The sequence below is a fragment of the Durio zibethinus genome, chromosome 12, assembly GCF_047325235.1.
Source record: "Durio zibethinus cultivar Kanyao isolate XHJ-2024 chromosome 12, ASM4732523v1, whole genome shotgun sequence".
Lineage (NCBI taxonomy): Eukaryota > Viridiplantae > Streptophyta > Magnoliopsida > Malvales > Malvaceae > Durio > Durio zibethinus.
The window spans coordinates 9,863,072-9,935,160 of NC_143173.1; the positions used below are offsets into that span (position 1 = coordinate 9,863,072).

Here is a 72,089-nt window from a genome sequence, read left to right on the forward strand (position 1 = left end):
ATCTTATCTCATCCATATCATGACAAGGGAAAAGAGAAACTCTAGAGCCAAAACTCAAATTTTGAAAAAAAATGGTAATGCTTATGCCTAATACTTGTTACTTACTTTGTATAAACTTTAAAACTTTTATTAATTCATTCTTTTGGCTTGATTGAGGCTTTAATTTGTTGAATTGGTTTAGATAAAGGATTTTAATCAATTCTGGAATTTGGAAAGGTTATATTGCTTGATATAATGCATTTTTTGTAAAAACAAAAATAATAGGGGGCAATAGCAGTTGTAACATTCTGCTAAACCCATTATTTTTGGCAATCATGTTATTTTACAATTGTAACAAATTGCTAAGCATGTGAATGAAATTCACATTCCAAATGTGGTGGATATTGATGTTAGTAGGAGTCAAAATCGTAAAATAGTGACTATTATGCCATGTAGCGACTACTATTTAAATCCTTGCTGTTGATCATGTCTATAACCTCCATGTGCTTGAACATCATGAGCGCTTGTGTGTATTGAATGCACTATAAAGTTAGGGTATGTGCCTTCCTTACCGCAATTATTTTAAAAAATTGGTAGTGCCTGAGGTCCTAAAAGTGATATCAAAGCCAAGGTCACGGGTTCGAGTCCTTATGGTGTTGCTGGAGGGGAAATTGTTGGTAAATCGAAGGTTGGCTACGTCCATCAACTATATGTACTTGAATGCCGTGGGTGTTTGTGTGTGCTGAATGCACTATAAGGCTAAAGTATACGCCTTTCTAATAGTAATTACTTTTAAAAGAGTTGGTGGCTCCTAAGGTTCTAAAAATGATAGAAAGACGATCAAGCAAGAAAGTGAATGGGATGCCAATGATATAGAGATGGCTAAACTCAATGCCAAGATAATGCATATACTCTTTTTTTCATTGAGACCTAGTGAATGCAATAGAGTTTTTTTGTATGAAAATGCAAAAGAAACTTAGGACAAGTTGGCCATCACTTATAAAAGGTACTAATTAAGTGAAAAAGATCAAAATTGGCATGCTTACTCATGATTATAAGTTATTCAAAATGAAATCAAAATAAACCATTAGTGAAATGTTAAACCACTTCACCGACATCATTAATGGTTTGAATGCTCTTGGGAAAACCTATTCAAATGTGGAGATGGTGAAGAAAATTCTAAATAATCTACCAAAGAGTTCAGAAGCTTAAGTGACAACCATTGAAGAGTCCAAAGATCCTCACACACTCTTTTTGGATGAACTCATAGGTTCTCTCCTTACCTATGAGTTGAAGCTAAAAAAAAAGATAAGACCTAATTAAGAAAGGTGATATTTCTTTAAAATTAACATTTCAAGAAAACAAAGAAAAGTTTGAATAAGATGAGGTTGATGAAGATGAAAAAATGGCCATGTTTACAAAAAGGTTTAAAAAGTTCATGAAGATGAATAAGTTCTCAAATAAAAGAAGACCACAAAAGGAAATGATCAAAGAAGAATCAAATAAAAGAGAAAGAAATCAAATTGTTTGCTATGAATACAACAAACTAGGTCATATCAAATCCAATTGTCTTTTATGAAAGAACCAAAACACAATAAAGCCAAAGAAGAAAGTAATACTTATAACATGGAGTGATAATGACTTCTCGATGATGAATCAAATGAGAAGAAAGTAGCCAACCTATCTCTCATAGCTCTTGATGAGTTTATGGTAATTTGTAATCCAAATGATTTAAGTTCATATACATTTGATGAATTGTAAGATACTTTTGATGAATTAGTTATAGCATTTGAAAACATGAATATGAAGTATAGAAAAATGATTTCTAAGTTGAAAGTAAAGAATGATCTCTTAATTAAAGCAAAGAATGACTTAGAAAAGAAATTTGAGCTTTTAAAATTGAATGTTAATAATTTGACTAAGAAAATGAGAATTTGCAAAACTCATTTTCTAGATTTTATATGGGACATAAAAAACTCAATGATATACTTGAAACACAAAGAGCATTCTTTGATAAAGATGGATTAGGTATAATAGTGGTAACCAAGAGACTCATTTGAAAAATATTCTTATTAAGCCAAATGATTCATCTGGCACATGTACATATTATCATAAAATGGGTCATTCTATACAATATTATTCCTTAAAGAAAGTCACTCATAGAGGTAAACTCATTAAGAGTGTATGGATTCCAAAAAAAGTTAGCACATCTCAAGATAAGATTACTAAGATGAAGTGGATTCTAAAAGTTAAAAAAATTATGAGTACTAACACTTAAGGACCCAAAAAAGTTTGGGTACTCAAAATAAAAATTTGATTATATTCTTGTAGGTTGATGAGCATTGCTATAAAGTAAATTCAAGTAAGAACAATCCATGGTACTTTGATAGTGGATGCTCAAAGCACATGACCAGAGACAAGGCTCAATTCAAGGACTTAAAGGCTAAAAGTGGAGAAAATGTTACATATAGAGACAATTCCAAAGGCAAAATTGAAGGGATTGGCTCCACTAGTAACAATTCTTTTACTACTAATAAAAATATTTTACTTGTAAAAGGACTCAAGCATAATCTACTAGCATTAGTCAATTGTGTAATAAAGGATCGAAGGTTGTGTTTGAATCCAGCATTGTCAAGTGATTGATATCGAGACTAACAAACTAGTTTTATTAGACATTGTTAAAGAAATGTTTATGTGGTGCATTTGGATGATCTATCTTCTAAAAATGTTTGTTTTATGGCTAAAAAAAAATGAAAGTTGGATTTGGCATAGAAGACTTGGACATGCAAGTATGCATGTAATTTCAAAACTTTTTCAAAATGATTTGGTTGTTGGTTTATCAAAATTAAAATATGAAAATGACAAGGTTTGTGATGCATGTGCTTATGGAAAACATAAAAATATCTCATTCAAAACTAAGAATTGTATTTCAACTATTAGACCTCTTCAATTATTTCATATTGATATTTTTGGTCCAACTAGAACAATGAGCCTTGGTGAAAAATAATATGGGTTTATTATTGTTGATGATTTTACTAGATATACATGGGTTCTCTTCTTGTAGTCAAAGAATGAAGATTTGGAAAAATTCATCATTTTTAGCAAACAAATACAAAATAAAAAAGGTTATTCAATTTCTAGCATTAAAAGTGATCATGGAAAAGAATTTAAAAATATTGGCTTTAATGTATTATGTAGTGAAAATGATATTAGCCATAATTTTTCTGCTCCTAGAACTCTTTAACAAAATGGGAGAGTAGAAATGAGAAATAAAACTTTAGAAGAAATGGCTAGAACCATGCTTTGTGAAAATAATTTACCTAGATATTTTTGGGCAAAAGCCATAAATACCTTTTGCTATATTATAAATAGAGCTATGATTAGGCTAATCTTGAAAAAGACTCCCTATGAACATTTTAAAGGAAAAAGGACTAACATAAGTTATTTTTATCCTTTTGGTTGCAAATGCTTTATTTGAATAATGAAAAAGATAATCTTGGAAAATTTAATGCAAAAAGTGATGAAAGCATTTTCCTAGGATATTCTTTGAATTCAAAAACTTATAGAGTCTTTAATAAAAGAACATTAGTTGTTGAAAAGTCTATACATGTTATCTTTGATGAATCTAATTCACTTTTGAGAAAAGTGTCTTTTGATCACGATGATGTAAGTATACTTCAAAAAAATATCAATAATACATTACATGACATTGAGGAGAACATTCAAAAAGAGGAAGAAGAGTTTCTAGAGGAGCCATAACAAATAGAGCACGAACCAAATCAACATAAAGAAAAGAGATATGTCAAAAATAGTAAAATTCTTGGTGATCCAACTCAAGAGGTATGAACTAGATTTTCTTACAATATATGTAATTATGTTACTTTTCTTTCTTATATTGAACCCAAAAATATAGATGAAGCTTTAAGAGCTGATCATTGGATATTGGTTATATAAGAAGAATTAAACCAATTTGAAAGAAGCCAAGTATGGAATCTTATACCTAAACCTTGTGATCATCCTACTATAGGCACTTAGGAATAAAATGGATGAGCATGGCAATGTTGTTATAAACAAAGCTAAGTTAGTGGCTCATGGGTTAGTCAAGAAGAAGAAATTGATTATGATGAAACCTATGTCACGGTTGCAAGGTTAGAAGCCATTATGATGTTACTTGCATTTGTATGTTTCAAAGATTTCAATCTTTTTCAAATAGATGTCAAGAGTGCATTTCTAAATAGTTTTATAAATAAAAAGGTGTATGTAGAGCAACCTTTTGGTTTTGAAAATCTTTAATTTTCAAATTATATTTATAAATTAACAAAAGCTTTATATGGTTTAAAACAAGCTCTTAGAGCTTGGTATGAAAGATTGTCTAAGTTTTTAATTAAAAATGATTTCAATAAAGGGAAGGTTGATGCTACACTTTTTATTAAAACAAAAAGAAAAGACATTCTTATTGTGCAAGTTTATATTGATATTATATTTGGTGCTACTAATGAAGCTCTTTGTTAAGAATTTGTTAAGATTATGCAAGGTGAATTTGAAATAAGCATAATGGGAGAGTTTGCATTTTTCTTAAGATTACGGGTAAAACAAAAAAAAGATGGTACCTTCATCAATCAAGCCAAATACATCAAAAACTTATTCATAAAGTTTGAATTGGCAAAAGCAAAGCCTTACTCAACACCTATGAGCACTTTAACAAAACTTAACAAGGATGAAAGAGGTAAATGTATTGATTCTAATAATTGGTTCATTGTTATATCTTACTGTAAGTAGACTAGATATAATATTTTATGTGTGCTTATATGCTAGATTTCAATCATCATCTAGAGAATCACATTTACTAGCTGTTAAAAAAAATTTTAAATACCTTAAGGACACTTCTAACTTAGGATTATTGTATCTAAAAGGTTCATCTTTTATTTTGTGTGCTTATTCCAATGCGAATTGTAATGGTTGTAAAATTGATAAAAAGAGTACTTTCTGTATTTATCAATTATTTAAGAATATACTTATATCATGGTTTTTCAAGAAACAAAGTAGTGTTACTCAATCCACAAATGAAATTGAATTTGTAGTAGTTGGTAGTTGTTGTGCTCACATTTTATAGATTAAAAAATAATTAGAGGATTTTAGAATTACCATGGATCACATTCCCATTAAATGTGATAATACTAATGCCATTAATCTCACTAAAAATCCAATTCAACACTCAAGAACTAAGTATATTGAAATTAGGCATCATTTTGTTAGAGATCATGTTCAAAAGGGTGATATTGTGCTAAATATGTTAATAACCTTGCATCAATTAGCTGATTTTTTTACAAAACCTCTTGATAGAGATAGATTTTATGCAATAAGAAGTGAACTTTGCATAATCAATGCTCTTTGAAATGCAACTTTTTATAAATTGATATATTTGTGCTTTGCTTGAACAAATGTGTGTTCATCTTGTTATGCTTGTTTATGACTATATTTTTAATTATATAATGCATATTTGAATGGTTATATTGTATACATATTTAAAAAAAAGTTTAAAAAATGCTCATGAGAACTAATCGATCCTAGAAGATCAAATTAATTGGTATTTCTTCTAGTAGCCAAAATAATTCAAGAATTACATGACTCGATCAATCCCTTTTAGACCTAATCGATCAGTTCATGGCTTGCTCACTAGAATCACAAATTCCACTAACTACCCATTGATCCTCTTATGACCCAATTGATCGGGTCATGAATGGTCTCCCTCACGCGTACCATTTTGACTTTTTAAAAATTTGAACCTTTTTTATTCTTCCTTGGTCAACCATAGTCTCTTCTTCTTCCTAAAAATTTTCTCTTAAAACCTTAGGTATTCATGTTTCATTTTCTTTCAAAATTGATCACTTTTAACCAAAATCTTTTGCCAATTACAACATATCTATTTGATTTCTTGCAAAATCTTTTTAAAAAATTCTTCAAATTACATAAAAACCTTTATTCATGTTTCTTGTCTCTCTCAAAGATATATTACTACTTGTCACCTACATTTATAAATTCCTTCATCAATTTCTCATAAGCCTACCTATTTTTACTATTTTATTTTCTCCATGGCACCTAAAATAAGACAACTTATTGGCACAGTGAGAAATCCACTAAAAGAAGCCTTTTGTTCATTAATCAAGCCTTTTTTTCAACAAAAATTTCATCAATTTTACAAAAAAAGAGATATATGATACTCATTTTGCTCATAGAGAAGTCAAGTAAGGAAGGGTAATCAATCTTAATTTCCTCCAATCCATTGAATTTCCATATTTACATGATTTTGAGAATTTTGGTTTAATAAACTATTTTAGCTTGGCTGGCATTGTCTTTAAGAATCTAGTAAGGGTATTTTATAGTAATGCAAATGTATTGAAGTTGATGGACATGGAAATAGGTATTATACTAATAAATTTAGGACATTTGTGATGGGTAGAGAAATAATTATGGACAAGAACTTTTTGGCTAAAGCTTTCATGTTAGAAGATAATGGAGACACAAATACTAGGTGTGATATACTTGGATTGGCCTAAAATATTTTTTAAGAATGATGATTTGAGGGTTGCTCCAACTCAGGCTTTAAGTTAAAGATGCATGATAGATTGCTTCATCTTATGGTCACACATGTCTTAGCACCATTTTGAATCCAATACTCCACTATTAGGAAGCAAGATTATTGGTGTATGTAAGATCAAACATGAGAAGAAACCAATTTTGTTCACTTCATTTTTAATAATATGATGAGAGTTGTTCAAAATAGAGACTATACTTTGGTATATGAGACATCCATTAGCAATCTACTTAAGAGAGTGGGTATCAATACTAGAAGTGATAGAAATTGTATCTGATCTTACTCGTATTATTGGAGTTCATACAGTTCATAATATGGGATACACTCAAAAAGTTATTGGGGTATGGATTAAGAAAAATGAATTCAGAATTGAGCAAAAAGAAGAGAATGAAGCTCAAGATATTCCCCGAGAAGTTCCACAAGATATTTCCCAAGAAGGTTCTTCTAGTCTACCATTTGATACCAAGGAGGATTACAAATTCTTATGACTCAAATGAATAATTTACAATCATTGATTAGGGATATGAACTCTAGATTGGAAAACGTGAAATTAACCCAAAATGAGATGGTTTCATAAGTTCAACATGTTAGGATTGACATTGGAAAAATCCAGACTACTTAAGAGCAAATGGAATAACATTTTCATCATTTTCCTCGTTATCCTCCTCCATCTTGATCTATCATTTGAACCAAGCCTAAATATTTTTCCTTTTTTTTATGTTTTTAAGTTTTTAATTTTTTTTCAACAGAATTTATTGTAGCATTAACTTTGCTATTTTACATATAATGGCATGAACTTTTCTTTGCTTGTTTGTATGGTTTTGAGATTCAAAGTTTATTGTACATGATTGTGTTGCTATGAAGGTGCTATTGCGGTATTCTCATTTTTTAGATTCAAAGTTTATTGTACATGATTGTGTTACTATGGAGGTGCTATTGTGGTTATTCTCATTCTTGATATTATGATGCTATGGTGGGCTATAGTATTGAGCTTCAATAATATTGGCCTTGAGTTGATTATAATATTGTTGCCTTGAATTGATTGAGCAAGTTGATCTTAAATTGGTTATGATATTATTACCCTATTCTTAATACTTTTTACTATGACAAAAAGAGGGAAAAGTTTGTGTATACGATATTGTGAAATTTTACTAAACTAAATTGTTATGTTGCTTGTGTCCATGTCGTATAAATGCTCTTGATATCATGATTTGCTTAATGAAAAAGAGAGACTTTTACCTTGTATATTTGTTATGTCTATGATGAAAAATGATCCTTTAATTTTGTTAAACTTGCTTAAACTCAAAGAGAGCTTATTTTTTAAGTAAAAAGATGTTTTCAAAGCAAATTTTAACTATTGGTTTTGTCATATCACAAAAAGGGGGATTGTTAGCCTTGAATAGAAAAAATATTTTATAACAACAAAACAAAAACTTGCTAAAATTGAATTAAAATGATTTGAACTTACTTTGAATAATTTTCCAGCTTTTTATCCAGTTAAAAATATATTCAAATCATCTGGTATGGTTTAAAAATGAAATTGGGCAAAGTAGCATCGAAAAGACTAATCCCCTTTAAAAGGATCGATTGATGTTTTGGCTAGAAGGGAGTTTTGTGAAAATTTCATGAAAACCAATCGATCCATACAAGCTTCTTGTATAGATCGATTGGTTCTAGGTTTTTAAAAACAAGATCAATCCCTTTATGAAGAGATTATTGGTTTTTTTACAGAGATTAAAAATTTGGTTCTAAACTTTAAAAAGGGATCGATTACCCAGACTACAGGATCAATAACTTGAAAAAGGGATCAATTGGTTACATACATGGATCGATTGGTTGTTGCTTTTTATGCATGAAATTGTTTGAATTTTAACTAATCCAATCAATCCCCTTATATGAGGAGATCGATCCCCTAGTGCCCAGAATACTTGCAATGGCTATTTTTATATTAAATTTTATAAAGGCTCTAAATAATTAATGCAAGCAATAGTTATCTTCCACTCTCAACATATAAATAAAAGTTTCTCACTGCATTTTAAAGCTATCAAAAGTCAAGAAAACTTATTATTTTCATCTGTCATCTTCTCAAAACATTAAAGAGCACCATAGTATGAGAAAAGTGCAAAAATTCTTATTGTATCTGATTTTCTCTTAATATTTTTCTTAATCTTGATTTGTACTTTAAATTAGCAAACACTCAACCTTAAAAAGGTTTTTTGAGTTTGCAAAATACTTCAAAAACTTGTATTGTGAGGTTGTGAGCTTAAACGGGAGGTTAACCCTTAAGAGATTATGTTGTTAATTATATAGAGCTTTGAAAAGCTAGGTTGTAACATTTAATACATAGTGGATTAAACTTCTTGGCAAGCAAGGCTAACGAAGAGGATGTAAGTGCCTAAAAAAAGGGCCAAACCTCTATAAATTTTGATGTTTGATTTTCTATCGCTATCTTTTGCTTTTAAGATTATTACTAGTCAAGTTTGTTGTGTTTATTTACTTAGAAAAATTTATTTGTGAATATTTGTGCTTGTTGGATATTGAATTTGAAAAATTTTATTATTAATTGGTTTTTCTTCTAGTAGCCAAAATAATTCAGGAATTACATGACTCGATCAATCCCTTTTAGACTCGATCGATCAGTTCATGGCTTGCTCACTAGAATCACAAATTCGACTAACTACCTGATCGATCCCCTTATGACCCAATTGATCGGGTCATGAATGGTCTCCCTCACGCGCACCATTTTGACTTTTTAAAAATTTGAACCTTTTTTATTCTTCCTTGGTCGACCATAGTCTCTTCTTCTTCCCAAAAATTTTCTCTTAAAACCTTAGGTATTCATGTTTCATTTTCTTTCAAAATTGATCACTTTTAACAAAAATCTTTTGCCAATTACTTCATATCTATTTGATTTCTTGCAAAATCTTTTTAAATTTTTTTTTAAATTACATAAAAACCTTTACTCATGTTTCTTGTCTCTCTCAAACATATATTACTACTTGTCACCTACATTTATAAATTCCTTCATCAATTTCTCATAAGCCTACCTATTTTACTATTCTATTTTCTCCATGGCACCTAAAATAAGACCCCTTATTGCCACAATGAGAAATCCACTAAAAGAAGCCTTTTGTTCATTAATCAAGCCTTTTTTCAACGAAAATTTCATCAATTTTACAACAAAAGAGATATATGATACTCATTTTGCTCATAGAGAAGTCAAGTAAGGAAGGGTAATCAATCTTAATTTCCTCCAATCCATTGAATTTCCATATTTACATGATTTTGAGAATTTTGGTTTAATGAACTATTTTAGCTTGGCTGGCATTGTCTTTAAAAATCTAGTAAGGGTATTTTATAGTAATGTAAATGTATTGAAGTTGATGGACATGGAAATAGGTATTATACTGATAAATTTAGGACATTTGTGATTGGTAGAGAAATAATTATGGACAAGAACTTTTTGGCTAAAGCTTTCATGTTAGAAGATAATGGAGACACAAATACTAGGTGTGATATACTTGGATTGGCCTAAAATATTTTTTAAGAATGATGATTTGCGGGTTGCTCCAACTCAGGCTTTAAGTTAAAGATGCATGATAGATTGCTTCATCTTATGGTCACACATGTCTTAGCACCATTTGGAATCCAATACTCCACCATTAGGAAGTAAGATTATTGGTGTATGTATAAGATCAAACATGAGAAGAAACCAATTTTGTGCACTTCATTTTTAATAATATGATGAGAGTTGTTCAAAATAGAGACTACACTTTGGTATATGAGACATCCATTAGCAATCTACTTAAGAGAGTGGGTATCAATACTAGAAGTGATAGAGATTGTATCTGATCTTACTTGTATTATTGGAGTTCATACAGTTCATAATATGGGATACACTCAAAATGTTATTGGGGTATGGATTAAGAAAAATGAATTCAGAATTGAGCAAAAAGAAGAGAATGAAGTTCAAGATATTCCCCAAGAAGTTCCACAAGATATTTCCCAAGAAGGTTCTTCTAGTCTACCATTTGATACCAAGGAGGATTACAAATTCTTATGACTCAAATGAATAATTTACAATCATTGATTAGGGATATGAACTCTAGATTGGAAAACGTGAAATTAACCCAAAATAAGATGGTTTCATAAGTTCAACATGTTAGGATTGACATTGGAAAAATCCAGACTACTTAAGAGCAAATGGAATAACATTTTCATCATTTTCCTCGTTATCCTCCTCCACCTTGATCTATCATTTGAACCAAGCCTAAATATTTTTCCTATATATTTTTTTATGTTTTTAAGTTTTTAATTTTTTTTCAACAGAATTTATTGTAGCATTAACTTTGCTATTTTGCATATAATGGCATGAACTTTTCTTTGCTTGTTTGTATGGTTTTGAGATTCAAATTTTATTGTACATGATTGTGTTGCTATGAAGGTGCTATTGTGGTATTCTCATTTTTTAGATTCAAAGTTTATTGTACATGATTGTGTTACTATGGAGGTGTTATTGTGGTTATTCTCATTTTGATATTATGATGCTATGGTGGGCTATAGTATTGAGCTTCAATAATATTGGCCTTAAGTTGATTATAATATTGTTGCCTTGAATTGATTGAGTAAGTTGATCTTAAATTGGTTATGATATTATTACCCTATTCTTAATACTTTTTACTATGACAAAAAGAGGGAAAAGTTTGTGTACACGATATTGTGAAATTTTACTAAACTAAATTGTTATGTTGCTTGTGTCCATGTCGTATAAATGCTCTTGATATCATAATTTGCTTAATGAAAAAGAGAGACTTCTACCTTGTATATTTGTTATGTCTATGATGAAAAATGATCCTTTAATTTTGTTAAACTTGCTTAAATTCAAAGGGAGCTTATTTTTTAAGTAAAAAGATGTTTTCAAAGCAAATTTTAACTATTGGTTTTGTCATATCACAAAAAAGGGGATTGTTAGCCTTGAATAGATAAAATATTTTGTAATGACAAAACAAAAACTTGCTAAAATTGAATTAAAATGATTTGAACTTACTTTGAATAATTTTCTAGCTTTTTGTCCAGTTAAAAATATATTCAAATAATCTGGTATGGTTTAAAAATGAAATTGGGCAAAGTAGCATCGAAAAGATTAATCCCCTTTAAGAGGATCGATTGATGTTTTGGCTAGAAGGGAGTTTTGTGAAAATTTCATGAAAATCAATCGATCCATACAAGCTCCTTGTATAGATCGATTGGTTCTAAGTTTTGAAAGACAAGATCAATCCCTTTATGAAGAGATTATTGGTTTTTTTACACAAATTAAAAATTTAGTTCTAAACTTTAAAAAGGGATTGATCACCCAGACTACAGGATCAATAACTTGAAAAAAGGATCAATTGGTTACATACATGGATTGATTGGTTGTTGCTTTTTATGCATGAAATTGTTTGAATTTTAACTAATCCAATCGATGCCCTTATATGAGGAGATCGATCCCCTAGTGCCTAGAATACTTGCAACGGTTATTTTTATATTAAAATTTATAAAGGCTCTAAACAATTAATGCAAGCAATAGTTATCTTTCACTCTCAACATATAAATGAAGGTTTCTCACTGCATTTTAAAGCTATCAAGAGTCAAGAAAACTTATTATTTTCATCTATCATCTTCTCAAAACATTAAAGAGCACCATAGTATGAGAAAAGTGCAAAAATTCTTATTGTATCTGATTTTCTCTTAATATTCTTCTTAATCTTGATTTGTACTTCAAATTAGCAAACACTCAACCTTAAAGAGGTTTTTTGAGTTTGCAAAATACTTAAAAAACTTGTATTGTGAGGTTGTGAGCTTAAATGGGAGGTTAACCCTTAAGAGATTGTGTTGTTAATTGTATAGAGCTTTGAAAAGCTAGGTTGTAACATTTAATACATAGTGGATTAAACTTCTTGGCAAGCAAGGCTAACGAAGAGGATGTAAGTGCCTAAAAAAAGGGCCAAACCTCTATAAATTTCGATGTTTGATTTTCTATCGCTATATTTTGCTTTTAAGATTATTACTAGTCAAGTTTGTTGTGTTTATTTACTTAGAAAAATTTATTTGTGAATATTTGTGCTTGTTGGATATTGAATTTGAAAAATTTTATTATAAACCAATTCACCTACTTTTTGGTTTAATTCAAGTATTTGTGCTAACACTCACATACAATCGTTATTCATTATCACCAATGAATCATCAAATTTAGAGAGAATTGTAAAGGTGGATGGGGAGAAAAGGGAAAGTCTTACCAACTTCATCTTTGAGATTTTCCAAAAATAAAGGAAAAAAAATAAAACTTAAAACTGAAGAAAGGAAGAGGGAATCCAAATCTAGATAGAATCAACAAAATTGGGGGAAAATAACTAGGTTACAAAATAAAAATTAAATAGCTTTTTTTTTTTTTTGAAGGCAAAAAGAAATAGAATTTGGTGATTTCATAGTTTAATGCCAATCAAATTACTCTTTTTTTTTTATCTGAAAATTTTGATTTTGAAAAAAAAAAGATAGATTATTTTGACAGAATTGCAAAATATGTTTTAAGATTATTGGTTAATAATATATTGATCTATTGAAAGAAAAAAAAATAGAAGAAAAAATAACTTTATATTTGTAACTAGTTTTTTAATCTATGCGATGCACATGTTTTTACTATATTTTTTATCATTTTTATTTTTTTTTAATTCATTTTAATTTTTATATTATCTTAATAAAAATATATATATTCTAATTTTTTTTGTATTTGTAAAAAGTAAATTATCACATCTTGGTTCTAAAGTTTTTATTTTAAAAATGCATGTGTATAATCTGTTTGATTCACGATACAAAATAAAAAAAAAAAATCTAAAGTGTTTGATTTCTAAATTATGAATTATCTAAAGTGGTTAAGTAAATATTTAAAGTATAAAAATGTTTTTACATGAGAAAAATGAACAAGAAAATAAAAACATCTAAAGTGGTAAACAAAATAATTTGATTTATGAATTATCTTACGGTATTTTTTAAAATATTGAAAGTATACAACTATAAATCTAAACTAATTGTGATGATATAAAATACAATCAAGTTGAACATCTCTTGAGTCATTTACCTTAAAATAGAAGAAAAAAACTATAATATTTCAATTATTGGTACCTCACCACTTAACTCAAAACAATTATTCACAAATCAAAGCAAACTATAAGATGAGCATTTTTCCTCTAGAAATGATAGTACCTATTTTATCATAACTAAATTTTATGATCTCAAGAACTAATTCATCACAAAACAAACTATTTCTAAAATATATGAAAAAAAAGTGAAAAGCAAAAAAATAATATTTCTTGATAATAGGTTAAAATCAAGGTAAAAATCACCAAGAATCCAAAAAATACAATTTTAAGAAAAAATATATTCTAATAAATTATATTTTAATATAAATTTCTTAGAAAACAAAAGAATTTTAAGAAACATCTATAAACATAACATCACTTTGTGATAATTAATCAAAACTCTTGAACAAAATATGAAAAAAAAAATTTAGTAAATCAATGTTAAAAGAAAAATGAATTGAAATAAAGATTAATTTTTTATAGGAATAAAATTATAAAAGTAATAATATACCTTTCAAAGAAAAGTTATAAATTGAAAAAATAATGATGGTGTAACACATACTATTTATAAGTTTATTGCATGACAATTACAATGTACAGAGAATTTTTAAATTGATAAATAGATTTTGAATTTAAAAATATAATAAGTAATATTTATCTTTTTAAATTTTAAAATTTTAAAAAAATAAATGAATATTAAAAAAAGTTATGAAGGTAAAAATACCAAATTTTAAGATTTTAAAATTTAAAAAAGAGATATATCTACATAACTAATAAAAGTTGAATTAAATAATAAATCTAAATTAAATAAGATTAATTTTTAAAATTTCAAAATTTTATTGTAATTTACTTTTTGTTTTAAACAAATGATTTTATCTATTTAATTATTTTAAAATTAAATTAACTGACTAACCATTAAATTTAAAATCAAGACTTACTGTAAAAAAATATAGTTAAAACTGAAACAACACTTTTAGCAATAAATAATAGAGTTAATTACAGAAAACACGATAAAATTTTATTATATATATATGAATTGGTCTTCCATTTAAAATTTGAAAATTTTAGATAACTAAATAATTTTTCAAATATAATTTTTTGATAAATTATCTAAAATTAAAAAATATCTTATGTGTCATTATAAAGAAAAATTTAAGGATCTTATATGTTGAAAAGAGAAATTATCTATATAAATGTTTACATCAATAAATTTTATCTGATAATCATATATCTTGTAATATAATAATATATATGATATATGATCTATGATTGGAGCAATGCTTTGCAAATCCAATTTCAAATATTTGCATTTTCACATATGTATTTCTTACTTGCAGATTTAAAGATGCATGGTGATGGGTTAGATTGTTTAGTAATTAATCTTGTACCAAGATTTTGCTTTTGTAAAAATTAGAACTATTATTTTTATTACATAAATAATTTATGTGCTATAAAATATGTAGTTATTAATATTTTACTTTAGAAAAATGGTATGACAATAAATTAGCATAAAATATCTTAATTAAAAAAAATTAAATGTACTCTATTTTAGAAATTAAGAATACAAACCTTAAAGAAAAAAACTCTACGTTGGTCAACCAGAATACCGGTTGGAGCGCATTAGAAGCGCATACCAAATCAGCTCTATAGGAAAATATGGTGAGTTTAAACTTTGAAGGGCAGCTAGAGCCCTAGACACCCACATGCACCCAAATCCAACTCAGCATTTCGTACGGCTACTTCGGTCACCATTCAAGGCTCAAGGCTCTACATCCACCGTCCAATCCTCACCCTTATCAGAGCCAAGATGCTTGGCGAGGTACACTAGATCGAGGACGCAATATTTAACTTGTAGAAATTAATGGGTTAGTATCCAGTGCAGCAGCAGCTATTCTACAACTGCGAGGATTGCCTAATTTTTTTTAATCTAATGGACTTTTTATTCGAAGAAAAGTAATTTTCTTTTTTAAAATTTGGTTTTTTTTATTTGATTCATACAAATGTGATTATTGGGATATTTTAAAATTTTTAACAATGTTAAGAAATAAAAAAGTAAAAAAATTCTCATTTTATGAGATTTTTAAAATTTGAAAGAAAAGTGAAAATTTGTTTTCTATTTACTCTTATTTAATTGTATTTTAAGATTATATAAAAAACCTTATTTACTTTTAAAAATATGGGAATTTTCTATAAAATATTATGAAAATAATTTTTTTCTTAATATATTTTAAATAAAAATCACATTTTTATCATAATGCTATTGAAATTCTCACAAAAGTTATGATTAAAAATACGATCTTTGTTGAAATGTAAAAAAAAAAAAAAAATTATTTTTCATAATTTAACAAAAATATATTTTTAAAATAAAAAATGACTTTTGTTAAAAGTATGAAAAAATATTTTTTAAAATTTAACAGAAATGATATTTTTAAGATAAAAAGTGTAATCTTTGATGAAAAAAATGATATTTTTAAAATAAAAAATGACTTTTGTTAAAAATATGAAAAAATATTTTTTAAAATTTAACAAAAATGATATTTTTAAGATAAAAAGTGTAATCTTTGATGAAAAAAAATATGATATTTTAAAAATAAAAACTCAATTTTTATTATAAACATGAAGAAAATATTTTTTAAAATTCAGTAAAGATGATATTTCTAAAATTAAAAAAACATGAAAAATATGTATTTTTCATATTTCAATAAAAAGACATTTTTAAAATGAAGATATAATTTTTATTGAAAAGATGATGTTTCTAAAATAAAAATACAATTTTTGTTAAAAACATAAAAAAATATATTTTTTCAAAATGTAATAAAAATGATGTTTCTGTGATGAAAACATAATTTTTGTTGAAATGATGATTTTTTAAAAATAAAAAATACAATCCTTATTGAAAATAAAAAAAATAAAATATAAAAAATATTTATTTAATACTATTGCATATAAATTCTAAAATATATCTACTTACTATTATTATACATAAATTTTATTTCAACGGTTCTGCCTTTATATGTGTTCTTTGCATAGAAAACAATTAATGTTAGAATAATAATTAAAATTATTAAATTAAATTTATTTAAAATATAAAAAATTAAATTTTTAAGATTAATTTAATTTTAACAAAAATATATTATTTATATGTCACGTATTATTTATATATTAATATTATAAATATCATATATTATTCATAATTATAAAAAATAATATAATAAAAACTTCATTACATAATATTACATTTATATAAATTAAATATAAAAATTTTACATTGCCTAACTCTACAAAATCTAAAAATAGTACATTCACCTTCAATATTATTGTTTTCCTAAATCACTTTCTCTTGAAAATCTAAAATTTACTGAACCATACGCCCTAAAGAGTTATTGGCTGAGTACACACCTGGTGGGTCCCTTTTATCAACCTTCCTAGTTGTCTCTTATCGTTCGCAAAAATCAATTCCACTCGCACTCTAGAGAGTCAACTTGCACTTCTCAATTCCTGATATATTCCTTTATCTGTTTTTATATTTTAATAATAATGTTTATATTTTATACTCTTTCCAAGTCACATAAAGGGAAAATTAAGTCATTTTTTAAAGTTTTTAATTTATTTAAAAATTTTTCATGCTATTATTTATATAATTAAAAAATATTATGCAAATAAATTTTTTGAATTTATAAATTTTAAATTTCATTTTTAATAATATATAAATTAATTCAAAAATTAATTGACAAGCCATTCTTTTTTTAAAAAAAAATTTTGTTTTCTTCTGCCTCATTTTATTCTAAAGCTAGAATAAATGAAATAAAAAACTTTTTTGCATTAAATTTTGTCAAAGGAACGGTTGGCCAATAAATTTGAATTACTAACTATAATTTAATAATAATAGTTTAAAATTATAATTTACCTATCAAATTATGTATAATTTAAAATGCAGAAATCATGCCGGAGAACTTTGATATTTTATCCCACACATGCCCCCATGGCGTTACCTTACAAATTGAAAATCCGGAACATCCTAAATTCTTCACGGTTCTCGCTAATCCGCCCGTGCCTTCACAGTCATCATAAGCATGTGAAGATTCAAAATTCCCTGATTGAATATCAACCTCAGAAGATAACACATAGTAATACAATTTTGAAGAAAAAAAAAAAGGAAAAGAAAATGAAAATTGGATAAACTAAGAAGCTAGAAAAACAAAAAAAAAAAAAGAAAAATTATTACACATCATCATCAAATAATGTCCCAAAACAAAAGAGCGAACAGCCAATCCCACCACCACACCCAAAACAAGAGCAGGATATCTTCGGAAACTTGCAAACCCAAGCCAAGAGAGAGTCTACACAGAAAAATAAACACGATAAACGAAAGTAGTAAAAAGAAAACATGAGAAACCCTGCAACAGCAAATACAACAACGACAACAACGACAAGAAACAACAATGGAAGCAAGACTCCGTGCTGCAGCAAGGTAGGGCTGAAGAGGGGGCCATGGATGCCAGAAGAGGATGAGTTATTGGCCAGTTACATCAACAAAGAAGGTGAAGGACGGTGGCGGACTCTGCCGAAGAGGGCAGGGCTTCTTCGTTGCGGCAAAAGCTGTCGTCTCCGCTGGATGAACTACCTCCGTCCCACCGTGAAACGAGGGCAGATCGCCGCTGACGAGGAAGATCTCATTCTTCGCCTTCATCGCCTTCTTGGCAATCGGTAGTTCAACATTTCTCTGCAAAATTTACTCTTTGTTTATAAATTTCATTTCTAGGGTTTGGTTTAGTATTCTGGGTATGTATATCACTTCAGCTAGGCAACTTTTTTCCCTTTTCCTTTCGAATATTAGGTAGGGCAGGTTTCCAAGCCTCATCGATGGGTTGTAGCTTTAGGGTTTCAGTGTTTTAAGCTTTCAAGTAGATTTTGTGCTATTCCATATCATATGTACTTAACATTTATCTAAAAATTTCTCTTCCCAATGGTTTCCATTTCTTTCTGCGTTCTCTGCCTACAAATTTCTCGAAACCTATATATATATTTACTCTCTTAATCTTTATATTTTATATTTTATATTTCATATTTCATAATTTGATCTCAATCGCATGTAATACATATTGCAACAACAGCGTTAATTACTTTGATTTTAGATGGAGTACTCTTAATCAATTTAATGGATTTGTTCCGGGTAGGTGGTCACTTATAGCTGGAAGAATCCCAGGGCGTACAGATAATGAGATAAAGAACTACTGGAACACTCACCTGAGTAAGAAGTTGATCAGCCAAGGAATAGATCCAAGAACCCATAAGCCTTTAAAACCTCAACAGTCACCAAGCGATCTCAAAGCTTCTTCTTCCTCCAGGGCAAATCGTAGGCCTGCTGCAATCCCTAAGCCAAATAATCCTGCTTCTTCCAACTTGGAAGAGACTAGTAGCGATCAAATCATGGCTGACAAAGAAAATGCGAATTTCCAGAATCACTATGATCAAACTGATGACATAGCAATAGGCCATGGATTCACCAGTCTGATTAATTGCGATGGTTCTGGAATGGAAATGAGAAGCAGTAATCAAAACCATGGGATAAGCAATGAGGAAGATGAGAACATTAATTACTGCACTGATGATGTCTTCTCTTCTTTTCTGAATTCATTGATAAATGAAGATGCTTTCACCAACCAGAATCAAATGCAACAGCACCAGCAGATCAATGGAATTTCACAAGCCGATGCAGTGGTTTCAATTACGGCAACAACTTTTAGCCTCGGCCAAGGTTGGGAATCTCCCATCATGTCTACAAATTTCAACCAAAATGACACCAAGAGGGTTAATGACCATCTCCACTAGCTCTCCCGAAGGGTCAGCTTGCATTATGAAATATTGTTTCCTAGGGCTTGGTTATTATTTTACGTATGCTAATTGTCTATTCTTGTTCCATTTAATTCGTCATTGTGTTTTTAGAAACATATATCTATCATTGTAAACAAAGATATAAGTGGAACATATATATGCACTTGTGTCATTCTGTATGAATGTGTTTTCGTTGCGTAATTGAAATATTTAAGGTTATTTGTTAAAATTCTTTTCAATTGTTAACCTCGGCTTATTTGTTAAGTATTCTTTTATTTCTCAGGTTCTGCTTCCATCACTTATCTGTAGCCTTGATCGCTCTTATCCTATGGCAAGATTTGCAAAAAGAGAATACATTAGGCATATTGTTAATTAGTAATTCTAATAGAAAAATAAATGAATTTGAAACTTAGCCCAAATGGTTTTCTTACTTTTTTGCGAGACGGATTTTGACAAAATTGAAGATCAATTTCTAACACTTGCAAAATTCTCCTTTCTTAATTTGCTTTATGCCTTGATTATTATTATTATTATTATTATTATTATTATTATTATTAGTATTATTATAAAAGAAGTGCAAATAAGCCTAATGTGGTTGGTTTTACTGAACCTAATAGCATTCACTAGGTTTGATTCACAACGTGTCATTATTGTTATTTGAGGGGATTGAGTTTTGCTTAGTTTATGCCTTTATGGAAGAGTTTTTCAAAAATTAAAAATAAAGTATTTGGCTATCAAATTTTTAAAATTTTTTAGTTTATACAGAGCCTTTTTTGGCTTTTAGGTTGCTAAATGAAGTTATAAATCACAGTTTCTAAATAAATTACTAATGTATGGTAAAAATATTTAATGTAATTTTTTATATTTTAACTTTTCCCATTAATAATTCATTAAATTATGTATAAGGAGAATTATATATTTTTCCACATTCATCTTTTTTATTTTTTTATTTTTAATAAAAAATAAAAAATAAAAAATAGTTTATTTTTTTTATTTTTATTTTAAAATTATAATTGGTTTAATATAATTTCTTTACATCTTACAACACTTCTACATTAAAGTTGTTGCAGACTATCTTATGTTTTATAACACTTTAAAAACAACTCTACCCGAACAATTATTCTTATAAAAGCTCTAGCCAAACCAAACATTCGTTATTCTTCAATTAGCTCATACAAATGGTGTGGAACATTATACTACACTATTAAGGAGCAAATAAATACATAGCTTGGATTCTTTTTTATGATGCATTCAAGGTTTTCATGTTTTCTTCTTTGAGCCCAAGCAGTTTTAATAAGTAAATTGAAGAATATTTATTGCTAATGAGTTTTAGTGCCCTGGGTGAGTTATTGAGCAGGATTTTGATGAATTCAAACGTGGAAAGAACAACATAATAATTCTAGCAACCGAGATGTTCAATATATCTATACTCACAATATTTAAAGAATATAAATCCCAATAGATATATGTCAATGGGGGTGCTAGAGCCAAAATATATTATGTCAGTACGATGAATAATTTGAACACTAGCTCCATTTGGCAGGTAGTTTTACATTTTATATTTTGCCTTATTTTACAAAAAAAAAAAAAAAAAGAATAGAAAGAAAAGCACAAAAATCAAAGACATGAGCAAAAAGTAAAAGCATATACCAAAATAATCAAGCATAACCTTATTTCTTCAATATTCAAAATGGTATCTAGCTGTTTATTTCAAATAATAATAATAATAATAATAATAACAATAATAATAATAACTAGATAACTAGATAGTTCATCGGCTTCCTAGATTATGAATGATTCCCTACATTAACTGTAACCATTCTCACGTGTGAGTCGATTAACTCTATAAATGTTCCAAATTTCAAGAAGAAATTGTGACTAATTTTAATTGTAGATATAGGTTTTGTATTTGCACCATCGCAAGAAGCTTTTCTTTATAGAAAAACTTTGCTCACAGCATTAGAGTATGGAAGATATCATCTATATCCTTGAAAAGACAAAATCTCTTAAAATCTCTTGGAAAAAGAGAGAGAGAGAGTTATAAATTTGACAATCACCTAAGTCATGTTATATGGTAAAACCCACTTCATCAACAGCCACATGTTAAGGCAGCATGAAACTATAATTTGTAACTGGATAATTTGTTTGAGAAGTAAAAGATGGTAAGCAAGCTAGGTGTGGAAGATGGGAATACAGAATACATGGGGCGAAGAGAAACAAGTTACTATTAGATTTCACTGTAATTGAGAACTTCAATTGGGTAAAATTTGATTTCACTTTGTTTTGCTATGCCTGTTTTCAAGTTAATTAGGCTTGATTATTTAGCCCCCAAGTGAAGGCTCACCCAAGACTAACAGTTGGGGTTTTGCAAGGCAAGGAGCCACCTGTTTGTTTAGAGTATACATTCATTCCTTTCCTACCTTCTTCACAACAAGCTGCCCAACGCAAGTGCTATGCAGTCTGTTTTTTTTTTAGAGCATAAATATTTTGTTAGCCAATCAAATCAAATTAATAGATAGTAAGTATAAATAGAAATTAATTTTATTAGCATTTTCTATTGAAAAGAATTTAATTTGTTTGTATTATTAGCCTAGTATAGCCTAGTGAATTGAACATGCACAGTTGAGATCAAACACTCTTATTGACTCAAACAATATTGTATCTGACCTGACCCTCAACTACTCTAAAAAACTACCGGTCTTTCTAGATTGGTAGCTGATTGATTTGTGGTACCTAAATTTTTCTATCTGTACATTTTTCCACTCAAAACAGAAACACTTTCGAATATTCAATTCAAGAACCAAACCATTAAAGCCTTAGTATATTCAACCCTTGTTGTCTTGTCTCTAAGCTATTAGCAAGCATTTAAGAAAAATATATATTAATTTTTTAAAATTATATTTTTGGAAAATAGAATATAATAGTACAATAATTATATCTCATCCTAATTAATCTATGATCTTTGCTTGAGATTTTGTAAACTGCAGACTTGTGCATCAAATTTTAGCTTTCCTTGATATTCCATGTAAAATCTATTTAATTTGATATTCAACTTTATTTTACATATCTGTATCTAAATTATCCATATCCCCATCCTTTTACCATATTTCTAACTTGTGACAACCTACGCTATATATATATATATATTCAGATTTCTTGGATAAAACTTTTCGTGCACTATATTTTGTTTAAAAAAAAAAAAAAAAACTATTTAAGAGCGCATTAATTAGTCAATGACACAGGATTCCTTATATGCTATACGGAAATTTCTTTACAAATGCATTTTTAATTACTTATAATTATCCTACACACGGATGCTGAGAGATTTTAAACTTTAGAAGTCCGTTTAAGAAAATAATAATACAATAACTAAATATTTAAGAAAATAATAGTAGATAACTAAATACACATGTGATAATATTTTAAGTCCGTTTTTTAAGTTTAAAATTTTAACAAATAAAATAAAAATCTTTAAATAAAAACATCCATTTATATCTTCATAAGTTTGAAGGTGGAGTAGTAAATGGAGTTTTTAACCTCGAGTCTAGTTAGTAATATTAATATATTCTTGTACCAAAGAAATTATGTTGTCATGATAATTACATAATATTGGAATAGAATATATTTATTTTCAGATTATCTTCTCCCACTTTTTCTATACATAATAAGTATATAAAGAAAAAGACTTTTACAAGTATTTTGTTTTCTGTACATGCAAAATTGTTATCATTCAAACCTACCCTTCTAGACCAACTCTCTCATCACTAATGCAAAGCTCTAAATTCAGCTTCTTTATTGGGTTTAGCACAAGGTGCGATCTCTATCAACGACTCAATCTTAAACGTAGCACAATTGAGAAACTAGAAAGGATATGATCAGACAATATGTGTCTTTTTAGTTAATTAAATTCTTATGAATTATAGAAACAAACGCTACCAAGTTTCATTGTTTGCAATAGTTTGAAGTTTTTTCGTTCTTTGCACCAACATAACTACAAAAAAAAAAAACAAAAAAAAAAACAAGACCAAAATTTAATTTGACTTTCTCCAACAATTTAGTAACTACAATGTTATAACATATCGTAACAATATGTATATGCGAAATAAAGAAGAAAAAAACATAGGATTATTAAAGAATGAAAGCAAAGAATAACATTAAAGCAAAAAGGAAGAAAAACAAACTAATGGAGTGTAATAAAAGAAAAATTAATTAGCTGGCGACTAACCTGAAAATTTTGTGTAATTAATGGAAGAGTCGTCCAAGCCGCTTCTTGCTTTTCTGAGCAGAATGCACTGGCATATTGGTGAAGAATGACAAAAAAAATGGAGTCATGAAAATCTTACTAATGTAAACTTAAAATAAAGCAGAAACGAGTGTAAGAACGGAAGAAGAGATTCTAGAGTTTCTCTTGCATAAAAAAATAAAAGAAAAAAAAACAGAGTTGTATTTATATTATGTGAATATGAAAAAAAAAAAAAAAAAAGCTTTAAGGGTGCAAATGCAAAAGGACAGGTGTAGGTTTCATGTCGGATGATGCAACTATTTTTGTAGCCTATGAGAAAGTAAAATGTGCCTTAAAAGTTGAAGGGAACATGTGGGACTCGGATTGAATGGTAGATTTTGAGATTACCGGCTGAGCAGATATTAGGGGCAGTCACCGTGGACCAACCAAACGTTCTAACCAGTAAACCAAAAGGGTCAGAAAATGTTAGACAGACCAACCTTTCTTTTGCGCGTTCCGAGACTAATTACATTCTATTTTATTTTTCTTCAAACTCCACTACTGCTCATCGGAGTTCAAACGCAAAGCAAATCTATCATTTGGGCCCAAACCACTTTTTCGTGGCAGGGCTGATAGTGTGTTGGAATTGACTTGTTTATGAGTCGGGTTTGATTCCAGTCGAGTCTTCATAGATTTTTTTTAAAATTTTCTTTATTAATAAGAGATATTACATAGCATCAAACCTTAGAGAATTTTGGAAGGCTTGGAATCTTATATAATCTATAAACTACTCATATACAGTCAGCCCCAGTCGCGACATAGATGATGGTTATAGAAGATGGAATTATGAAATGATGGCCAAAAATTATCATTTTGTTTTAACATGGTGCTTGATATAGCGATATAACGAACGAAAATTTTATTAGAGTAAAAAGCATTTCAAATATGGTTCCAGCTAAAACAGCTTCACACCAAGATGATCAAATTGCTGGGAGATTAAATCTTATCCTGTGTTGTATTTCCTGATATGGTATCAGAGTATTAAAGCTCAGTATTAAAGATCTTACAAGTCCAATTTTTTCACTTTCTAATCTTATGCTATGATCTCAGCCTCAGACGGTGAGAGGCGAATCTCTTGCTTTTAGTAGGATGTTTATGAATATTTAAAAAATTCTTTTTTGAACAACTTTTTTTAATAGAATTGGTAAATTCTTAGCAATTCTTTAAAATATCAACTGCCCGTTGAATTTATCTCATATTAATGGACTAATAAAATTATTATATATTGAATTGTATTAATTAATGTCAATTAATTAATAATTATTGTGGTATCATATTGTAATATATCAAAATTATTAATATGATTATTATTAAGTATGATTTTAATTTAATTTTGTATTTAAATATATATTTAAATGGATCAATTTTGATTTACATATTAAGAGAAATCTCTCTCTTTTAAGAGGCCAGCCCATCAAATTTTATTAACTTCAATTTGAGAAATTGAGAATAGTTTTATTTCTTTTTACTGTGCAGGTCATCAATCGAAACTTGAAAAATAGTACAAGAAGCACAAAACGACTATATCAATTTTATGGATTTGAATTTAGTGGAATTGAACTCTCGATCGCATCTAAATTAGTTTTATTTTTAATTATAAATTATATTAGTAACTTGTTCAGATTTTGAGCACATCTAACAATTAGTATTGTCATAACGTCTAGATCCGGGGATCTATCACTATACATTGACTTAATGAAGTCGTCACCAATCTTTTTTATCTAAGTGTGATTGATCACTTAAAGAATCTGTCCTTTCAGGGAACACCTAAGTTTAAGAGTCCTTAAAAGAATAGGTTCAGGTCTACTAACCAGAACAGGGTTTGGGAGTTCGGTTATGTGTGAGAAGGTTATAGCACCCTCACAACGCCCATCAAAAGATGATACCAGCTTAAATTTGTGTTATCCAAATAGCCTTAAAATTTTACCAAGTAATTAATTATTGAAAATTATTCTCAATTGACTCTAATACTTTTAGCAAAAAATTGAAAAAATTTTCTCACCTCAAGAGTATGCAAGAAAAACTACTGTTTCTCTTGCAGATGCTCCGTCGTCGGATTATTTAAAGAAAAATTAAAATCAAAATCAAAATCAGAATAAAAAGGGAGGAAAGAATGATTGTTCTTGTGTAGGAAAAATTGATACTTTCAATTTTTCCTCAAAAAATATTTTTTTGAAATTTATTTTTAGAGAAAATTGATACTTTCAACTTTTCATCAAAAATATTTTTTTGAAATTTTGATTTTCAAGGAAAATTGATACTTTCAACTTTTCCTCAAAAACCCTTTTTTTAAAAATTTATTTCTAAGGAAAATTGATACTTTCAACTTTTCCCCAAAAATATTTTTTTGAAATTTTGATTTTCAAGGAAAATTGATACTTTCAACTTTTTCTCAAAACCCCTTTTTTTGAAAATTTATTTCTAAGAAAAATTGATACTTTCAACTTTTCCCCAAAAATATTTTTTGAAAATTTATTTTTTTAAGGAAAATTGATACTTTCAACTTTTCCCTAAAAATATTTTTTTTGAAAATTTTGATTTTCAAGGAAAATTGATACTTTCAATTTTTCCTCAAAAATATTTTTTTGAAATTTTGATTTTCAAGGAAAATTGATACTTTCAACTTTTCCTCAAAAATCCTTTTTTGAAAATTTATTTTTAAGAAAAATTAATACTTTCAACTTTTCCCTAAAAATATTTTTTTGGAAATTTTGATTTTCAAGGAAAATTGATACTTTCAACTTTTCCTCAAAAACCCTTTTTGAAATTTATTTTTAAGAAAAATTGATACTTTCAACTTTTCCCTAAAAATATTTTTTTTGGAAATTTTGATTTTTATTTAAAGAAAATAGAATAATAAAAAAATAAATAAAAATAAAAAATAAAGAAAAGTAAAACAAAAATAAAAATAGAATAAAGATAAGAAGAATATTAAATAAACCTAATCTAATAAATAAACAAATAAAAAAAACAAATAAACAAATAAATGAAAATAAAAAAAGTTCAAAAAAAAAAAAACCTGAAACGGCTCGGATCGCAGCTCGGCTCAAGGAAGAGAAAACGACTCGGAGAAGCGGCTTTGGAGCTCGGCTCGGCTTGGAGGGGGCAGGCACGCGCTGGTCAGGAAGCGAGTCGACGCTCGGGTCGGATCTCGATAAAACGCGCGGATCCTCTGGGTTACTTAAGGTCAAAACGACGTCGTTTTGAGAGGGTATAAAAGGCACTTCCTTCTGTTTTTCGGCAGAACGCTCCTCTCATCTCTCTCTCTTCTTCCTTTTTCCTCTCCCTTCTCTCTAAAAGGTCGAAGAACTCCGGTTGAAGATTCACCGGATTCTGGGTTTTGTCACCGGAATTTGGGTTTTTTCGCCGGAAGTTCGCAGGATGATCACCGGTTTTTGGGATTTTCATCGAAAATTGGGCAGGTCGCCGGAAACTTCAAGGTTTGCCAGAATTTTCGTCAAAAAATTCAAACTTCGTAGGAAAATTCACCGGAATCTGGAATTTTCCAGAAATTCCCAAAAAAAAATCGCCAAAAATCTTCAAAAAAATTATTTTAGCTCCTAGAACACTCCTAAACGTTTTCTTAGCTTCCTATAAACCTCATTTTCTCTCAAATCAGGAGCTTTGCTCACTGTTTTTTGTGTGTTCTTCATTCTGTTCCAAAGGTCCCTTTTATAGGGATTGATCACGAGTTCCTGATCAATCTCAATTCCTCCTTGGACGGGGATTCAATCTTTGAATCTAATCTGGACTCTCTTGATTGAATTCCCCTTCACAGTGGGATTCTTCAACTTTCAATCCCAGCCCTCCAAAATCAAATAAAAAAATAATAGATAATTAGAAAAGATAGGATAAATAAAAAAAATAATAATATCAGATATGCAAAAAATTAGATAAACAGAACAAGAGAGAAAAAAGAAAAAAAATTAACAGATAATACAATAAGATAAATCAAAAGCAAAAATATTACAAAAATAAAAAAAAATAAAAAAAAATAATAAATAAATTATAATATATAATAAATATAGAACTATATAAATAAAATACATATAAATCTATTCTAAATAAAAAAAATAAAAAAAATATAGATATACATATATTAATACATGATAATAATAATAATAATAAATAATAAAATACATAAAATACAAAAGGAAAAAAAATAATACAGGATAAAAATTGAATTGGGCCTTACCCATTCGGGCCAGGCCCAATTGATTTGGGCCTGGACCCAATTGGGTGTCTACAGCTGTCCCTCTTTGGACATTTTCTGTGAAACAAAAATTGCGCAAAGACGTAGACACCCACTCAAGACTCAGCTCAACATTGTCATTTTTTTGTTTTTTGTGTTTTTTTTGTTTTTTTTATTTTTTTTGTTTTTTTTGTTTTTTTATGTTTTTTTTTGTTTTTTTACCAAAGCTCCTCTAAACAGAGGCTCAATGACTTTGCGAAACATAAATTGCTCCTCTAAACAGAGTCACCACGACTTTGGAAAGTAAATTGCTTCTCTAAACAGAGGCACAACGACTTTGAAAAATAAATTACTCCTCTAAACAGAGGCACCACGACTTTGAAAAGTAAATTGCTCCTTGACAATCATGTCCAAAGGAGTTTGAAAGTTGTGTTTGAAGGAATTTCAGGAGATTATGCCCATAGGTCTTATAAATCAATCCTGATACCAAAAAACATCCTATTTCAAAGATTAGGAACTTACCTGACAAATTGTAAAATATCTTCATATCTGTCTTCTCCATGTGGGATGTTAGAACACCCCTGCTTCCTGAATTTATACACTATATTTTTCTGAAAGTAGTGTATGCTATGCAATGTGCATGAATTTCAATGCATGCTATGCAAATGTTGGCCAATTAATTCCTGTTCAATGTATGGTACTCAAGTTTCTCAAGCTTTTTCTTAAGCGTCAAGCCCTTTGATTCTTCAGAGATCCAATCGAACCAGTGTAGCTCTCAATTGTCCTTTCCACTCACATTCTTCCTTGTTCAGTTTCTCAATACTTTGAAATAAGCTTCATCAATCGATCATCACTTGACCATCATTCAATGAATTTCTCAGTACTAGCAAATTTTAAAACAAGTTTCATCCACCATCACTATGTCATTGTCTCAGCATTAACCATTCCAAAATAAATTCTGTCCACTGATTGTTCTCACCATTCAATCATAACTTACAAGTCATATCGACCAATTCATCCTTGTACTCATTTCTTGGTTATACCACTTTTCAAAATTTGCCCCATCATATTCTCTATTTGGTCACATCATATGTCCTTCCAAATAATCTCTTTTAGGTTTCTATCATTTCTTCATTTTGTCACCACCATCATCTTAGATTTCTTTTCAAATGAATACAAGACTCTTTTAAGCACATATTCATTCATTCATTATCATTTCAAATCTTGACAAATACAATGCAATCAAGCATTTTCTCAATTCATTCTAAGGGTGTAAGAATAAGAGAACAGAAGGTGAACTATGGTAAAGATAATCAATGAAAATCTATTTTGGTACAGAACAAATGGAAAGAAAATTAGATACATGTCATTGGGATGGATGGTATGTCCAAATGATGAATATTCAAACAATTCTCAACATTAATCTAGGATTCTTTTTCAAAAACTCATTCCATTTACAGTTGAAGTCATCTTGAACTTGGCAAACTTTACCCCAGTCTTTGAGGGATCTTCAAATGTCTTTGATCTTCCATGTGAGCCATTTGACTTGGATCTTTCTCTATCAAAATCACCCTTTCAGGTTTTCAATTTGGATCTTTTTTCCATTTTCTCATTCTTTCTTTCTTTTTTTTTTCTTTTTTTTTTTCATCATCTTTTTTTTCTTATTTTTCATCTATTGTTGATATCTTTCATTCATCAAACTTTAGAGCAATGTAGCATGATTCCATTGCTTCATCATGAGCATACCTTTGCTCAACATGTGATCATTCAAGTTGAGTATTCACACTTAATCCAAATGGACTTTTCAAGGTTGTAATGTAGGCCAAGGTGAAGGGTCATAAAAAAATGGATATAATAGGCTCAAAACATGTATTAAAAAGGTTCAAAACCAAAAGATCATTTGATACAACTTGGCATTTTGCCCCACATCGTTTCACTTTTCTTTCCTCACATAAAGGATTCTCATTATTTTGCCCCAAGTCATGTGTGGCATTTTTTTAATTTTTTTTAATTTTTTTTCTTTTACTTTTGTGAATTTTTTTCTTTAAAAAAATTACCCCCCAATGTAGAAGGTGATCCTTGGTTGGGGTTCTTTAGAAAAAAAATCATAACAGGCTCAAAGGGGTTGCAATAAATGGTTTTTTGAATGGTAAAAGAAAGATGGCCATTTTTCATCTCAATTGTAAATACCTTTTCTTGAACATCATCTATTGAAAAAAGCTCATGAATCTGTATAAAAGATTACACATCTTCAAGACATATCTATTTCACCTCTGGTAACAGCCTATTTTTGCTCAAATCATCTTCTCATATTAATATGGATGAGTTCTCAAAATTAAATCTCAAAATTATTGTTATCATTGTCTAAATATTCATCATCTAAAATTTAAGAATGGGAATGTAAAGTTATGAAAGGTAACGGAGCATGGAGTAATGGTCAAGTGAAAGAGAAAAATGTAATGAAATGCATTGACTTGCCTTTATTAAAATGATAACAAGTGAAGTCACATTGTAAAAAGAAATCCAACAATCACTCGAAAAGAAATCCTAAGAAACCTTCAACCAGCCTTATCTCCATTTTTTAAAATTATCCCCCTATATGATCAGGTGAAGAACCTCTATTGACATCTTGCCCCTCAATCATTGTGACTCTCTGGATCCTTTTTTACTTTCACTTAGTACGCTAACATTAGGTGTTGTTGCTTTTCCTTAATCAAAACTTACCATTCCATCATTGATCAACCGTTGTACCTTATGCTTTAAAGCAGTATAATTTTCAATAGAATGGCCAGTAATTCCATAATGATAGTCGCAGTGGGCTGTAGGATCATACCACTTTGGATAGGGTGGTTTAAGTGGTTCCACATGGCTGGGGGCAATCAAATGGTTATTATAAAGTTCTCGATATAACTCTGTATAAGTCATAGGAATTTGATCAAATACAGGTTTTTCTCGAGTAGTCCGTTGTTCTCGTGAACCACTTGCTGGGTTAATAGGGCGAATTTGGGTTCTTACAGGAGCTTGAATGTTAAAGCTATATGTAAGATCTTGAGGGCTAAAATAAGGTGGTTGTGAAGCTAGCTGGTATGGGTAGGATGAGGCATTATTCACAGCAGGATAGTATGGAGAGTAACCTTGGGGTGGATAGGGTTGATAACCCCTGAATTGTTGTCTATCAAAGCTCACAGCTTGAGCTTGAGCTTCTTTCTTTTCTGATGCCTTCTTGGTTTCTCCTTCTTTCAACTTGCCATTTTTTATGGTACTTTCAATAATTTCTCCAGAGATTACCATGTTAATAAAATTTTTTGTTGCATTCCCTATCATCTTTTCATAATAGAGAGGTTTTAAAATGCTAACAAACAGCACTGTGGTCTCTTTCTCTGTCAGTGGAGGTTGTACCTGTGAAGCTATATCTCTCTATCTCTAGGCGTATTCTTTAAAAGATTCGTTTACCTTTTTCTCCAGATTCTGTAAAGACAAACGATCAGGGGCCAAATCGATAACATGTCGATATTGACTGATGAAGTTATGTTTCATATCGCTCCAGGAGCGAATGTGGGTCCTATCCAACTAAACATACCACCTGACAGCAGAACCAGTAAGGCTATCCTGGAAGACATGCATCAAGAGTTTTTCATCATGTGCATGAGCTACCATCTTTCTGCAATACATGGTGATGTGGGTTTTGGGACACTTTGTACCGTTATATTTTTTAAATTTCGGTACTTTGAACTTATAGGGGATAACCACATCAAGAACTAGGCAGAGCCCAGCAACATCAACTGACCCATAAAAGCTAAATCCTTCCACAGCCCGTAGCCTCTGCTCTAGCATGCTAATTTTGGAGCTTTCTTCAGCTTCTACCCTTATCTTTTCCTTCTCATTCTCTTTTAAATCATCTAGATCAAGAATTGGTTCTGCTGCCTTTTCAGTGAAAACAGGATTTATATAGCTATTATACTGCCTTGGGTTGAAAGCTGATGGCATTCCAGGATATGTTGGATATGCAAAATGTTGTGGTGGGACCTCTTGGGCAGACTGGGCTTGAGGTGGGCCAAAACCTGGAAGGTATAAAGGGTCAGCCACTTTTTGCTGACTTGTACTTCGTTCAACTCATTTTCTTTTATTCATGTTATTAAGGGCCTCTAGAATCTTGCTTAGTTCACTTTCAATCTTCTCCTGAGCTTTTTCTATCTTTTCAAATCTATGAGAACTTTCCTCCTCCATTTGCCTTGCTTTGGATCTTGTGTTGTATGGATGAGCAGGGTTTTCGCTAGATGGAACTATCCTTGGATCTTGAGTACCGTACTTATGATTAGAAATGTTATGCTGTGCCTTATGTATGATGCTTTGATACACAAATGAAATGTACATTTTTCTGAATGAAATCTAGTATGAAATGAATGCAAATAATTATGTTAAAACATGATCATGAAAATAATGCAGATGCATACAATTAGACAAACAACATAGTTAGTTCCATGGATGAAATGAAAGTGATGCTGATGCATAATGTTACATATGATAAAAATAATACACAAAGTTAAACAATCAAAATGATTAGACAAACACCCTTTTTGTGTCCTAATTTCAAGGTATATCTATCATTGGGTAGAAAGGGCTCTATCTTAGGTGTAGGCACTCTTAAGGTTCACTACATGCGGTTTTAAGGTCAGAGTCTAAAGGTCCTCAAATTGCTCCTTACATCCCTGTCCATCACAGACTAGTAAGGCACCCTAATCCTCACCCATTACAGGCTACAAGCAAAAAATGTTCAATTTGAGTGAGAGTATTTCGCTAGCCATTACGGAGGCATTAGACCTCACGAAAGCAATAGGTACTTTACTCCCTCCTAGAGGGACGGAGCTCGGGTGTAGAGCTCATGTTATGCACATGCACATGAATGACATAATTAACAAAGTAAATAAAACATGAATGAATAACAACACATATATACAACAAGGTTCAATTTCATTTGGCTTTTGGATAACACAAATTATTTGCTGGCCTGACTCTCAAGGTCCCCAGCGGAGTCGCCAAGCTGTCATAACGTCTAGATCCGGGGATTTATCGCTATACATTGACTTAAAGGAGTCACCATCAATCTTTTTTATCTAGGTGCGATTGGCCACCTAAAGAATCTGTCTTTTCAGGGAACACCTAAGTTTAAGGGTCCCTAAAAGAATAGGTTCAGGTTTACTAACCAAAACAGGGTTCGGAGTTTGGTTACATGTGAGGAAGGTTATAGCACCCTCACAACGCCCATCAAAAGATGGTACCAGCTTAAATTTGTGTTATCCAAATAGCCTTAAAATTTTACCAAGTAATTAATTATTGGAAATTATTCTCAATTGACTCTAATACTTTTAGCAAAAAATTGAGAAAATTCCCTCACCTCAAGAGTATGCAAGAAAAACTACTGTTTCTCTTGCAGAGGCTCCGTCGTCGGATTATTTAAAAAAAAATCAAAATCAAAATCAGAATAAAAAGGGAGGAAAGAATGATTGTTCTTGTGTGGAGAAAATTGATACTTTCAACTTTTTCCTAAAAAATATTTTTTTTGAAATTTATTTTTAAAGAAAATTGATACTTTCAACTTTTCCCCAAAAATATTTTTTTGAAATTTTGATTTTCAAGGAAAATTGATACTTTCAACTTTTTCTCAAAAATATTTTTTTGGAAATTTATTTTTAAGGAAAATTGATACTTTCAACTTTTCCTCAAAAACCCTTTTTTTGTAAATTTATTTCTAAGGAAAATTGATACTTTCAACTTTTCCCCAAAAATATTTTTTGAAAATTTATTTTTTTAAGGAAAATTGATACTTTCAACTTTTCCCTAAAAATATTTTTTTTGAAAATTTTGATTTTCAAAGAAAATTGATACTTTCAATTTTTCCTCAAAAATATTTTTTTGAAATTTTGATTTTCAAGGAAAATTGATACTTTCAACTTTTCCTCAAAAACCCTTTTTTGAAAATTTATTTTTAAGAAAAATTAATACTTTCAACATTTCCCTAAAAATATTTTTTTGGAAATTTTGATTTTCAAGGAAAATTGATACTTTCAACTTTTCCTCAAAAACCCTTTTTGAAATTTCTTTTTTAAGGAAAATTGATACTTTCAACTTTTTCCTAAAAATTTTTTTTTTTGGAAATTTTGATTTTTATTTAAAGAAAATAGAATAATAAAAAAATAAATAAAAATAAAAATAAAGAAAAGTAAAACAAAAATAAAAATAGAATAAAGATAAAAAAATATTAAATAAACCTAATCTAATAAATAAAAAATAAAAAAAAAACAAATAAACAATTAAATGAAAATAAAAAAAATTCAAAAAAAAAAAAACCTGGAGCGGCTCGGCTCGGCTCAAGGAAGAGAAAACGGCTCGGAGAAACGACTTTGGAGCTCAGCTCGGCTCGGCTTGGAGGGGGCAAACACGCGCGGGTCAGGAAGCGGGTCGACGCTCGGGTCGGGTCGGATCTCGATAAAACGCGCGGATCCTCTAGGTTACTTAAGGCCAAAACGACGTCATTTTGAGAGGGTATAAAAGGCACTTTCCTCTGTTTTTCGACAGAACGCTTCTCCCCTCTCTCTTCTTCCTTTTTTCTCTCCATTCTCTCTAAAAGGCCGAAGAACTCCGATTGAAGATTCATCGAATTCTGGGTTTTGTCACCGGAATCTGGGTTTTTTCTCCGGAAGTTCGTCGGAAGTTAGTCGGATGATCACCGGTTTCTGGGATTCTTCGTCGGAAACTGGGCAGGTCATCAGAAACTTCAAAATTGGCCGAAATTTTCGTCAAAAAATTCAAACTTCGTCGAAAAATTCACCGGAATCTGGAATTTTCCAGAAATTCCCAGAAAAAAATCGCCAAAAATCTTCAAAAATTTTTTTTTTAGCTCTCAGAACACTCCTAAACATTTTCTTAGCTTCCTATACGTCTCATTTTCTCTCAAATCAGTAGCTTTGCTCACTGTTTTTTGTGTGTTCTTCATTCTGTTCCAGAGGTCCCTTTTTAGGGATTGATCAGGAGTTCCTGATCAATCTCAATTCCTTCTTGGACGGGGATTCAATCTTTGAATCCAATCTGGACTCTCTTGATTGAATTTCCTTCACAGTGGGATTCTTCAACTTTCAATCCCAGCCCTCCAAAATCAAATAAAAAAATAATAGATAATTAGAAAAGATAGGATAAATAAAAAAAATAATAATAATATCAGATATGCAAAAAATCAGATAAATGGAACAAGAGAGAAAAAAGAAAAAAAAATTAATAGATAATACAATAAGATAAATCAAAAGAAAAAATATTACAAAAATAAAAAATAATAAAAAATAAATTATAATATATAATAAATATAGAACTATATAAATAAAATACATATAAATCTATTCTAAATAAAAAAAATAAAAAAATACAGATATACATATATTAATACATAATAATAATAATAAATAATAAAATACATAAAATACAAAAGGAAAAAAAATAATATAGGATAAAAATTGAATTGGACCTTAGCCATTCGGGCCAAGCCCAATTGATCTGGGCCTGGACCCAATTGGGTGTCTACAAGTATATAAGTCAAACTCATAATGAATGTCACTAACTACTTCTAATTGTGTGGATGCTATTGTTTGAGCTCAAAAGGAGCTGTTGAAGTTTTGAATTTTTGAAATCTATCTTTTTTTTTTTTTTGTGCTTTAGGGTTCTAAATTGTAATTTTATTGTTACGAAGATTAAAGAGATTGAAATAAAAATTTTCCAGTTTAAAATAACTAGATTGATTAGAGCCTACCTGTCGTGAATGTAATCATGAAGATTTTTAGTATTTTTCTATTAATTTATTTTGGAACAATAATAAGACAAATCCCTTATGATAGTTGCAACATTCCTTGAGGTCTTTTAAGGTGATAAGACCTTCCCTGTTGGATTGATTATTACCTTAAGGGATGCTTAGGAAGGAAAAGATCTTGGTTGGGGTATAATGTGATTTAACTACCTTATCGGTAGCAAGTCATTTCAAGGTTATATCTGACTAGTTCTGTATTATCTTTTATAGTATACTGTGAGAAAGTTTTAAATTCTAAATTTAATACCTTCTGGGGGAAACAGGGTGAACCTATAAAGTACAAAAGGAAGCATGGGATTCAAATATCGTGATTGTTGTAACCATCTAATAGGAGAAAATATTATAAGCCAACAATTTCATTTTGTCATCTAGATGATACTGGTAGCATTATTGCCAAACTAAACATCATTAAGAAAGGTCCTAGTAAAGGTCATTTAAGAAGAAGAATTTTGTTAAGCCCACTTTTCAATTTGATTCCACGAATATCTCTAAATCTTGAAATCAGAAAATTTTGGAAATATGTGCCACTTTTGTTATAAATTAGGCACGATAGGGTAATTTATCAAAGAGTAAGGCATTTTGTTAGTGTTTTTCATTTGAATCCAATCTAGATATTATGACTTTTGCTTTTCATGGTGGGATATTAGTGTTATTTATGAATATCGGCAAACTTCTTCAATTTGCATGCAATAAATGATATGGTCGCTAGTTCTAATCATGGTAGAATAATAAATCTACCATGTTGTGGATAGGTATTAGGGACATTCAAAATTTGACACATAAATAGATTGCATTAAAAGAAATTCGCTACTAATATATGGTTATGATTAGATGATACCAAAAAGTTTAAAAACTAACTCATATTAACATATTTGAATTATTTCCACTTATTGTTTCTAGATGATTTAGGCATATCATCACCATCACTCAAGACCATTTAGGTTTCAATTATGTGGAGTGAGAAGTCTAACTATGTTAAAGCCTTCAAGTTTTTAAAAATTCGTCGACGAATTCTCAAAACACAAAGTTTAAGGTAATGAGATCAAACATAAGTGATGAATATTGTGGTCAATATGATAAAACTAAGAAAAATCCTAGACTCTTTTGTTGAATCTTCTATAGGATTTTGGTGTTGATGCCGAATATATTATGCTTGGAATGCCAAAAGAGAATAAAGTTACAGTAAGATGCAACCATACACTTCTTTACATAGTGCGATATATATTGAGTCATTCCACATTTCTAGATTTCATGTGGAATGAAGCTTTTAAGACTATAACATTCAATCTAAATAAAGTTCCAAGCGAAACAAGTTCTTAAAGTTGTTATAAATTGTGGTAAGAGAAGAAATTGATTTTTAAGCTGCTTTTCACATATGGGGTTGTAATATAGATAAAAGACTGACGACCTGCAATTAAGGAAACTTGATTAGAAAACCATCAGTGGCATTCTATTAGTTGTTGTACTAACTTCAGAATTCTAGATTCTATCATTTGTTGTGAAATACTATAACAGTTAGGTCTAACTATGCAATCTATATAAAAGATGACTTAGATAGTAGAAGAATTAAATCTTAAACTCCGTAAAGTTTTTCTTAAGAATGACCTTAAAGGGAATTATGTATCATTATCAAAGTTAAAGTAGCAAAATTTTAAAAAATTTTAATTTCCTAAAATCAAGATCAATCAATAAGATTATACAAACAACATATATATACAAGCATGCATAGTTTCGGCTGAGGGTGTTACCTCGAATGTTGAAAATCCCTTGGATCAATTTAGTGATCTTCCAAATAGATTCCAAACCAAGAAATTATTCAAGTGTTCAGCTTCTAATGGTGATTCACATGAAGTCTTATAAAAGAACTTTTTCTAAGGTTTAGTAGAACTCAAAGCCACACTATAACTAATAAATGCTTGCAATACCTTTTGTATTTTCTTGAGTGAAACTTATTTTTCTTATTACTTGATTCAAGGGCGTGGCTTGATTTTTTTATATATAAATGAAGCATTCAGCCACTTTAAGTTTAATGCTTGGAATACAAATTTTCACAATTAACCGTATGCTAACTGAATGTATCAAATAGGTCAAACTCTTTCTTTTATTTTTATTTCCTTTAATTTTTAGTCTTACCAAAATCAAATTAAGTCCAACTTAATTTGTCCAAATTTTATTCTTTTAGAATTGTTCTATTGTGTGTGACTTATTAGGTTCTTTAACATATTGACAATAAATACAAGCATTGTAAGCTTTAGTATTCGGCTATGGATGAAACAAAGTTTTTCTCTTCATCACTAATTCTCTAATTAACCAATCTTATGTCTATAAATCATGATCAATGTTTAGGGTTGGCAAGGGTTGGGTCGGGGTAGGTTTTTGCTTGCTCTGAACCCGACCTGACTTTATAATCATAAAACCCAAACTCGACTTGACCCAAAATTTTTTTTATTTTTTTATACCCGAGCCCTTTTCGACCCGATATTATATAAATCGTACCTGACCAGACCCGATCCGACCTAAAATTAATAAAATATTATTTTTTAAATATAAATATATAATTATATAATTACATATAAATAAAAAAATTTAAAAAATAATTTTTAATATAATATTGAGCCAGGTCGGGTCGGGTTTGCCTAAAACCTGAACCTGACTTGAACTTAATTTTTTCTTAATAATACCTGATCTGAACCAAAACTCGATTTAAAAAAAAAAATCGACCCTATAAGGTTGGGTCAGGTCGAAACCCACTGGGCTCGGGTTAGGCTGCTAACCCTATCAATGTTAGCTTTATTGTCATGACCTCTAATTGCTAAAGAAAAGTTAATATGGTTTAATAACCTATTCGTGAACGATTTTAGTGTATAATTAATATCATTATGTCATATAGTATCTCAGTTTAAACCTTGAGTATGGTTCAGTGTCTATTCAATCTTGTTCAGCCATATTTAGTCTTGTCCTTGACATTAACTCACAAATAAGCTTTAGAATAATTCTAAATTCTTATTTCACTTTAGCAAAAAATTTTTCAAGTTAATTCAATCAAAACTAGTTGAGATACTTTTTTGATCACATAAAGTGATGCATCCCATCTTGATTACTTTATGCATCTTCATATGCCTTATGTTATACCTAACAATAATTGATTGAAGCATTTTTTATTAAAATCATATGTAAAGTAAACTAAAAGTATAACATTCATTATATAAAATCATAAGTAATCTCAAGTCAAATGATCACTTATATAGCCATCATATGAGAATGTAGCTATAGACACTATGTAAACTACCATATAGCATTCTCATATCAAGTTATGTTTAGTGAACTTGTTCTTGTACTAAGCACCCACACCTTAGCTTAAGTTTACCCAAACTTTAACTTATGAGATTGGTTGTTTGCTTCATAAGCAAGAGTATAACCATATGCTAGTCTCAATAGCTTTTGTCAATGTCCTCTTATTAATAAAGCATTGATTATGAACAATTTTGGAATATATAGCTTTTATGCCATGATGATCTCATAATTATAATCTTATTATAATTACCCTGCAAAGCTTTATTTATATTATGAGGACTTTATTATATAACATCAACATCCTAATATTAATGATACAGAAATAAGACATTTATAACATATTAAATATTAAAATACTACAAATATGACAATATCTTTGCCAAAATATGATTAAGATTGAAGGGCAAATACCAACAGACATTATTATGCCAACCCTTTGTGTGATTTAGCCATTGATTAGAAATGCCATAAACAATTAAACCAACAATTGATCCCAACAATCTCATTTATGAAATTGCACCTGAACTTATAGAGAACATGGATATGGTGTTCATGCATCCATTGATTTTGTTGTGTTTTATATCACTTTTGTTGATCCTAACCCTTTGAGTTTGATGTTTGCCAAGTAGTTTGAGATTGTATCTTTATTGTATAGTTATGCATGAGATTCAGATGAATAACCACATTATTGTAGCCTAATCAATTATTGATGGACTTATAAGATTGAAGAGAGACTCCATAAGCCACGTAGAAAGGTTTAAAGCTAATTTTAAGGCTTATGGCTCTAAATGAAAAAAAAAAGAATTGATTGTAAAAAATCCTTCTCTTATTTTTCTACCATTGATTCTTTTTGGTGGCTTATTTTGCTTAAAGATACATCAGCTAGATGCTAAAATGTCTAAATGGAGTTACTTGAAGGTTTTATGGTTTTTTATGATGAAACATATAGTTTAACTCAAGAAGTTCATTTGTGGAATAAAAAAAATCCATTTTATGGTATTTAGAAGTTAATGAGATTGTCATTGTAAGGAAAGTATTAGTGATTAGTACATATATCTAAGGGTGACTGGTAGTAGGTACATATTTTGGGTTCTCTACATTGATGATATTGTATTAGCAGTCGTAGAAATTTACCTATTATTTAAGACATAAAAATGTTGTCTTGTCACTTTGGGTGAAGAATCTAAGTGAAGCCCTCGTTCTGATTTATAGATTGATATTTTTCATAACAAATATAAGGGCATATTCGTTTATTCTCAAAACTTACATTAACTATTGTTTTCCTAGTAAGGTGGCTATTGTGGAAAGGTGATATATTGTTAAATCTCAAAATTCTTATAATGATAGTGAAAGAGCTCATGTTGAACATTTAGTATGCCTAAATTATGGGTAGCCTAATGTATGCTTAAATTTGTACATATTTTGATGTTGTGTATGTTGTAGTGTACTTCGGAGATAATTAAGCGATTCTATACTCAAACATAAAAAATTTGACATTCTAAATTAAGTCAAATATTTAATCCTGATTCTATATGTATTTAAAAGCCAATTTCGATAGTATTGACTAAATGAGCTGTTTTTTAAAAAGTATGAAATGAACACTTACAACATCTTCGATAATGGAGGCGAAGTATGTAGCATAATGTGAAGCTATATATCAAATTGTTGGTTGTAGAATTTCATCTTAGGGTTAGGTTTTGTGGTTTCCATTTCAAAGTCGCTACAGATGTTTTGTGATAAATTTGTAGTAATGGCTTTCTTTCAAATACTAGGAGTTCCTACACTTTAAATAATTATATATCATTCAATCTATTAAAGAGACAAAGTAATGAAATTCATCGTTGGAATAAATAGTAAAGCGTAAATCTACTGAGTGCATTCTAGTGTAACCACTAACTAATTTTGTTGCTAAAGTGTTCTAACAACAAACACTTATTTAAGGCTTGTAAAGCCTTCGTTGTATTGAGTTAATAGGAGCTCTATGTAATAAAATCAGTTACAACTATTATGGATGGATTCCTATTTGCCATATGTAGATTTTCTTTACTCCGTTCTATTGAATATGGCATTCTGTTGGGTAAGATATTCAGGTTTAGTCTCATATGTTTCTATATTTTCATTTCACACATCAAACTAATACTTCTGAAGTGTTTGTGAGTTTGTGTACACATATCCTGCTGATATGATGCATTCTTAGGGCTCATAAATGCTTATTGTTGTTCTAATATTGTTGTTGAAATATTCATAAGTCTACATACACCCATCTTATTGATATAGTACCTTTTGATGCCTATAAATACTTTCAAGCTATGAAAAGCATATAAGTCCACATATTTGTACCCTAACGGTACAATGTATTTTAGGGCTTATAAAATGCACATTTTGTTGTGTGATAATTTGGGTATATATTTATATTAGTATTTTTTATGGCCATTCTATTAACTTAAATTCGGGTTTAATGACCTGTGTTGTCCAAGTAGGAGATTGTTATATTTATCTCATATTGGTGGACTAACAAAGTCATTATATATTGGATTATATTAATTAATCTCAATTAATTAGTAATTATTCTGGTACCATATTGTAATATGCCTAAATTAGTAGTATAATTATTGTTAAGTGTGATTTTGATTTAATTCTATATCTGGACCTATAATGGGTTGGGTCAATTTTAATAAACATGTTAGGGGAAATCCCTACTCTCACCTTTATATATATGTAGCTAGCCCATTAGGTTTAATAACTTCAATTTGAAAGACAGTGAGCAATTCTTTCTCTTTTTACTATGTAAGTCATAGATTAGAGATCAAAGGGTGGCATTAAGAAGCACAAGACGGTGGCATAAATTATGTGGGCTTGGATTTAGTAAGTTTGAGCTCTTGCCTTCATCTAAGTTAGTTATATTTTAGTTATAAATTATGTTAGTGACTTGGTAAGGTTTCGAGCAAATCCAACACTGCCAATGTTTTAAACAACATGTCAACGAATTTGTAAATGGGAATATTGAGAAAATTGTAGTGGATAGTATTAGTAATGATAAAATTATGCTTTTTTTTTTCAAAATATGAGAATTTATCATATACAATTGTAATAGTATAACAATATATTATTTAAAATTTTTGTTTATAAATTTTTAATATATTACAAGTAGACATTTATGAGAAAAAATTATGGATCTGTCACTTAAATAGTGTTACCAATATTTTACTTGTACCTTTTAATTCCAATCCTATCTTTTCTAATCACCCAACTTTACTCATCCCCATTAATGGTGTCACCAACTTTCCATTCAAACTCAATTCAAATCTCTCATAGATGTTTACAAATGGCTTACTATGTTGATGGTTCTTTTTCTTACCTTTTGCCATGAGAACACAAGAAGGTTCCACCCATATATAATGATTTTCAATCTTGCATGTGATCATTGAATTCATTAGGATCATCTTTTCCTAAATGACATAATTTCTTGTCTCTAAGAGTGTTATATCTTTTCTTGCTTTCGCCACTACTTCATGTGATGCCTAGACTTAACTAAACAAAGAAATACCAATAATTCTTGTTCTAGAATAATGATTCTTAGGAAAAATTTGACAACTACCAAAGGCAATAAAGTTATTTATAAATATTTTCAAAACTACATGGTATTGTAGATGAATTAGCTATAGTAATTAAACTTCATGCAATTGGTTCCCATTTTAAGGAGATTGTAACTGGCTTTGAGTTAGAGAAACCTATATATCACTTGAAGAACTCTCTTACAAATTGTTTGAATATGAAGAAATTATTAAACAACAATTTTCCTTTAATATAAGGTTATTTCATCTGCTCACTTTCCAACAATAATAAACATTTTTTTACTACAAAGCCAAAGCACTTTCTGTTAGTGTACATCTTATGACTTATTAGATTAGATTTGGGACACATGTCATTTAAGCATTATTTTTATTAATTAAGATATTCTTTGTATATAAAATTACTGTTACATTCTTATTAGATAAAGTTCATAAAATAAAATAGGTTTTGCAAAGTAAATTAAAAAGAAGTTGTAATTATGTTGCATAAAAGCATTATTCATAAATAGTTCTTAGTCAATGGTTTATTTAAGAAATAGATATTGATAAAACGTGGTAAAACGAGTATATGCTTATACTTTTGTGAAATAAGCAACTAATCTTATAAATTGAAATATAGATATATTCAAGCTAAACATGTAGGCATTTGTTAAATGAACAATGATTGCTATTTTGCATAATGCCTATAAGTGCACATATCATAATCAAGTAATAGCAGTGATGAAAGTAGAGTATTGTCCCAAAAGGATTATAGAATTGAATTGTTGGGTGGATTTCAATAACCAAAGTTGATAAACTAACTCTTTATATCTAAACTAACGAAAACTTGATTTGATTTGCAAATAAAAATAAATAAGAACATATAAAGAACAATGTAGGCCAAGATTTCAATATCCGATGTCACTTTGGAAATCTTGAATTAGGCCAAATCTAACTAGATTTAAGAATCAAAACTTGCATAAACTGAATTTGAATTGAAAGAAAAAGACAATGGCCAAAACTTAATAAGCATAAAAGAATTAATTAAACCAAGGTGCATCAAAAACCAAAAGCTTGTATAGAAAAATAATAATGGTCGAATTTTTGTAAACAAAGAAATATTGCTTATATCAACTAGTAAACCAAAAATAGAAGAAAGCTTGAAACTAAAGAATGCTTGCATTAAAGTAAAGAAAAAATTTAGAAAATAAAAACTTTTTGTAATGGCTAATCTATCATCTTAGCCTAATACAAAGAAACTAAAAAGAAACTAAGAAACTAAAAAGAAACTAAGAAACTAAAAAAAAATTAAAAGAAAAGATGAACGGTGTAGAGTGGGATGTGAAATACAAAAGCTAGCCTCCTTATTTATAGATGGGAGTTTTAGCTATGGGGTAGGGATAAAGCTACAAGTTCAATTATATCTAAACACCAAAGGATGAGGGCTATCTTGATCTATTAGTGTTGGCCGAACATGGGATTCTTCAATCTTGGAGAGGCTTGGCTGATCATGCCTCATTAGAACTCATCTTGGACATTGATCTTGAATGGCACACATCTTGATCATGCAATTTTGATAAGTTTTGGCTATGCTTGAATTCCAAGACCATTTATTTATTTTTCATTCAAACTCTTGAGATTAATCTTGTAAACTCCTTCTTGAAATACAACTTTTTGAATGGTTGATCAAAGAATCATTATTGAATAAAAACTCTTTTGGCTAAATGTTTTTTAGAGTCTTTCCTTGAATAAAACTCTTCAAATAACACATATGCATAAAAAGGTCCTCTTGAATATGCAAAAATCATATCCATGTGGGAGTTTAATTGCCATTCCAATTCCTACTTCAAGTCAAATTAAGAAATCTTGCTTCAAGTAGAATTTGGTTAGATCCTTACACACTTGGCTAAATATTACGAAGAATAAAACTTATCTAAACCTTGCATGATCTCTTGCATGAAAATGAATAGAAATTCTATTCTAAGTAAAAAAACTTATAGATTAAGAAAACAACATTAAAAGCACAAAATTCAATCAAAATTTAAAAAATTTCAATTAAATTGTACTTGTAAAACTCTATATATTTAAATGTTATCAAACAAGTGCAGTGAATATGACCCAAGATGAGAAGGCCATTTGGTAATCAATAAAATGTCTATGAAAGAACTTTTACATGATAGTTGCATAGTTAGTCTTTTGACTTGAGGTCACTATCTAGCTTGTATGACAACTGTTATACTTTGATACCATTCTTACATGGTCCTAACCAAAGATTCCTCAATAGGGTGGATATTGGGTATAGAATGAATTTTATGGAGATAGATGAGTGATTGAGATAGGATGCATCACCATGAGTAATCAAGTGAATATCTCATTATTCTTAAAAAGGATGAACTCAAGATATTTTTAACCATAGTGGAATGGTGTTTTGAATGTGTCTAAAGTTTATTTGAAAAGTTAATAGACTCGAGTTTCAAAAAATACAATTATTTAATGAATAAAGAGTAGACACTAATTCATGCTCTAAATTTGTCGAGATATAATGATAAAAGAATGAATTATGCTGAGAAACTATTCATTCATAGGTAAGTTAAACCTTATTGACTCTTCTTAATATTTGGGTGGTTATGATACATTACTAAATATCAATCTTGATCTATAAAATGTATTTATTAATTAAAGAATTAATGATGATACAAAAGAGTTTGATTCATCTAATCTTACTAAAATAAAGATTATAATATTCATATTTATTATCAATATTTTAAGAACCTATTGGGTTAGATAAAGTAAGAATAATTAAACAAAAAATTAAAATGGGAAAATCAAGTTGGACTTTATTGAAATAAAGTTTGGAACTTCATTGACCTAATTGAATAAGTTCAATAGTTCAAAGGGTCAATTTATAAGGTACTAAAACACAAACTTATAAGATCAGTTACTTACTTCACAAGTAAAGAGAATTAACATGCACCAATCTTTGAGCATTATTGATGCCATGTCTCAACATTATAATGGTTGGAATAGTTTTATGAACACAACTTTGATGCATAAAGATCTCATAATTATAACCTTTTATATTTCCTTTGCAAGGCCTTTGTATTCCATAGGCTTCATTTGATTAGAACCTCAATAACTCTTTATCTTTATGTTAATGATGAAGGAAAACCTGTTATCACTTAAGTAACTAGAAATAATAATGAATTAATAACATATACCAAGAAGGTTCCATGTGTCAGTCATGTTCTTTAGACTTGATAAACACATCATCTTGTACGTGAATCATCATACTTTGATTTTACCTTTACAAAACAAGAAACCTGATGCCTAAAAATGGTATTTTTGGATATTGTCTGAAGTATAAGAAGGTGGATGAGTGGTTAAAAAGGGACTCATCACCCTAAGTGATATGAGAGGACATATTCTATTTATTTTTTTCTTTAGTTAACTTATAAAGTCTTTGGCCAAAGCTAGGAGTGTAAATGAATAGAATGTTTGACGAACAATTTATGAATATGTTCATTTATGTTTGTTTATGTTCGTTTATTAAGCTTAATGAACAATCAAGAATAACATTTCAAAGTTCATTATTTAAATGAATAGATCACAAACATAGCAAAGTTTATTTATGTTTAGTTCATTTGTGAAAACTAATAGAGTATTCGATAGAGAGTCGTGAACATGCTTATTTTCTGTTTGTTTACATTTATTTATCAAGATTAACAAACGATCACGAACAATATTTCATGGTTTGTTAATTAAACGAATAGAGTACAAACATAACCATGTTAGTTGATGTTTGGTTTGTTTATGCCTTTAGCCAATGCATGATGATGAATTTAAAAGAAAGAGTTTCTTGCTAAATTCTTACATATTGACTAAAAACTACAAGAACTAATATAGAAAGAGTTCATGAGTTGATATATACATGCTCGACTAAATTCATACATTCTCATGGTCTTCGAGGTAAATGATAGAAGGATCAAATTACGCTGATAAACTAAACAGTAAAAAGTTTAGGTTAAGACTATCTTGACTCTTTAATATTTGGATGGCCTTGATGCATTGTTTAATGTCACTCATGATCCATGAATATATGTTGGTTTACTTGATTAATTTGATTTTATATTCATTGGCAACATATTGGATGATTAATAGGTCACGCACATAAGGTAACATTGCCGAATTAAATTGGGATTAATTAGTTATGTGGGATTTAATTGAAAGATGCCAAAAGCAAAAGATGTTAAAATTAAAGTCCATAGGGATTGAATTACAAAAAATGTAAAAGTTATATCTTTAAGTGTTAGGGTTGTAAATTGAGGATGATTATAAATACCCTTAAAAGGAATTGTACATCAATATGAGAATAATAGCTATGGAATTCTCAAAATTTTTAATTTTTTAAAGCCAAGATCAATTAATAAGATAATGCAAACATAAGTAGTTTCGGCTAGGAACATGTTACCTTTTGTTCGAATTTCTTAACACCAAGCAAGAGCTCACTAATTTTGTTTATAGTAAGCCAAAAGTCGTCTAAACTTGTAGTTTCTAATGGTGATCCACACTAATAATTATATAAGAACCTTCTCAAGGAAGTGAGGAGCAAAATCGATACTCTAGTTAGTGAGTATTGTGAAAACCTCTTTTTTTTGTTTTAAGTTTATTCTCAACACATGGGATGAAAATGTGTATTTTTCTTCCTTTAAGAGGGGTGGCTAATGTTCCTTATATAGATGAGGGTTCGGCAACTTTAGGGTTAGCATTGAGCAACTTAATTTCCAATTAGTTCTCATGCATGTCTATTTCTATAACAAAAAGACATTGGGTCCCTTGTTAACTCCTCAATCTTTAGGCTTAATCTAATTCAAATTAATTTCAACTTAATTTGTCTCAATTTTAATCTTTCTCAATTGTCCCATTGTATATAACCCATTAGGTTCCTTAGCATGTTAGCAATAAACACAAGCATTCTAATCTTTATATTTGAATTTAAATGAATGAAACCTTTTGAATTCATCACTAAGTCTCTAAGTAGCCAATCTTAAGTTTATAAATCATGATTAATGTGGCTTGAAAACATGTAACCCATTAGGTCATTACATTGTCATGACCCCTAATTGTTAAAGAAAGTCAATGTGGCTTGACAACTTATTTGCATGGTTTTGATGTATACTTAATATCCATCCATCACTAAGCACTTTAGTCTAACATTGAGCATGATTTAGTGTCTACTCAATCTTGTTCAACCATATTAAGTCTTGTCATTGACATTAACTCACAAATAAGTTTTAGAACAATTCTAAATTCTTATTTCACTTTGGCTAAAGATTTCTTAAGTCAATTCAATCAAGACTAATTGAAATACTCTCTTAATCACACAAAGTGATAAATGCTATCTTGATTACTTCATGTATCTTCATATATTTCATATTATACCCAACTATACCTAACTAGAGCATTTATGATTAGAACCATGATTAAAGTCAAAGTATGACACTTATCATATAAGATCATAAGTAATCTCAAGCTAGAGGATCACTTATACAACCATCACATGAGAATATTGCTATAAACAGTATGTGAAATACCATATAACATTCTCATTTCAAGTCATATTCAGTGAACTTGATCTTATAACAAGCACCCCCATGTTACCTTAAGCTTAACTAGCCTTCAACCTATGTGAATGGTTGCTTGCTTCATGAGTAAAAGCAGAACCATGTGCTAGTTTCAATGGCTTTTGTTAATGTCCTCTTATTGATAAAGCATCGACTAGGAGCTTTTAGAAATATATAAATATAGCTTTTATGCAATGAGAATCTCATAATTAGAATCTCATTGTAATTCTCTTACATAGCTTTGTTTAAATTCTAAGACATTATCATGTAAGCATCAACAACAAATATATATAAGCTTAATGATAAAAATAATCAAGACCTCTATTAGATATAAAATATCACAATATGACAAATTTTTTTTTGCCAAAATTCGATTCAACTTGTAGGGTATATACTAATAATTTGTCACTTGCACTAAAACCAATCACGTTTGTATCTAATATCATATTTTAATTATATGTTTATCAGGTTTTAGCTAGGACAGTGCTTTAATAAAAGGATCAACAATATTATCATCAATGGATACTCGTTCAATTTTAATATCACCTTAAGAAATAAAATATATAATGAGCTGATATTGCCTCAATACATGTTTAGATCTTTGCTAAGACCTTGGTTCTTGGCATGAGCAATTGCTCCATTTTTATCACAATAAATACTTATCGGATCAACAATGCTAGGAACAACACTTAGTTCATTTATGAACTTCTTGATCCTAATAGCCTCTTTTGTACCTTTAAATGCAAAGATGTATTTGACTTCAATTTAGGAATCAATAGTCGTGCTTTATTTGGAACATTTCCAACTCATTGCACCACCATTTAGAATATAAACATATTCACTTAGAGATTTGCTATCATCTTTGTTAAATTGAAAGCTTGCATAATAGTAACCCTTGGAGTTTGGCTCCACCATAGATAAAAAAACACATCCCTAGTTGTTCTCAAGTACTAAAGAATTGTTTTCACAACCTTGTAATGACATTCATCTAGATTTGCTTGATATCAACTTGTTATGCTCAAAACATATGAGATATAAGGCCTTGTGCAAAACATTGCATACATGATAAATCTAATTATCGAAGCATATAGTACTCTATCCATAAGATCTTTATTAATTTATGTTTTAAGACATATGTCTTTGTAAAGACTTATGTCATGCGACATTAATGAGAAGCCTCTTTTAGAATCTTCTATGCTAAATCTCTTTAACACTTTGTCTATATATCTGGATTGTAAAGACCAAGCAACCTATTTGGTCTATCACTTTAGATACTTACACATATGCTATTTTTCCAAAATTCTTCATGAAGAACTTCTTTGATAACCAAATCTTGGTAGATTGTAGCATAAGTATATCATTTTTTATAAGTAGTATGTCATCCACATATAGCATTATGAAGTCGATTATAGTCCTAGTAGTTTTATTGTATACAAAAGGTTCATCTACATTTTTTATGAACCCAAATTCTTTAATTGCTTCATCAAAACATATATTCAAACTCTTTGATGCTTGCTTAAGTCTATAGATGGATTTTTAAAGCTTGCACACCTTATTAACATTATCTTGATGCTTAGTTAAGTCTATAGATGGATTTTTAAAAGCTTGTACACCTTATTAACATTATCTTTAGATTTAAAACCGTTGGGTTGTGTCATGTACACTTCTTCTTGCAAATTCTTATTAAGGAACGTAGTTTTGACATATATTTGCCATATCTCATAGTCATGGATATAGCTATTTCAAGCAAAATTCTAATGGATTTTATTATGGCTATAGGTGAAAAGGTTTCATTAAAATCAACTCTTTGTTTTTTATTTTATCCTTTTGCAACTATCCTATCTTTATACATTTATCCATTGTTGATACTTTTATTTTCTATAGAATTATCTTGTGCTTAATTGATTAATTTTATGTCTTACTTGATCAATTTTTGGCTAATTTCCCACTTAATTTTTTCAATTATTGCATGAGTAGGTAAATTGCAAATATGCTCGCACTTAATGCCCTTGTGCTAGCAATGGCCATGCCTATTAGAGGAATTTGGCCAAGGTATTGCAAGAGAGGGTTAAGAGGTGAAGTAAGATAAAATTGATGTGGAGAAGAAGCCATGAAGATAAAAGGAAGCTACCAAGCCTTGCCCAAGGAGTGCCTAAGCCATGAGCTAGCAACTAGTCTTGTGTAAGTTTTATGTCTTGTATTAGCTAGTTTGCAATGTATGAAGCTGAATTAGGGAAGCCTCAAGCTGACTTTGGGGAGCTTAAAGAGGTGGAAAGCCAAGCTATCAAGCCATGAATGAAGCCAAATTTAAGCAAAAAGAATCAGCAAAGAAAGAGTAAGAGATGAGGGACATTTGTAGTTAAGACAAAATTAGGACCATAATGAAAAGTGACATGTGTTGGATTCTTTTGAGCAGTTGATAATGGATGGTTTGGAAGGGTTTTTAGGATAGGAAATGTAGAGGATATTCATTGGAAGATATGGCTTTTTGGTGGCATATGAATGGAGGATCATCTGGGACCATGCAAGGTGCCACAGGTACATATGAGCCAAGTTAGCACCAAGCTACCAATCTAGACCAAATTCAGTTTTTTGCTTCATTTCAGCCTCTAAATGGCTCATTTTGAGAGGGGACAAGGATATTTACATGTGTACTAGGTGGTGGTATAAAGGACTTTCGTTATGCCAACTCAACATGCAACAAATATGAGAGATTAACAAGCCTGCAAGTCATGGTTTTAGGGTCCTTTCCAGTAGTAGATTTTTGCTCCCTTCTAGCTAGCTTTTTCAAGGGTAAAGATTGATTAAAAAGGACCATTGATGGGTTAAGGAAAGACCTAGGATAATACTTTAAATAGGAAATGTTATAGGGACAAAAGAAGAGCCGCACTTTTCACTTATAACCTTTTTTTATTTTTTACTTTTATGTTTCTCAGTGTGATGCCTTGGAAGGTAGCTTTCTAACTGATTTTTCCATGACTTCAAGGCTTCATTTTACTTGCTTTCTTTTACATTTTTTTTCTAAAAAACTCTAGCTTTAGTTTACCTTTCAAGTGTTTACATTTTGTTCTTTATTTAATCTTTGTTGCTACATTTTTGTTTAATGAAATTTCTTTTCTATCCAATTTCAATTCTGTCAGGTTTTTTATTTATGTTTCTAACTTATTTCCATCTTGTTTTGAACTTGTTTGTTATTAGGAAGGATGGCTTTTGATAGCCAAATGAACTCTGGTTCATCAATGGCATCAAGTTAGCTTGACTTATGGAAGTGATTTTTTTTTTTTTTTGTAATTTAGTTCTGACTTTGTCCATTTATTGCCCAGATTTTACTTTATGTTCTGCCATTTTATTTTCAATTTATGTTATGTGTTGTTCTTATGTTTCTGAGTGCAAAAAATGATGTTGGTTTATGTTTGGTTCATGTTTGATGAAATGGCTAGGATGTAGTTTAGGTTTCCATGGATTTTTCTTTACTAGTGTTCAATTCTATTTTTCTTCTATTTTTCGTTATGTTTTAGGGATAGTCCTCTGCATCTTTTTGTTCATTTCCATGTTTATTTTAAGGCTCTAGGCTTAAATTTCATATTTCTCAAGAATATTTTTCACTTTTGTAGCATTTAGCCACTAGGTTGTCATTTTAATCCTTTGTTCATGCTTTCAGTTTACAAGCTATTTTGTTCATTTTCCAGTTCGATTTAAATACTACTTTCCTTCACTTTTTAGGTTTTTTTTAAGGTCTTTAAGTTAGTTTTATAGTTCATATAAGGTCTAGGACAATTTCACAGCATTAAAGTTCATAGATTTTAATTTTCTTGCATTCACATTTCATGTTTTATATGTGATTTTTTTGCATGTTTCGATCAGTTTTGCAGATAGGTTACATGCATCATTTTAGCTCATTTTTAGGCCTAGCTTAAGTTAGTTTATTTAGTTTTTGCAGTACCATTAGTCTTAGGTCAATTTCTTAGAGTTTTAACTTATAAGGCTTAGTTGCATGGCATTTTAGGAGTTCGATTTGCATTGCATTTTGGTCTTTTAGGTTGGTTTCCACATTTAGTGTCCTATGTTTTTGGTCCTATTTTGAGTCTATTTTAGGTTATTTAAGTCACATTCACTATAGGGGATTAGGTTTTTAGTGGCATTTTTTTCATGTTTAGCGACATTATAAACGCCATTAAAAGATTAATAGCATTTGCCAAAAACACTGCTAAAAGTGTCGGTGATACCTACATGGGGGAAAATCTTAGTGGTATTTTTATCATAAAATGCTACTAAATTGTTGAAAATGCCACTAAATTTAGTGGCGTTTGTAATAGAAAGTGCAACTACATTTTGACATTTAATAGCGTTTTAGGCACAAATGCCACTAAATTAATAAATTTATTTTTTAAAAAATTTTCTTTTAATATTAATTATATCATTAAATAGAAAATATTAAAAGAAATAAAAGTGAACTTAAATTGATAAATTGAATATTATAAATACATAATTTGTTCCAATACAGATGGAACACAAAGTTTAATACATGCAATAACATTCAAATTATTTTAGTACATTGACCAAAAATCTAAAATGTATGAAATTGATGACTGCATAGATTTGGAATGCTACCATTTGATGAAAGATATTTTTTACCTTGGTCACTAGCATGCTCAAGAACCTATTGACCTAATCTTGACTTTTGCATCCAATTCTTATCCATTTAGTACTTGTTATATCATCATGTCAAAATTATATAATTAAATTAGATGAAAATGAATTGTAACATAATTATACTAAGTATTAAATAAAAAATAATAAAAAGATGATATCAAAGATAACCTATTACAATGTAAAAAAAAAAAAGCAAAAGAACCTATTAAGTGTCATGCATTGATATCATGTTTTTAAGTAATGCAAAAAAGGAATAGAGATAACATCAACAAAAAATTTATATAAATTTTAATCGAATATTCATACATCTAGAAACTTATAGTGTAACAAAAGAAGATTAAGGATGTAGCAAATACTTTACCTTGCAGTATTCACAAATGACTACAAATGTCTTTTTTTGGTTCTCTATCTTCTGTTGTTAATGGTTTTCATTCACAACGAATCCTTTCAAGCAAGATTAAGTCGTTTCATCAAATACCATAATCTGAAAAAACAAACAAAACAAATGCCAAGATAAGATGAAAAAAAAAACATAAAATACTATGTTAGAATGGTTTCCTAAGGATATCTTGAATGAATTAACAAATTCATGTTAACAAGTAACAATTTTTTAGTAATTTCAAAAATATTTTGTTAAAAAAAAAACTAAGCCTAAAATTTCATTCATATTTGTAACTAGTTAATTCAACATTCAATTTCAAGTTTTTCAGAGAAAAACCCTATTTCTTTTACTTTCTGTTCTATCTTAAATTTTTCTCACCAACCAAACAAAATCAAACTCAGAACTGCAATAACAAAATAAAATGGTAAAAAAAAGAAAAAAGAATGGCCAAACATTAAAAATTACCAATGTTAAAACGGAGCTTACCAATGGAGCTTGAATTGCCGTAGAAACACAACAAATCGATAAGAAGTTTAGGGATTTGGCCTAAAATGCAAGAAAGCTAACTTGAAATTTATAAAAATGAAACAAAAGAAGATGAAAATTGACCAAAAAAATGACTAAAACTTAGGCAAAAAAATGAGAAGAAAGAGACCCAAAATGAGTAGAAACAAAAGAAATGAGTAGGGGGAAAGAAAAATAGAAAGGAGGTTTTACGGGTTTAAAATTTTTAAAAAATTTAACAGTGAGAAAATGTGATTATTCAAGACATTTTTGGCCAAAAATACCTTCAATAATCCCTTCTAATTTTTTTAGGGATTATTCAAGGTGTTTCTGGCTAAAAACGCTTTCAATAATCCCCTCTAATTTTTTTAGGGAGTATTAAAGATGCTTTTGGTCAGAAAATGCCTTGAATAATCCCTTACAAAAAATTAAATAGGGATTTTTTTGGGGATTATTCAAGGTATTTTCAATAATCCCCTTCAATTTTTTTTAAGGATAATTCAAGGCATTTCTGACCAAAAATGCCTTGAATAATCTCTTTTCATTTTTTTGAAGATTATTCAAGGTGTTTTTGGCAATAAAACTCCTTGAATAATCTCTTACAAAAAATTAAATAGGGTTATTCAAGGCGTTTCTGGCAAAAAATGCATTGAATAATCCCTTTCTATTTTTTTTTTGGGATTATTCAAAGCTTTTTATGCCAAAAATGCCTTTAAAAACACCTTTCCCATTTTTTTTAGGATTATTCAAGGTGTTTTTTGCTAAAAAACAACTTGAATAATCCCTTACAAAAAATTGAACGAGCTTATTCAAGGCGTTTCTAGCTAAAAACGTCTTGAATAATCCTCTTCAACTAAAAGTTAAAGTATATAGTGGCATTTAGGTCAACAAATGTGATAAAAATATATTTTTAGTGGCTTTTTAAAATCTAAACACCGTTATATAAGAATTTAGTGCCGTTTTATAAAAAAAATGCTACTAACCTTATAAAAACATAGAATTTCATGGTGTTTATTTAAAAATGTGACTAAAAAATAGCCACTAAATATTCATTTTCATGAGTGATTTAGAATTTGTATCCATTTAGGTTATATTTTTATTCGTTCAAATAGTGTAGGTAACATGTTAGCTTCATTTAGATGTTTTATCATTTTCATTTATTTTAGGTAGTTGTCCAAGCACTTTTTCATGACATTTTCATTTAGAATAGTTTAATTTTTAGTTATGGTTGCATACTTTAGGATTTAGGTTTTTTTTTTTTGAGAATTTGCATTTAGGGTACTAGGTATTTGATAAAATGCCTTAATGAAAATTGATAGCCATTCTTTTAGGTTTTTAGCTTAGCTTTTAGGTAGTCCTTAAATTCTATTTTTAGGACATTATTTTATGCATTCCTATGTCATGTTCATGTTTAAATTTTGTTCTTTGTATTGCATGCAATTTAGGCTAGGTTAGGATTTTAATTAAGTTAATTTTTAAATTAAAAAAGCTAGTTTTCCTTTTTGTTTTTTGTTAGGTTTACTTTTGATTTTAATCTACTGTTGCAAGTTCTATTTTCCATACCTCTGATCTTTACTTTCAATTTTAATTTATGCTTTTAATTTTATTTAGTTTAATTTTTAATTTTGTAACTTTTTATTTTTAGTAATATTTCTATTATTTGCCTAGCCTTGTACATTTGAACATTGCCTTCCATGTCAGTTTTCTTCTTGAAAACCCATTTGTACCCTATGAATTTTATCCCTGTGGGTGGTTTCACCAAAGTCCAAACTTGGTTTACACACAAGGATTCCATTTCAGATTTCATGGCTTTATGCTATTTTTCAGAAGTAATGCCCAACATTGCTTCTTGATAAACAATAGGATCATCATCTACGATCATGAGAAATCTATATCTTTCAGGAGTTTCTCGAGTCCTACTTGACCTATAGAGTGCTTATATGTTTTGAGCTTTTGGCTATGCATCTGATGCTTTAGCCATTGGCTAAAGTTCCATGCTAATGTCAATTTGTATTTCTTGAGCTTTTTCAAGTTCTACTTTACTCCCACTCTTTTCTTCAAGTATAAAGTCCTTTTCTAAGAAAATAACATGCCTATAAACAAACACCTTTTGTTGCTCAAAGTTATAAAAATAATATCTTTTTGTTTCCTTTGGATATCCCATTAATTTATACTTAACCGATCTAACTCCAAACTTGTCGACTTATGTATGCTTCACATAAGCATCACAACTCCAAATCCTTACATATGACAAGTTAGGTCTTTTACCTTTTCACATCTTATACGATGTATTGTCAATGGATTTAGATTGAACTCTATTAAGAAAATAAGCAGCTATTCCAAGTGTATCACCTTAGAAAGATATAGAAAGATTTGAATTACTTATCATGGATCGAACCATGTTTAATAGGGTCCTATTCCTCATTTAAAAAACTCCATTATTTTATGGTGTTCCCGGTAGAGTCCATTATAAGAGAATCCCATTCTCTTTTAGATAACCTTGAAACTTAAGACTTAAGTATTCTCCACCTCGATAACATCTGAGTGTCAAGATACTCTTGCTAGTTTGCTTTTCAACCTCGCTTTCAAGTTCTTTGAACTATTCAAGGGATTCAAACTTGTGTTTCATTACATACAAATAATCATATTTTGTATCATCATCGGTTAATGTAATGATATAGGATTATCCTTTTTTAACATTTGTATTAATTGGTCCATATAAATTCGAAAGCATTAGTCCCAAAACTACACTAGCTTTTTTTTTTCTATTAATAGGTGATTTGGTCATCTTTCTAAGCAAACATGATTCATAAGTTCCATAAGATTCATAATCAAAAGGATCAAAGTATCCTTGTTTATATAACACAATGACTATTGTCTCATTGATATGATCAAGCCTACAATGCCATCGGTAAGATTGATTTAGTTTATCTAATTTAGGTTTCCCGACATTTATGTTGAGAATATCATTATTTAATCTAAGAACATACAAACCATTATCATTTATTCCTATGCCACAAAAGATATCATCTAAATAAAAAGAGCAATTATCCTTGATAATAAATAAAAGCCTATTATTCATATTTAAATAAGAAATTGAAATGATGTTTCTTGTTATGACTAAAACATAATAACAATCCTTGAGTTTTAAAATTAAACTAAAAGGTAAAGGCAAATAGTACATCCCCACGGCATATTCAACAACACTTGCTCAATTTTCAACCAGCAAAGAAACCTCTCCCTTATTTAAAGATATACTCTTCTTTAGTCCTTATATGTCATTACACAAGTGAAAATCACATCCAATATTTAATACTTATGATGATGTGTCAAGAAGAGAAAGATTGATCTCAATCATAAACATACTCGAAGTATAAGTCTTTATAGACTATTTCCTTTAAGCTTGCCAAAGTAGCCTTGCAATTCCTCTTCTAATGACCTTTTTTACCACAGTGGTGACAAACACCCTTGTCCTTCTTGATGTTGCCAGTAGACTTTATAATTTTGTTTGATTCCCCTTTCTTGTCAACCTTTTTGCTTTTATTCTTTTTAATCGATTTCTTCTTGGCTTTAGATTAAGAAACTAGAAAAGCCTTAAGCTTTTGCTTTTTTTTTTGGATTTTTCGATAGTGTTTGGCATATTCATTAGTCATGGTAATACTACGTCAATCTGATGCATGTTGGAGTTCATCACAAATTGTGAAAAGCTACTAGGAAAAAATGACAAGATCTAGTCAACACTTAACTCATGATCTATCACAAATCCAAATTGTCCAAGTTTCTCAATCTTATTGATTATATCAGATAATGCACTTTAACTGAAGTACTTTTAAACATCATTGTTCGAAATAATTCTTTAGAGGTTTCAAACCTTTCAATCCACTTTTGTTTTTCAAACAATTCTTTAAGGTGCATAATGATTGTCGGAGCATCCATGTTTTCATGTTGCCTTTGCAACTTGGGGATCATGCTAGCTACCATGATGCATATAGCTTGATCAGCATGGTTTTTATGAGTTGTTTAAACCTACTGCATTTCTTTTTTGGCAATAGCATCAGGTTTGGTAGGAACTAGCTCATCAAGAACATGAAGTATTTTCTCTTACCATTGGACAAGTTTAAGATTACGATAATAATCATTGAAGTTAGACACTGTGAGCTTAATAGCATTAAGTATGCTACAAAGTGACAAGTTATTACTCACCTTTATAGGAACCTAAAAAATATGAATAAGTATCATTCATATCATTCAAATCCAATATAGATGAAGTCTAAATCTATATATTGGTTGCTCCCATTATTTTTGATCAAATTAATAGCCCTCACTATTAATTCAAAAAAATCATATTTTTCTAGTAGGCTAAGGTCCTAATTAAATTATCATAACCTTGAATGAGCCCAACAGGCTATGATAAGTAAATTAGATAGATAACTTGCTTATCAATCACATACTATGTGACTCCTAAATCATTTAGGTGTCAACTCCTTGTCAAAACATATCTCATATGATTCACCTATTATTGCCTCCAACATTATACGATCAAGTTTTTTGCATCCAAAAAATATAATGTCAATTAAGTAAGACTCATTAACCATAACATAACCATATTTCAAATAATGAATGCCTTAATTGAGCCAAACAAGGCCTCACTAGTAGAAAGTTTCATTTATTATGGTAATGGAAGCCATCGAGTTTAATATTTTTATGAAAGATTTTTTATTCATCATAGGTCTCATATAGTATGCATAAGAACTCTTCACATATCAAATACATGTAATCTTATCATGCCTTTTATAATTATACATGACATTTATCATACATGAGGTATACATAAATTCTAGCATGTACAATCATAAACCAACATAGCATACATGGTATTTTTCTCATAATTAACATGAATACTTCATTAAATATCAATACAAAATATGTTTGGTTCAAATTCATGATCTAACACATCTATTTTTTGAATTAATATCAATACCACATATCAAACATTAATCAAACTTAATGTGATGCAAGGTATAAAAATATTTAAACATGGTAGCTGAATGTGTCTGTCTTATGTCTTGGAAATTGTAATTTGTAATCATATTTCTTAAACAATTAAAGAATTATAATTCAACTTCAATTTTAATGTAATATGGTTATCATAACTCTAAACCATTTAGGGTTGCCAATTAATTAAATCCAAGCCAAAATACATGCATTAGGAATTACTAATCCTACTAGATATTTTAGTGAAGTGGTTTCTAGTTAATTAAAAGTTCTAAACAATTTAGAAATTCCAATCCAAGTTAGACTTTTATGAAATCTAATTTCTCAGTCCTAAACCATTTTGGAATCCAAATTCTAAAAGAATCAATATCACTAGTTTTTGGCTGAATGTTATCCAAAATAGAAAAGTGTCATGCGGCTAGCCTTTGATTGAAAACTTGATAGTTTTAGGATTGGCTGCTATGCCACCCTTTGTTGCCATTATTCAAGAGTTCTAAACTCTTTGATATGCTCTCTTATGTCTCTGCTGATGATTCTTTGATCACAAGTAATAATTACTCAAGCTTTTATTAAAATAGTCCACTTTATTTGATAATTAAAAAAACAAATCTTGAAATTTTGAATAATAAATTCTTTGAGATTTCCAATATTCATTACCAAGTTAATTTTCATTAAAACTTTAGTGAACAAGTTTTTCATATCTCTTAACAATTAAGAATACCAACTACATGAAGAGAACCTAGTACCATAATCACATTAGCATTTTATGCATTTCATGCATATTGTTCATGCACAACTGCCAATGATAGATTTATGGTAAGAATTTGTTATCAACTTTTGAATGACCAAATGAAATTAAAAAATTATGAAAATTTAACATAATGATAATCAATATATTTATTTTTATGTATCAAAATGTTGTAGTAAAACAATAACCCTAGATTGAGAAACAATTTTTGTAACAACACACTATAGAATTTTCCTATTTATGGATAAATTGCAAACAAAATGTTCATAAGGCATGCAAACAATGTCCATAAATCATAAAATTCATACCTAATAATCCTAAGACATCATGCTTTGATATTATAAAAGAATCAAATCAAAACAATACATAAAAACTTAGGTAATGTTTGGTTTTAGAAAATAGAGCCATTTTTTGTTTTCATTTTCTTGAAAAATAAAAAACATGAATGAAAACGTGCTTGGTAATTAAAAATGAAAACAAATTTTTAGGAAATAAAAATGAAAATGGATAAAAATATGAAAACAAAAAAAAAAGTTGTTTTCAATTGAGAAAATAAGGGATATGTTGTACTTTTTTGCAGGTTACAATATTTGAACACTTTATAATGTCATTAATTAATAAATATATATTATATTTATAATTAGATTCCAATAGTGGTAATATCATTGAATTTTTTTTTATTTCCTTATTTTTGCATTTTAGACAATAATTTTTATTTTCATTTACCAAATATATTTTTTAGAAAATAAAAAATAAAAAATAAAAACTATTTTCTAGATAATGAAAATAAAAAATAAAAAAAAAATTTCTCAAACCGAATAGCCTTAATTATTTAGCTTTTTCATTACAGTAACAAATTGTAATCAAAATAATTTTGATATTAAGAATAGCCAAACAAGGTTCCAAGTTGCATAATCTATTTTGAGAAGGCTTTGATACCACTTAAAAGTGAATTATACTTCAATAAGAGAGTAATAGTGGTGGAGTTTTCAAAAATTTTAACTCCCTAAAGCTAAGATCAATTAACAAGATAATGGAAACATGAAAAGTAGTTTTGGCTAGGAGCATGTTACCATTTATGTCGATTTTTTAACACTAAAAAAGTGTTTAACAAATTTGTTTATAGCAAGCCAAAAGCTATCCAAGCATCCAACTTCTAATGGTAATCCACACAAAAAATTATGAAAGAACCTTTTCAAGGGATGGGAGGAACAAAACTAATACTCTAGCTAGTGAGCATTATGAAAACCTCTATTTTCTTTTGTTTCAAGTTTGTTCTCAACACATGAGATCAAAGTGAGTATTTTTCTTCCTTCTTTAAGATGGACAGCTAATGTTCCTTATATAAAGGTGAGCTTGGCTACTTTAGGGTTAGTATAGAGCAACTTGATTGCTACTTAGTTCTCATGCATGTCAATTGCTATAATAAAGAAACAATTGGTCCATTGCTAACTCCTTAACCTATGGGTTTAACCTAAACTGAATTAAATCCAATTTAATTTATCCTAATTTTAATCTTTCACAATTATCATATTGTGCATGAGCCATTAGATTCCTAAGCATATTGGTAATAAATACAAGCATTGTAATCCATATGTTTGGATTTAGATGAATCAAACATTTTGATTTCATCACTAATTCTCTAATTAGACAATCTTATGTTTATAGATCATGATTAATGCTAGCTACATTGTCATGACTCCTAATTGCTAAAAAAAGTCAATGTGGCTTGGCAACATATCCATGCATGGTCTTGATATATAATTAATATCCTTTCATCACTAAGCATCTCGATTTAATATTGAGTATGGTTTAGTGCCTACGCAATGTTGTTCAAACATATTAAGTCTTGTCATTAACATTAAATCACAATTAAGTTTTAGAACAATTATAAACTCTTATTTTATTTTGGCCAAAGAATTTTTTAGTTAATTCAATCAAGACTAATTAAGATACTTTCTTGATCACATAAGGTGATAAATTTTATCTTGATTACTTTATGTATCTTCATATGCTTCATGTTATACCCAACTATACCAGACTAGAGCATTCATGATTAAAACCATGAGTAAAGTCAAAGTACAACACTCATCATATAAGATCATAAGTAATCTTAACTTAGAGGATTATTTACACAACCATCACATGAGAATATTCATATAGACACTATGTGAACTACTATATAACATTCTCATCTCAGTCATGTTCAATGAACTTATTTTTATTGTAGACACCCTATTTAGTCTAGGGCCCAAATTGGTTAGGCTCGAACCTTTTCAAGCCCAATTGTTAAATTTTGGATTTTTATCTTTATCTTTATCTTCATTTTATTTATTTTTATTATTTTTTATCCTTGTTTATTTTATTTTAGTTATTTTATTTTATCCTAAATTATTTGATTATTTCAAAAAAAATATATAAGAGATAAAAAATTTTGTTGAGGCTATCGCTTGGTGATAATCCTCATTAGAAGCAATTTGTTATTAGCCTTAGGGATAATCTTTAGTTTTTTTTTTTTAAGGCAAATCTAATCCTAATTGAGTTGGAACTCTCCTAATTTTACCTATAAATAAACTTGTATTTAATAGTGAAGACAGAGATGAGAGGTAAAAAAAGAAATCTGAGGGTAAATTTTTTAACTAGTGAACTTTAAGTTTGGGTAATTTTTTTATCTTAGATTTGAAAGGTTTTAAGGGTGACTTTAGGGAAAATTCATAGATTAGCAAATTTTGGAAGTTAAAATTTGTCAAAAAAAAGTCGTTGAAAATTTTCTAAAATTTTTTTCTAGAAAATTTTCTAAAATTTTTTTCTTTTGATCAATTTTGAAGTTTTCAACTCGTTTTTAGATAAGAAACCCAGATTTTGACAAGTTTTTAGGCCAAAATCCCAAATTTTAGTGAATTTTTTGGTGACGAACCTAGATTCCAATGAGAATCTCATAATCCAGTGAACTTGTCAACAAGCCTTGAAGATTTCGATGATCGAAATTTGGAAAAACAAGATAGAGAGAGAGGCTTAAAGGAGAGACAGAAAAAAAAGAGAGAGAGAGAAAAAAAACTGAAAAAAAGAAGTTTGGCTTTTATAAGGGGAAAATGGAATCGTTTTAGATAAAAAAAAGTTTAACAAGATCCATGTGTTTTACCGTGACTCGACCTGACTCGTAGATGCAACTCGACAGCCTACGATTGTGCTAAGCCATGATCCGAGCCATTTAACAAGCTCTCAATCATGTTTTATTTCAACAACTAAGCCGCCAAGCTGATTCATTGAACCAATACAAGACATTTTTTTTAGTAATTTTTTTATTTTATCTATTTATTTATAATTTTTTTATTTGAATAAGTTTTTTTTTAAATTTCAAAATTAAAGAAAAAAATTGAAATTCCATTTTTCCTTTAAATGAAACTAATTTCAAAAATTAAAAGAAAAAGTTAAAGTATCAATTTTTCTTTAAAACAAAAATAATTTCAAAATTTTGAAGAAAAAGTTAAAATATCAATTTTTCTTAAATATCAAATATTTAAGACTAAATAAAGCAAATATCATTTGAAATATCAAATATCAAATGCTTAGTCAAATGATTGGCTAAATAAAGATTTGCATGATAATTATATTGAGATTATAATTATGAGATCATCATTCATAAAAAGCTATTTGTTTTAAAATTGTTACTAGTAGATGCTTTATCAATAAGTAGACATTGACAAAAGCTATTGAGACTAGCACATGATTATGCTCTTGCTTATAAAGTAAACAATTGATCTTATAAGTTGAAGTTTGGATAAACTTGAGCTAACATGTGAGTGTTTGTTACAAGAACAAGTTCTCTAAACATGATCCAATATGAGAATACTATATGGTAGTTCATATAATGTTTATAGCTATATTCTCATGTGATGGCTATATAAGTGATACTTTGACTTGAGATTACTTATGATCTTATATGTTGAATGTCATACTTTGACTTTACTTATGGTTCTAACCAAGAATGCTTCAATCAAGTATTTTTAGGTATAACATGAGACATTTGTAGATGCATGAAGTAATTGGGATGGGATTCATCAACTTGTGTGATCAAGAGAGTATTTTAACTAGTCTTGATTGAATTAACTTGAAAAATCTTTGGCCAAAGTGAAATAAGATTTTAAAATTGTTCTAAAACTTATTTGTAAGTTAATGTCAAGGACAAGAATTAACATGGTTGAATAAGATTGAGTAGATACTAAACCATACTCAATGTTAAAACTAAGATACTATGCAATGAAAAAAATGAATTATACACTAAGACCATTCACGGATAGATTGTCAAGCCATATTGACTTTTCTTTACTAAGATACTATGTAATGAAAAAAATGAATTATACACTAAAACCATTCACGGATAGATTGTCAAGCCATATTGACTTTTTTTTAGCAATTGGGGTCATGGCAATAAAGCTAGCATTTGTAATGATATGTAAATATAAGATTGGCTAATTGGAGAGTTGGTGATGAAGACAAAAAGTTTGTTTCATCCATAACTGAATGCTAAGGCTTACAATGTTTGTGTTATTGCTAACGTACTAAAGAACCTAATGGGTTGCATACAATAGGACAATTATGAAAAATTAAAATTGGGACAAATTAAGTTAGACTTAATTTGATTTTGGTATGACCAAAAATAGAAGAAATAAAAACAAGAGAAAGAGTTTCACTTGTTTGGTACATGTGGCTAGCAGGGTTAATTATGAAAATTTAACATTTTATCATACCTTCAGAGGTCGTCTTATAGTGAATAGTTGTTTATTCATTGAGAAAATGTTGCAAAAATACTCCTAATTGCTTAAATATTCAATGTGTAGATAAAAATATGAAAAAAGTGGAAATATGTAGTTTTGGAGTCATTTCGGATGCATTTTGGTGCCAAAACTCCCAAATTCATGGTCGAACTTGTGTAAAGCTTGTACATATGACACCTTGGGAGATTTTTCCTAAATTTATTTCATTACTTTCTTTGCTTATTTGAGCTTTAATGAACTTTAATTCTAGCTTTATTCCTTATAATTCTCCTTGTTTAATTATCCTTTTAGCTTATTTAAGTCTTTGTCACCTTTGTAGTAAAGTTGCATGAGCTAAATAGGAGGAAATATAATAAGTGCAATTTTGGAGCTATAATTAGAGCTAAAAGTTTCTAGATTTTTGCAAAGAATAATTGGCAATTAAATGGCTTCTAAGTGGTTAGAAATTGAAGAACAATTGGAAGATGATTGACACCTAAATTTGAAAGCAAGTGACAACTCTCAACCATTGGATGCAATGCTTGATGATCAAAGGAGTTGGCACCAAGCTTGGATTCAATTGGGAAAGCCAATGGGCAATTGCTTAGTTGGCAACTTGGAGGCTTTTTATTGGTTATAATTTTTATTTTTTAGAGCTTAAAAGATCATAGGAAGAAAGTTTGAAGAGAAATGAAGTGAAAAGAAGTAAATCGAGAAGCGTATGGAACAAGTTTTGATGACAAGGAAAGATATAGCACATATGGCATCCTAGTTGGCTATTTGTAATTTGATTGGTTGGAACACATCACCGTTGGCTGATAAATAGAAGTAATGACTGGCCAAGGGGGAGTTAGATTATAGTAGATTTTAAGATTTACATTTCTTGCATTTTACTTTTCTTGTTCATTTTTTCTCTAATAGTTTCATCCTTGTTCATTTAGAAGGCTATTTGGGAGAAAATTCTTTACATTTTCCAGCAAAATTTACATTTTTTTGCATTTACTTTTAATTCACTTTAAGATTTAAGCAATTCAATTTAATTTTCTTTAGGTTTCCTTGCACATTTAGAAGCTTTTCCTTTACTTTCTCAATGTTGTTTAGCTATTTCCTTTACTGCATTATCTTTGGTTTTCATATTAGATCTTAATGATTTTTTGTAATTTTTTATTCCAAAGTTTTTTGCAAACTTTCAATTCATATCACTATAATTATGAAAAATTTCACTTGCAAATTCCTTTTATATTTTTTTTCTAAAAATCTTGAAAGTTTTGGTTGGGACACTGGCAGTAAATGTGGCAGTAGGTGGTGGTAATACTTAGGGAATCTTGTCTTCTATCTTAGTGTTTGGTCCACTATTTTCTTGATTTTAGCTTGTTTTTTTACTTGTTTGCTTACTTTGTTTCAATTCATTGCACTTAATTTGTTGATTTTCATTACTGTTTGGCTCATTTACTTTGTTTTCTTTGTTATTACATTTCTAGCACTTATATTTTTTTGAAGTTTATCAAGCTTGAATTTGTATTATTTTACTTGATCTCTTTAATTGCTTTTGTTGTTTACTTGTTAATTTAAGTTTTTTTTAGCTTAATTTAAGTTCATTTGCATTCTAAAAGTGTAGATCTAGATTTTAATTTTAGCACTAGATCTAGGTTTCGGTTTTTCTATTCTTTATATTTTCTTGCATTTCCTTTTGAGCGCTTTCAATTCCCTTGCATTGTAATTCAAGTTAAGCTACTGTTTTTGCATTTACATTCTTGTTCAAGGTTAGATTCATTTCAATTTAAGTTGAAATTACTTTTTAAGTTCATTAGCTACTTATTTTTAGTTTATGCAATTTATTTCTTTACACATGGTTTACTTTCAAGACTAGATTAGTAATGCTTGAGTTGATTAAAAAAATTAACTATAGATAGGGTATGTTAATAATAGGTAATTAGCTAAGACTTTTTCACTAGTCTTTAAGGGAACAATACTTTGACTTTTGTCACTATTATTACTTGTATGGTCTATACACTTGTAGAATTAACCAATCAAAACACTTGGGTGGCTTGAGTCTTAACTGTTTTCCATTCATTAGCTTGATGTAGTCTTTGGTGTTGTGATCGTGATTTTTATGGAAAGCAGATCTTTTTGTCGGATCATTTGTATAGTTCTAACTTAGTGGCTTGGGCCATTTGAGTTGAGCTTCCCTTCTTATTTGCATTAAAATCCTCTCTCAGTAGGTATTTAATGCATTATAGTTGTCATATTTATTCCTTAAGCTCCTCTCTTTAAGGTACTGTTTAATGGATTTTTTACTTTTAGGGGATTTTCAATCTCTCTCCCATTCTTTTGTCAAAGTGTAAAAATGTCCTTCTCTCACCTTGATTATTTTTCGTTGTAGCTTCAATGTTGATATATTTTTTTGATCTTAAGAGTAGGTCCGTAAAAGTTTTCAGGGTTTCCAAAAAGAGAAAGCTTTAAATGATATTCTTTGTTGTCAAGCCCACTTTGAAGGCAACCATAATTGTAACTTGCTCTAAGTCTTTAAGTTAAAGAGTTCAGCATTAAAATGCATCGCCAATGCTTTCAAAGATTCTTTATGTCTTTAACTAATCGACATGAGGCTAAAAGTAGTCTTTTTTGTTTGACAACTTCTTATAAAGTAGGTTAAGAATGAGTGGCCAAGCTGTTTGAAATAAAAGATCGATTTGCATTCAAGGTTGGTGTATCAAGATTGAGCTGCTCCTTTTAATGTTTTAGGAAAAGCTTTACATATCAATGGCTTATCACCTCCTTGTATCAACATATTGGTCATGAAAAGTTTGAGATTATAAAAAAGATTAGTAGTGCTATCATTAGTCTTAGTAGTAGTCATTTTGAATCGCTTGGGAGAAAGAGCTTCGTCTATGAACTTAGTAAAAGAGAGGTTTCCAAAAAGTTGAGCTCATAATCAAATATTGAGATTTTGTTTTTAAGTTCCTTTTCCATGGCCTCCATCTTAGATTTCAAATCTTTGTTGGCTTGTTGTTATGAGGTGGAATGTTGGATTTTTAGGTGGTCTATGTCATGGTATTGGTTGGATAGTAACTTTTTAAAGTTCCATCTTCATTTATGGTCGATGAGTCAGCCTTACTATCATTATATGTTGATGGCTTTTAGGTTTGGTAGTTTCTTTGGGCTATAGCCATTGGTTCTTTGAAGGTTTGGGAAAGTGTTTGGATAAGCTCATTAAGGGTTCTTAAGGGATTGTAGGTGTTAGGTTAGAGCTTCAAATTGTTCTAATGTGGGTGCAGTTTGAGTAAGTCTCTATTGGTTGGGCTTGCTAAATTTCAGTCGCAGTGGGTTGATTTTGCTCTTTGGGAACTTTCCTCTTTAGAGGCATTATAAGCTTAACTAAGTGAGAGGATCCCTACCTAGCACCAAAATGTTGGTGCCAACTCTTTTTAAAGGGTAAAGATATGAAATCATAGAAAATTAGAGATTAGTTGTTGATAAAGTTGAAGTTATTTTTGACTTTTGTGCTCTGATGCTTAAGTCACTACTTGAAAAAAAAAAGAAGGGATATTTATAGAAAGAATGTTGAGAATTGATTGCCCATACCTAGAGGAGAATAGGTATTTTTATCTGTTGGAAGATATGTTCAAATCTTGGTGGTTTGAGTTCTTAAAGCTAGGTTTGGTGCAAATGGGCCGACTTGACATGGCAAGGAGACTTTCAACGGAAGAATGATGACTCAACATATTCACATGCTATCAGGTGGGATGCAGTGTTGGCCGAACTTCCGTGGACTCCGATGAATAAGATTGGCTACCATGTCAACTTGGTCCAATGACCAAAATGGCCTTGAGACAAAAGTGAGTCATTTTCTTGTAATAAAAGAAATTAATACATTTATGGCCATAAATACCTCTAGTAGAGAGTTATTTTTGCTTTTGCTTTTCAAATCGAAATAAAGAATAGATATGATCTCTTGTACTTTTTTCATTAATTTACAACAAAATAAACAAAAAACTTTTTGCATTTTATTTCATCAACTTGTGAAGGAAGTAAATTATAACAACAACTAGAGAAAAGAAAAAGAAAATAGGAGACAGACACTTAAAAATGAAAAAAACACATGCTTTTATTTTTTGTGAACAAAGAGAATTCTACACTTAGAGGTGTGTGAGCAAACTTTTCAAACCCTAATTTTAAATTGCAAATTTTCATTTTTATATTAATAATTGCATGAATAATAAGTCAAAATGTTTTATTTTTGTACTATTACTTCTTAAATTTTATTTGTGTTAGATTGGTATAATTCAATATTTGATATCAGATGCTTGGTGTTTGTTAGATTGTTAGATGAATTAAAATTTGTTAGGTTATTATATGAATTAAGTTACTATATTTAGTGATTTAGTTATTTTTTAAAAGATACTAATTGTTAAAAAAAAAAAAAAATACACTCATAATATTATTAATTTATAATTTAATGACAATTACAATGGTTTTGACATTTTTTAAAATAAAAACTTTGTTATTTTTTCTTATTTTGTCTAATGGAAAGATATTTTAAAAAATTATTGAAACAACTAATTTAACTAAAAACTTAATAATCTTGACAATACTCAATAATATTCAAAATAAACCCATTTAAAATTGATTTAAAAATCTACTCGTAGATTTTGTATTTCATATTATAATTTTGAATCATATTAATAACTTATTGACTCTATCAAATAAAATTATTGTTTCTGTCAATGAATAAGATTTATAGTAATAATTTTTAGTTTTTCCTTTAAAATAAAGAGAGAATCCCATTTTAAAATTTACTTTCTATTTTTTCACTATTATAAAAATTTTTATGACAAAAAAAAACTTGTATATATATTTATTTCAATTTTTTTCTTTCTTTTACATTTTAGAATAATTGTAAAACTTTTTATTTTTTAATTTTTATCTAAATAATCAAAATTTTATTTCATCCATTACATAGGACTAATATTTATTTTGTTTCAGTATTTTTTCTCACTTACATAGGGTGCATTCGAATTTAACTAAACTCCATTGAATGTGCGATTTTAGTTGAGAAATATGGTAATTGTATTGTATATCAACTTTTTGTGCATTTAGATTTAATTATGTCACACATGATAGACTAAATAACTTGTGTATTGTCTATATAAAATATTAAAATTTATATATTTATATTATATTTTATATAAAAATTATGTTACAATTTGTGTTGACACAAAACTAATAAATATATATTTTTTACTTTTTAAATTCATATATAATTATTATTAAAATTTGAAATAGTATCACATGTGTTCTTTTTCCGTATCGTATTTATTTTTTATTTTAAATTATACGAAGGAATGTTGGTGGTCATTGGCCATTTGAGTCAAGTGGACTACTGACCATTCATTTATTTATATTTTTTTACCTTTTATTTGTTATTGTAAATACAAAAATACCGATATAGTTTTTTTTTTTTTTGATTCTTTATTTACAAAAATTTTGAAATAATTTTTTAAATTTAATATAAAAATTATTTGATATATTATTATTTTTATTAATTTTAAATTATTTAACAAACTAATTATTTTTAGAAAAATAATTTAATAATTTATAATAATTTATTAATTTTATAAATATTAAATAATTTAAAAATTATTTTGTATATAATTTTTAATTTAATGCTTTTAGTGATTTTTTTATTCAATATACTTCACGTTATCATCATTGATTTTTTTATATATAAATTTATGTCTCATCATAAATTAATCTTATCGTTATAATAATTAATTATATTTTTTATTATTTTTAATCTCATTAGCAATAATACATTTAAGTGGACTCATAATAAATGTGATAAGATCTAAATCAAAACAATTTGAAGTCAAAATGATAAGCAAACCTAAACAATTGGCATTTATGAAAGACAATAAAAAAGATTTAAAACGGACGGAAGTATCAAGTAAAGAAATGTACATCGTGGACAAGATAATTTATAAGGGTGAGTAATTAATCGGTTCGATTTATTAAGTTCGGTATTAAAAAAATTAATAATTAAATTAATTGATTTTTATTCAACAAATGGTCGAATTGATAAAATTTTTTAAATAATTAATTATAATCGAATGGATCAAAATTGGTTCGATTTAATTGGTTCAGTTAAATAATTAAATTTTTCATCTTTTTTTATTACGAATAATTATCTAACTACAAATTCAATTAAATAAAATTTAAATTTAAATATCATTCAAATTAAATCACTAAAAAATTTAATAGTTTTAATAATATTTTTTAAGAAAAAAACAAAAATTCACATTTTAATTATTTTTGCTTTAACTTATTAATAAATTGATTAATATAATCAATTCGATTATTAATTTTAAAAATAAAAAATCAATCAAATTAATAAATTTAATTAATTCAAAAAATTAATTATAATTAAAATCAAATAAATCAAATAAAATCAATCGAATTCATTAAATTTCGGTTGATTCAAATCGAGTATTGCTCCCTCTAATGATTTGGATTCAATTCGGCGTTGTAATCGTCGGATCAAAATCCGAATAATCCAAGGGTGCAGATCAAAACCCTAAAGGCATAAACGCTGGAGCTTGCTCTCTGGGTTCTAAAAGACCCTCATTTTTCATCCATTGTTTGCAGTAGCGGTTTTCATTCTCGCATTGATAAAGGTTCAATACTTAATTCGCTGTCTCTTTCATTAATTGATATTTGCATTCTATAAAAGAAGTTGTTACTTTCTACTGTTTCTATCGGTTTTATAATTTTCGTCGTTGATTCCTTTGTCTTTAGATCTGATAACTGAAATTGCTTTCGTTTTCAGTTTTTGTCATTTGTGATTTTTCATTTTCCTTTCTTTTCAATTTTTTTTGTCACCTTTCCCCTCTTTTTTTCCTTGGTTTTCTCTTTTGCTTATCATACAATTACAGGCTGAAAAAGGGATAACATAGTGACTGGATAGCCTTTTTCCTTCTCTTTTTTTAAAATTATTTCTTATTGGTTTCAATCTTTGTTATTTTGTCAGAGCTGAGAAGGATGGTTTGATAAGGTGTGAGTTCGTAGTTCATTTCATCATTGTAATTTGTTTTCCTTATTTCAGTTTAATTGCTGCAATATTAGTAACTACAAAAATTTATGGTTATGTGATATGTTTTCTGATATTTCCATGCCTATTGTATCTTTTCAGTGCATGATTTTTTAAGGTTCTTCCGTACTGCGTTTTATTATTATTATTATGTTGATTTATACTTCTGATAAGCTTGTTACCTCATGTCTTTCTTTGTTTTGATTGTGTGTATCTTGGGTCTTGCTTGATGTAATATTCTTGTTTATCGTCTTGCTGTTTACTCCTTTGGACAGATGAATGTGGAGAGGCTCATGAAGATGGCCGGTGCAGTCCGCACTGGCGGAAAGGGTAGCATGAGAAGGTATGTTCATCGTTTGGCATTTCCTTAGATAGGCTAGCTATATGAAGTTTATCAGTCGTTTTTTCTGCCCTTGTAGTTGTTCATAACCTAAATTCATCTGAAATTGTAGGCCAATTGGATAAGTGCTTGAATTTCGATGTCTCTGTATAGTTTGCATATTAATCATTGTCTTGTTATTTTAACCTATGTTAACAGAAAGAAGAAGGCTATCCACAAGACAACAACCACTGATGACAAACGACTACAGAGCACACTCAAGAGAATCGGGGTGAATGCTATTCCTGCAATTGAGGAAGTTAACATA

At 29.0% G+C, this 72,089-nt stretch overlaps 2 protein-coding genes and 1 long non-coding RNA gene across 5 annotated transcripts in view; 2 read left to right on the forward strand and 1 right to left on the reverse strand.

Moving 5' to 3' along the window:
* Nucleotides 1-17,624: 17,624 nt before the first annotated feature.
* On the reverse strand, nt 17,625-24,291 carry LOC149515652 (uncharacterized). The gene is made up of 3 exons (XR_016325847.1): nt 23,753-24,291; nt 18,940-19,471; nt 17,625-18,415 (listed from the first exon to the last, which is right to left on the reverse strand). It is a non-coding gene; the product is annotated as an uncharacterized LOC149515652 (long non-coding RNA).
* On the forward strand, nt 18,080-19,756 carry LOC111296439 (transcription repressor MYB5-like). The gene is made up of 2 exons (XM_022890743.2): nt 18,080-18,399; nt 18,870-19,756. The coding sequence occupies exons 1-2, from the start codon at nt 18,080-18,082 to the stop codon at nt 19,522-19,524; spliced, it is 975 nt and encodes a 324-aa protein (XP_022746478.1). The 3' UTR covers nt 19,525-19,756.
* A 46,527-nt stretch (nt 24,292-70,818) lies between the features above and the next one.
* The window catches only part of LOC111296238 (basic transcription factor 3-like), a 2,141-nt gene continuing 870 nt past the window's right edge, over nt 70,819-72,089 (forward strand). The window contains exons 1-4 of one of the 3 annotated variants that reach the window (XM_089740523.1): nt 70,977-71,029; nt 71,383-71,434; nt 71,718-71,785; nt 71,981-72,089. The exon at nt 71,981-72,089 is cut by the window's right edge and continues 40 nt beyond it. In XM_089740523.1, coding sequence (XP_089596649.1) covers nt 71,718-71,785; nt 71,981-72,089 — 177 coding nt within the window. In that variant the 5' untranslated portion in view covers nt 70,977-71,029; nt 71,383-71,434. Of the gene's footprint in view, nt 71,030-71,382; nt 71,435-71,717; nt 71,786-71,980 lie in introns of all 3 variants that reach the window. The other 2 variants (XM_022890433.2, XM_022890432.2) reach the window with 2 other exon arrangements.

Coding starts and splice junctions, on each gene's coding strand:
- LOC111296439 (XM_022890743.2), top strand. CDS start 18,080: ATGAGAAACCCTGCAACAGCAAATACAACAACGACAACAACGACAAGA. Junction 18,400..18,869: donor CATCGCCTTCTTGGCAATCG/GTAGTTCAACAT, acceptor TGTTCCGGGTAG/GTGGTCACTTATAGCTGGAA.